Below are 72089 nucleotides of genomic sequence, written 5' to 3'. Positions count from 1 at the left end.
TACACTGACTGGTTGGTCCATTTGCAGCATTTAGTTAATTCTTGATGTCCTTCATGGATGAGGTTTAGGATTTCTCCTCTCATTTCTTTTGGAATTAAGATGCAATTGCCTTTAATCAGGTGGATGGGAATCTGAGAGGCAGTGACCTTGAGATGGTCGAGTTCAGGATCCTGACAAAAGGAAGAAAGGAGAGCAGCAGAATACAGACCCTGGACTTCAGAAAAGCAGGCTTTGACTCCCTCAGGGAACTGATGGGCAGGATCCCCTGGGAGAAAAATATGAGGGGGAAAGGAGTCCAGGAGAGCTAGCTGTATTTTAAAGAAGCCCTATTGAGGTTGCAGGAACAAACCATCACGATGTGTAGAAAGAATAGTAAATATGGCAGGCGACCAGCTTGGCTTAACAATGAAATCCTTGCCAATCTTAAACACAAAAAAGAATCGTACAAGAAGTGGAAGATTGGACAAATGACCAGCGAGGAGTATAAAAATATTGCTCAGGCATGCAGGAGTGAAATCAGGAAGGCCAAATCACACTTGGAGTTGCAGCTAGCAAGGGAAGTTACGAGTAACAAGAAGGGTTTCTTCAGGTATGCTAGCAAAAAGAAGGTCAAGAAAAGTGTGAGTCCCTTACTGAACTGGGGAGGCAACCTAGTGACAGGGGATGTGGAAGAAGCTGAAGTACTCAATGCTTTTTTTGCCTTTGTCTTCACGAGCAAGGCCAGCTCCCAGACTACTGCACTGGGCAGCACAGCATGGGGAGGAGGTGACCGGCCCTCTGTGAAGGAAGAAGTGGTTCGGGACTATTTAGAAAAACTGGACGTACACAAGTCCATGGGGCCGGATGCGATGCATCCAAGGGTGCTAAAGGAGTTGGCGGATGTGATTACAGAGCCATTGGCCATTATCTTTGAAAACTCATAGCAATCGGGGGAGGTCCCGGAAGACTGGAAAAAAGCTAATGTAGTGCCCATCTTTAAAAAAGGGAAGAAGGAGGATCTGGGGAACTACAGGCCAGTCAGCCTCACCTCAGTCCCTGGAAAAATCATGGAGCAGGTCCTCAAGGAATCAATTCTGAAGCACTTAGAGTAGAGAAAAGTGATCAGGAACAGTCAGCATGGATTCACCAAAGGCAAGTCATGCCTGACTAACCTAATTGCCTTCTATGACAAGATAACTGGTTCTGTGGATAAGGGGAAAGCAGTGGGCGTGTTATTCCTTGACTTTAGCAAAACTTTTGATACGGTCTCCCACAGTATTCTTGTCAGCAAGTTAAAGAAGTATGGGCTGGATGAATGGACTATAAGGTGGATAGAAAGCTGGCTAGATCATCAGGCTCAACAGGTAGTGATCAATGGCTCCATGTCTAGTTGGGAGCCGGTATCAAGTGGAGTGCCCCAAGGGTCAGTCCTGGGGCCGGTTTTGTTTAATATCTTCATAAATGATCTGGAGGATGGTGTGGATTGCACCCTCAGTAAATTTCCAGATGACATTAAACTGGGAGGAGTAGTAGATACGCTGGAGGGTAGAGATAGGATACAGAGGGACCTAGACAAATTAGAGGATTGGGCCAAAAGAAATATGATGAGGTTCAACAAGGACGAGTGCAGAGTCCCACACTTAGAATGGAAGAATCTCATGCACTGCTACAGACTAGGGACTGAATGGCTAGGCAGCAGTTCTGCACAAAAGGACCTAGGGGTTACAGTGGACAAGAAGTTGGATATGAGTCAACAGTGTGCCGTTGTTGCCAAGAAGGCTACATTTTGGGCTGTAAAAGTAGGAGCATTGCCAGCAGATTGAGGGACATGATCATTCCCCTCTATTTGGCATTGGTGAGGCCTCATTTGGAGTACTGTGTCCAGTTTTGGGCCCCACATTACAAGAAGGATTTGGAAAAATAGGAAAGCGTCTAGCGGAGGGCAACAAAAATGATTAGAGGGCTGAAGCACATGACTTATGAGGAGATGCTGAGGGAACTGGGATTATTTAGTCTGCAGAAGAGAAGAATGAGGGGGGATTTGATAACTGCTTTCAACTACCTGAAAGGGGGTTCCAAAGAGGATGGATCTAGATTGTTCTCAGTGGTAGCAGATGATAGAATAAGGAGTAATGGTCTCAAGTTGCAGTGGGGGAGGTTTAGATTGGATATTAGGAAAACCTTTTTCACTAGGAGGGTGGTGAAGCAGTGGAATAGGTTGCCTAGGTAGGTGGTAGAATCTCGTTCCTTAGAGGTTTTTAAGGTCAGGCTTGACAAAGCCCTGCCTGGGATGATTTAATTGGGGATCGGTCCTGCTTTGAGGAGGGGGTTGGATTAGGTGACCTCCTGAGGTCTTTTCCAACCCTGATATTCTATGATTCTATGATTCTGTCACTCCACCCCACCACAAAATACCCAGCAGCCCAGTGGTTCAGGCACTCATGTTGTGGGGGGAGGGGTGTCAGTTCTCTGGGTACATAGAACTGTGAATTATCTCATTATCCCCTGCCTCCTGCATGAGGGAGTCCTTCTTGTGGTAGCTGACTGTCAGCTCCGTGGCACCAACAACCTTTCAGCCACTCAAGCACTTTCCTCTGGGCTATGCCAGCCCTTCCTTCACCTTGCAGGTTAGCAATAGGTGCAGCCCAATCCCAGAGTCCCTTTGAATAATTTCCTGTGATATCTAGCCCCTGACACTGGCTGCTGGTAGAAATTTCAGATCCTCTGCTCCCAAAGGTGCAGTGTACCACTGTTAACTAGTTTTACCTTTTACCACTGCTCTTGTAACCACACAGCACTTGTGAGCACTTATGATAAGACAAAGGTAGGTTTAATTAAGAACGAAGATTTAGGTAGAAATAAGAGAAAGCGATGGAAACAATTGGTTACAACTCCAAACAAAACATAAAACGTGAATCTGAGCCTATACTTATTAATAGTTACCTTTCTTATATAATAGAGTAGATTTTCCCCCAAAAGTTTAGTCTTTTGCAAAGCTGCCTGGCTGCAGACAAAAACCAGGATCCAGGCATTCATGAATGCACCCTATTCCTCAAAAGGTTTCTTCAGTGAATGGATGCAAAGTGTCCTTCCCCACACTCTGTTACACTGAAAAGAGTCTCGGTTTTATGAATAGACACAATCCCTCTCTTGTTGCAAAGTTTCTTTTTTACTTTTAAGAGGTTTCATCTGTTTGTTGTTGCTTCTGATGGTTTCCCCATTCAAAATCTTAATATTGCACAAGGCTATGCAGTTGAGCCTTGCATTGCATCACCAGCCAACCAGAGCAGGGTAACAACCCCATGCCCAAATGGGCCATTACTGAGACATCCTGATGATTAATCTTTACTTTTTACTCCAAGTCCATAAGACATATTTTCAATATAAATACATTATATTCCTTAAATATCACCCATACACGTCTCACAGGTTGACAAGTTGCAAGCTTTCTGTAGATACCTTACACATTACTCTTTATGGATACGTATCCTGCAAGACATGTGTTTGGGGCAGTGAGGTTGTCGGCTCTTAGGTGAGACTAGTTTGCAAAGAGCAGGGGACCCATTGCCAAGAGGTCTCTGTATCACGGGGGGAAGACCTGGGTTCAAGTCTCTGTTGCAGATGAAATTCTCCTACATTCCTTGTAATGGCCCTAACCGCTGGTTGATGGGCTGTAATGGGGTGGAGGAGGGCTCTCTCCTTTCATGAGAAAGGGCCACACTGGCTTAGGTGCCTAATTCCAGGAAAGGGTTTCTGCCTGAGAGCGCTGAGTGGAAATAGGAGCCTCCTTCTGGCCTGTTGGCCAGGCAGAAAAGGCCCAGTTGAATGGAAGTTAGGCTCCTGAGTATCTTTGAGGATCTAGGCCCTGCTTCTGTCCTCTGCATTTCACTCCTGGCTAAATTGGGCAGCTCCCCACTCAGCTTATTGGCTTCTGAGAATCCCTTTCCTTGGCGTCTAACATTCCCCATACAATGCCTGTCTAACTCAGGGCTGGGAATTCCACTGAGTGCCTAAGACTGAGGCACCAGAATACCTAAGTCACTTGTGTGAATCTAGCCCAAAGTGTCCAGCCCAGTAGCAGGAAAAAGAGCTCCATCTCTGACCCCTGCTTGCTGCCTGTCCCTTGTACACTCTCCTGGGAAATTCCTCAGCCCAAAGTCAGACAGCCCTTCCTTGATCTCAGTACTGATCACAGGTTAGAGCCCGGATGTTAGCCCCCCACTTTTCCAGCTGCTTTGAAACACAAAAAACCCTCAGACAGCTTCTACTATAAGCCATGTCAGCCAGAGCCAGCTCCACTAGAAAACTCATCCATCCACAAGTCTTCATCTCATAATGGGCTAGGCAGCAGTGACCCATAATCCCTTTAACTGGTGTCCAGGTGCGATTATGGCAGCTGACTGTTATGGGTCCTTTGGGCCAGAGTCTGTGTCTAACCCTGGCTATGGAGGATTTCATATAGAATGTTATATATCAGCAACTCATAATATGCAGCCCATTAACTCTTTTGCCACAACATCAGCAAGAGCCCCTTGCAGGAATAAGGTTGGTTTTTTGCAATACCATAATAAAAACGAATAACTGAAAATGTTCTCTCTTAGCATTCACCATTGCCTGTCTCCCTTGTGATGACCTCTCCATCACAGTGGCTTCAAGGTGTTTCCAAGGAGATCTCAGAATATCTAAAGTAAACAGATGGACAGATGCAGATAAAGTCAGTGAATAACTGGATGTTGTACAATTTAGCAAGGATGATTAAGATTTGCAGAATGTAGAGGGGAGGCAGGCGTTACTCTGGAAAAAGCAGATTAAATGCCTTCTGCAGTGAATTCTCCGCAGCTGCCTGGGATCCCTAGGGAGCCTTCCATTCCCCACCTCCAGTCCACCTCTTGCCTCTAATAGTCCTCCATTTAAGGATAAGGCAGGATTCCCTTTGGAACCCACCACTGGTGCTCTTTCATTGACATTCTATTGAGTAATAAGGCACTCTCAGCACTACTTGCAGTCCCATGGGCTCCCATAAGAGCTCTCTTTAAATCCCACTTCCAGTGCAGATGTAGCAGGGCAGGGCTAATTGGAAAGGGCTGGCTGACCCACAGCCTCCTGGCCCTTCAAGGGGCAGGCCACCCTGTTACATGTGCACCACATGGACACAGAAATTCACAGGGCCACTTGTTAAACTTAATCTGCATTCACCTTCAGGCTTTGCTAGTGGAACGTGGTGGCAGCATGAGCCATAGAACTTGGTTAGAAGCTTCCTGGAGCCTTAGATTTGGCAGACACAAACCTAGCCCACTGATGGACCTGAGAAGTACACAGACTGGCCAGGCAGGATGATGCCACCAGCAGGAAAGTAAAACTATTATTTCACCTTAGTGGGAAATGAGGCAGAGAGGTCTACAGCACTCTGAAGCTCACCACTGCCTCAAGCCTCACAGCAGTCCTAGGAGCCCTGGGGTCCTATTGCTCCCCAAAGCAGAATGAAACTGTGGAACAACACAAGTTTTTCACTAGATACCACCACCAAAGGTGAGGGTGTGACAGTTTTCTGTTACTAATCTGCCTGAGGCGTCAGGTGAGCAGGCTGAGGCCGCAGGATCATTAGGGGAGGAGATGATGGAGTACACCAAGTAACTGAGCTTTAAAGCTTTATTGATAAAATAATAAAATAAAATAATAAAATAACAGCAGAGAGTGCTGGGGGTTCCCCATGTCACTCAGAGGAAGGAAGAAAACGTTAGTGCCCCATGTTGTCGGTAGCTCTGCTCTTGCTTGATGTTGATATCAGTCGGCTGCGTGTGTGTTCCCTCTGTATGCTGCCCGGCTTTGCAGGTGTCTGGCACAGCAGACCCCGAGAGAACCCCCAGTGACCACAGAGTCCAGTAAGGTACGAAGGCACGTTGGCCAGATTTATTGTCGAAGAGAAACACAATCTCTAGCTCCCTGGATTATATATCTACGGTTTGTTGCTAGTCCCTATGTGCTCCCTGGCAATGGACTCAGCTCAATCAGTGGCAGGACTTTCCACTGCCCCCTGGGCTGGACAGAGACGCTACCCCAGGGTTATATTCTTATAAACGGATACAAACAAATTACATCACACTCCTAACGTATTGAGGTGCAACCCCTTTACGTAACAATGCCCCACCCTTCTACGCAGTAAGGTGCCACCTCTCACCTTGAACACGTTGGTTCCAACAAAACAACTCTATCCATCATACTAGCCTTTTGCCCCTGTCCTTGTTATTTATGTGGACAGTATAAGAATGTTCTTGTACCATTTGTGTATGGCTCTGGTATCCAATACACTTTAGATATATGTTTGTGCAACAGCATATCTTTATGCAACATCAGCCCTTTCCTTGCCGGCTTCTGTGAGCAGGGCCTGCCTCTGGTTCGCAGCTTTACTTTGCTTTATGTCAGCAAAGTCTTGAGCATTACTTCAGTTCAGGCCTTAGGCCTCATACCAGGCCTCTGATACCAAGGGTTTATGTTTCAGGGCCTCATCTTACTACACCGCAAGCCCTAACCCACTTTCATACTCACACCTGCACTACCCGAGGCTGGCCAAGCCTGGGTGTAACGTAAGAAGAAGAGGGGGAAGGGTGGACAGGAGTTCTTGTCCAGTGTATGGGTTGTCCAGGGTCCACTGTTGATCTCCGACCTGCCCTGGCTCTTGGGAGGATTCTTAAGCCCTTGGTTCTTCTGGGATGGCGTTCCGTTCAGGGACCTTTGTCCATCTTGCTTTTTGTACCAGTCCAAACCAGCTTTTCGCGGCTTCCTCAGCTTTCCCAAAACACACTGGCTTCAGGGCCATGAGATGGTTATTTTTCACTCGCTGACCTTCGTCGTCTCACTCCTTTTCGCAGCCCCTGCAATTTTGTTCAGCAACTCTCCTTTCTCACGGCTGGTCAGGGGAGTGTGGGGGGTGGACTCTCCCAGTATTTCTTGGCAGGTAGCAGAGTGTGCAATGGCATAGGGCTGGAGTCAGCTCCTTATCTTCAGGTTTAGCTGGAACTTCAAGTTAACCCGTTCCTTTCTCCTTTCCGCCCCCTTCGGCCTTTTGCCACCTGCAAAGAAACCTTTTGCTCCACACTCATACCTTTAACCCTTCCCAAGATCCTTTCAAATACATATAAAAGCATTATCAATATATGATGCTGGTGTTTACCCAGCGAACCCCGGGGCGGGGGGCAGCTATACTGTGACAAAGGGACAGACCCCTGCATTACTGCCTTATGCACAGTGGCTCCTATGTGTAATTTTGGGGACTTGACAGATTCCCAATTCAGGACAGGACAGTCTGCAGTACCTGGGAGCAGGAGTGACTGCTGTGGGAAGATAATCTCATATTAGACAGATGCTTAGACTTGGGACGGGAAGTAGAAGGCTCAAGAAAAAGGACGAAAGTCCGAGGAGGCACAACATCCCCTGAAGGACATGCAGTGAGGCAACTGCAAAGGAGGGCAGGTGGCCAGGCTTCCGTCCCCACCGTGAGATGCAGGAACTGTGGGAGACAGCATGAGCAGGTAAAGGAGAAGTGCCCCACCCTAGGGCTGCATTGCAAGAACTGTAGCAAGCTGAACCATTTTAGCAATGTGCGCAAGAGCAGAGGAAGGTCTCCGAAAGATCCAGTCAGACTTGTCCAAAGAGGGATGGCATATGACACAGCAGTGATGACACTGTGATTCTCTCCTTGAGTCCAAGAGCCTATCAGAGTCAGGCTGTCAGGACAGGAAAGCAACCAGGGACAATACCAGCTTCTGTGAATGGAACAAGAAATCCCCTGTGCGATTTCAACTGGATAGCAGGTCCTCCTGCAGCAGGATTCCTCAGGATGAATTGGACTCGAACACACCCATTTACAAAGAGCCGGCACAATCTAATATGTATAATGACAGGATAATGCAGCCAGTAGGAAAATGTGACCTCATAGTAACTAACTCAAAAAATAATAGATGGTATCTACTGTAGTTTGTCGTGGCAGATGGTAAACACCACAGACCCCTCTTGGGGAGTCGAGCCATACAAGCCATGGATCTGATCAGGGTGCGGCATGAGAATTTTATAACTGCAGGGCAAGAAGCAAAAGGGGGAGTCCCTTGGACAATGGAGACAATTTTTAAAGCATGCGGGGATGTTTCCAAAGTCAATGGATGCCTCATGGGAAAGCTGTGACTGGAAGTAGACCCCACAGTAGAACCTATGTGTTTATCATGAAGGAAAATTCCAGTGGCACTATGTAATCCAGTATGTAAAGAGCTCAAAAGTCTGCAGAACAGGGGTATCACAGACTCTGTAGAGGCCACTATAGCCTGCGTAAGCACAGGCATTGATGGCACAAAAGACAAAACCCTGCTAGGGGAGACCTGTTGCAGTGAAAAGGATGGGAACACCTGCCAGAGGAGATGGCCAACAATCAGAGAAAGCAGGCACTAGAGTACAGCAGGTCAACCAGGTAAGTGGGGCCTTTTCAGAGCTAGGCTCTAGGCAGTGGAACATCCTGCTGGAGAATCAGACTGCTGTAGTCTGGGCACCTTCAGAGCCTAGCATGAAACCCACCTTCTGTGTGAAAGATCCAGTAAGTAGGAGAGCTGTGATGAGAAATACATTTAGAGAGCCCCAGCTACTGAACCCCAGGAAGGCAGGAGTGGAGTCCGCTTTTCTCTAAATCTCATGTCCTCTTACTGTGTTCAGTCCCAAGATGTTGCAGCAATTGGGACTCTGTAAATACTTTAGATAGACAGGAGTGGCAGGTGCCTGTCCAAACTATTGATGGGCAATGAAGACACATAAGCCAGAAAAGACAAATCATCCACCTCGCAGAAGACAGACCACAGCACTTAATACAAATGTGGCAAACCACTCCTTTGTGAAGAAGATTGTTGTCCTGCAAAAAGGGAAACCTGACACATTCCTGGGCAGAAATCTCTGCATCAGTGTGTTAAAGCAAGAAGGCAAGTGACATATATGTAATCACCAGAGATCCTAGAAATGCATTTGCCATGGAAAAAAGCAGAATTTGTGTTTTTACCGAGAATCTTTAGTTCTTACTTTTTGTGAAAAACTAAAAACATATACACTGGAACCCCGATGATCTGACCTAACTGGGACTGGGGCCAGATCAGATCATCAAAAATGTGGATAATCAGTAGAATGGGTAGAGCTCAGGCTCTCAGCTTAAAAAATTGTAAATATAATAAATAAAATATTGTGTTCAACTGATACTGATCTATATTGTGGCTACGGAAACTAAAGTTCAGCGTTTCATTTTAAATGCAGAAAAATGCAGGTTTTTATGTGTTTTTAATCGGAGAATTTTGAGGAGGTTTTATCATGGAAAACTAGGATCCCTGGTAATCACATTCAAACTCCAAGGCTTCAGACAAGACACAGCCCAACGAAGACAGAGTTTAAAAAAGTTTCATTGAATAGAAAAAAGAAAAGTAGTACTTGTGGCACCTTAGAGAATAAAAACTGACTCAGATTCTTAAGATACTTCAAAAGAAGATGAGGAAATCTGTGGGCTTATTTAATACCAAAATGTCAAATGGCATGCTGCTTGGATAATCACTACCAACACCTTGGGCCTAATTAAAAACTGTGGGAAACACAGTGGTTGACTGAAGCACCAGGACAGTATTAACAATCTAGTAGCAGAGTATGACACACACCTTGAGTGAAATAAGGGAGTACACAAGGCTCGCCTACATATGGATGCCACAATTATACTTGCAGTGTCGGAACACTGAAGACATTTCTTTCATGTGGGAAAAGTAGCGAAGAAGAAATTACAAAAAACTAGACGAGCAAGACACATCAAGAAAGACGAGGGATCTGCCCCAGCGATATCTCCAGCTGTTGCAGTCACCAAAGCACAAGAAACAGATGCAACATGTATTTTTATTTTCTAGATGTCTCTATTAAATAAAAACAGCATATTACACCAACTGTGGATGTTAGGAAGCAATTTAAACGGAGCATTTGTACTCCTTAAAACTAGACCTTAACAACTGGACCTTAGTAAGACCCCAAGCTGTTTTACACTCAGGCATGCATACATATCCTGCTGTGGGGATGCCCCTTTAAGGACAGGTGGTTACAGGGGTAGTCACCAGCTACCAAAGCCCTGATACAATGGCTCCAATGGAACAATGCTGTCATGTAGTGGAGGGGTACAAGGGGACACAGAGCTGATGCAGCGGCACAGAGTCTGTGTGGTTGGAGCTAACCTCCTGCAGATCCTGAGGATTTGCCTGGTGTGGAGCTGGAGCCCCAGTCTGTTTTGAGGCTGGGGAGGAACCCCCGCCCACTGATCTGGACAATTAGTAAGAACTCTGAGAGGAGAACTCTCTGTGGTTTCTTCTCCCTTAACCTCCTGCCAATGGAAAACTCCTGAGAGGGGACAATCATCCCTTCCACTGCAAATCCGAAAGCAAAACAGCTGATCAAAATTGAACAATGTGGCCTATAGCTCCATACATATCCTTACAGTTCAGAGATCTGGAATGACCATTGCCACTGACTATACCTCCAGATGCCCCAGAAACACTAACACAAGTCCATTGCTGACTGAATATGTCAGGCATTATCATTGATAAAATTCCAGAAAAACTTTAACTATAACGGAATCTGGAAACATGTTAACAGATCTGTACTGGTTGCTGTGAGATAATTCACAAGACATAATGACTGGTGGAACTGAGGAACATTTTACTTCAAAAGAAAATGAAGATGACTAATTCTGGTCTGTGGTTTTGAAGTCAAACAACCATTCATGAGGATTTCATCCTTTTAAAAGAAAGGGAGTGATCCCCGCAAGTCCCAGGAAAAGGGTCATGGATTGAAGTAGCATAGGACATTCACCTGGTATTGTTAAAACAAAACCATTACTGACCAATAAAAAGTCCTTTCCAAAAATCAAGCAATATGTAGACAGTTGCGTTAAAATATGACAAGAATATTGTTTCCTTATCTTCCACCCATCTGTCTTTCTGTATCCGCCTGTTGTCCTAGTTTTATATGTAGATTGTAAGCTCCTTGGGACATCTTTTTGGTTTCAGTTTGTAAAGCAGCTAGCACATTTGGGTCGTGGCCCAGGAATGGAGGTCCTAGGCACTACTGCAATATAAATAAGAAACTATAATTAATACATGTGTATTACAAGCTAACAAGTTTGAACTGGCAGATATCAGACATGCCAAAACACATTTGAGAAAATCTTACAAATGCATTAGTCATTACTGATCAGATTACATTACAGGATACATTTTATGTCAACAGCAAACATCTTTGCATTGCCTCTACTGAACAAAGTTTTTGCAAACTTTGGCATTCCCACTGAAGTCAAAACAGAAAATGGGACTCCGTTTTATGGTCAGCACTTCCACGGGCTGCAATATTTCCATTGCGATTATTCCAGTGGCTGCAATAATCTGGTGTTGTTCACCACCCCATAACCACTCTGACCATAGGATAGCATAACAGTTGAAAGATCTGTGGATAATGAGAGTAAACAGATAAAAATCATCAAAGGGTCCAAGACACCTGTCAGACAAGTACTGCCCCTGTTCTGGTGACATCCATCTTCACCACGTGTAAACAAAATATGTTAAAATGTCAGAATCTTTTAACCAGCTGTGTCTTTTTGGGTCATGCATGCACCCTGTACACTCTCATGCTACCCCTCTGGAGGGCATAAAGGGTTGAGCGGCACTCAACCGTTCATATCGCCCATTGTAATGAGACAGAACGAAGACTCTGTACAGCTAGACTAGAAGAGCTGGGCTTGACAATGGCTGGACACATTCACAGCACCGTAGGCACCAACTCCATGGATGCTATGGGGCTGGAGCACCCATTGGGAAAAATGGCGGGTACTGAGCACCAGCAGCAGCCCCCGTATCAGCTTCCCCCACCTCTCCAGTGCCTCCCACCTGCTGGCGGGCCCCAGGGATCAGCACCTTCTCCCTCCCTCCCTCCCCGCACCTCCCACCCACCGCAATCAGCTGTTTTGTGGCATGCAGGAGGCTGGGAGGGACACGGAGGAGTGAGTACACAGGGCGGGGTGGAGTGGGGGCAGGAAGAGGCAGGACGGGAAGAGGTGGGGTCTTGGGGGAAGGGGTGAAGTGGGGGGCCAGGTCCTGAGGCAGAGCCGGGGGTTGAGCACCCCCCAGCATTTTGGAAATCAGCGCCTGTGCACAGCACTGAACTAAAATCCCGTATCTTTCCACACATTCCAGATCTCAAAGCACAGAAAGAAGGATGTGATGTGCTCCTTGCATTCAACCAGGCTATTGTCCATGCCCTCCAAAAAGTATGTGAGTAAGTCTGTGACAAAGAAGCACTTCACCTGTCCCAAACAGCAAAAATTATTCCAAGGGACATGTTTCACATGCGAACACAGTTCACTGGATCACTTGACCCAGGATGCCAACCAAAATGTGCGCCTGAGTCGCTATTGGCACTGATGTCCATGATATTGGATGAGCCAAACATTAAAACTCAATAGGAACAAGTTTCCCCTCAGCCAGCTCCTTGGCACAACTGTTGCAGTACAACAGTAAAACACGTTGCTGTGAAGGAACAGAAAGTTTGTACCACAACAAAGCTGGAGAAATGCCTTTCCTCATCTACATTGGTTTGACACTTAAGGGCTCCCAGGTGGGGCCTCAGGGCTTCTGCCCTGCAGGAGCACCAGGGCTAAGGGATTTAGACCTGTGGGGAGCACTGGGGCTTGAGACTTCAGCTCCTCAGCACTGTTCTTGGTTTCTGCCCCACAGGGGGTGCCAGAACTCAGGACGCCCCCTGGCTCTGCTCCCAGTTTCAGCCAGTGGGGGGGGGGGTGCCAGGGCTCTAGCTATGGGTGGGAGCACGGATTTCAGCCCTACTTCCCCCATAGCTAAAGCCCCAAGACCCAGCACCCCGGGGCTTTAGCTGGGAATGGATCCTCAGGGCTGAAGCCCTGAGCCCCAACACTCCCACTGGGTGTAAAGCTCTGAGCCCTGATGCTCCCAAGGGTCAGAAGCCCTGAGCCTGGGCCCGCCGCCCGGAGTCCTGACCTCCCACTCTCTCCCCTCCCCTGGTTGAAGCCCCAACTCCTTGTGGCTGAAGCCCTGAGCCCCAGGGCTAAAGCCAGAGGCAGTACAGTATTTGCTGGGGAATGGGGGGTTGTTTTGGCTTTTTGTGTGTCTCCGCTGCTGCCTGATTGACTACTTTCGGTTCTACATGGTGTCCGGTTGACCAGTAACTCCATAACTCTGGTGTTCGTATCTTTGAGGCTTTGCTGTATTGTCATAATTTTTGTATGTAACCCTTCTGCCAGTCAGAGTTGGCAGCACAAGGGCCAGGTTCAGTATCTAGGGGTTCCTTTTCACAATACAACACAAAACTGGCTCGAGCCCCCACCCAGTGACCTGGGACAATTACACACCGCCCTCTGGGTGCCTCTAAGAGGCAATACTTCCCCTCTCACAAGCACAGAGTCTGAGTGTAGCAAAAAACTTTTAATAAAGGGAGGGAAGTAACTTGGTGTTAATTTGTGAAAACACCACAAACAGGGTTCATAAACATAAACCATGAGCAAAAGACCCACCCCCAAGTAAGTTATGCAGTGTTCTTTTCCTCTCAGGTTCTTAAATCCAGCAACCCAAAAGTCCCTTTAACGTGCCTGTCCCTTCTCTGTTTCCCACTCAGAGTTGCTGTCCTTGGCCAGTGCAGCCCCAGAGTTCAGAGGTGCATTTGCAGAGTTCACCTCCCACCCTGGATGGGGAGAGGAGGGTAAGGAGGCACCTTACTCACTCTGCTGCTCAGGCACTCACTTGCCACCCCTCTCTGCAGAGCTCTGCTCTGGCCCTCTCCACCAGCCACCCTGCTGGCCGCTTGCTGCACCTCTCCACCAGTCACCTTGCTGGCTGCTCACAAAGATGTTTTTAGGGCCCACACTTAACACAGCTCTCAGAGATTTTAGCTGCTAGTAGGGGAACCTCACTGCTGGTGCACACTGGGTAATCTCTTGCATCAGAAACACTATCCCAAACCAGATCTAATATTTAGACCTAGGTATCAGTGATTTCAGCTCTGCAGCTTGTAACAAGACTCTCAATTGAGTCTAAATTAGCTCTGCTTGTACACAGTAGAGAGAAGACTGGTCAAATAGCATCTGAGGTCCTTGGGCAGAGCCCACACCACCAGCTACAAGTACTCATCCCCACCTGCTCTCAACTCACTGGGCTTTGGAACCCATGTCCCCTGCCTAGTGAGTGCTGCTTAGTTAAGGGTGAGTCTCTCAATCGGGAAATGCCAAGAACAGTTCTGCTGTTCTTGAGTCACACAAAAAGAATAAACCAACACTTTATTACTTCTGCCCCAACAACAATGAAACTGGGGATCCCACACCAGCCAAAAGTGACCATTTGGGCAAGCAATCCCATCATGCTGAGCACCTAGGCAGGGTTGGTATGTCCATGCAAACGAGATCAGCTTCTGAAGTCCTCTTCCACAGCTCATCACTACATGTCAGGGGAGAGCTCATTCAGACTCTGTTTACATGTACAAGTCTGCTTACATGTCTTATAAGGTATCATTTGAGAACACATAATTTGCTGGTCATTATTATCCTGCTAAAATATGTATGGCAACAATGTGTGTAAATTATAATATTTCCCCATATGATATTATTAACTCATGTTACCAAACTCCACAGTCCTGCCCGAACTAAGGTTGGCAAACAGGTCTGTCCTAAACAAAGGAATGTGTGCTCTGCTTAATTTGCATTTAAGCCTCAAACAGAGTCATCAAGCAGGAAGGGAAACAAAAGGCTCAAAAGGATTAGAAAAAGCCAGCAGGGAGCATCCTTCCACATAAACTCTTAGTCCCTCTCTTGAAAAACAAGCCCAGCTGGGCACTTGGAGATGGAGACTGTAAAAAGGAGGGACAAACACCCCAATGCACCCCACCCCACCAATCACAATTACTACACCTGAAGAGAGAAAGGAAGCATTCATTGGACCCTTTGGCAGGGGTTCTGACCTGCAGAGTTTGGTCAGTAAGACTACTGAAAATGTATGGTGACAAATTTTGCTTGAATCTGATATAGTTTGTTAAGTTAGGTATTAGTAAAGTCGTATCTTTATTTTTCTTGTAACCATTTCTGACTTTTTATGCCACATTACGGATATTCACTTAAAATGTCTTTGTAGCTAATAAACTCATTTTATTGTTTTATCTAATCCAGTGCGTTTAAATTCAAGTGTCTGAATAACTATTTAAGATCATAAGCTAGCATATTAGTACCTTTAAGGAATAATGGATTTAAAATATTTAGTACTGTCCGGGAGAGGGGTGAGCAGTACAGGACATACATTTCTGGGGGGAAATCAGGGACTGGCGTGGGGGTGTTGGGGTCATCCTACTGTATAACCAAGGCTGGTGAGAGCCAGAGCGTAACCCAAGTGTGGTTGGCAGGCTGCAGTTGCATAATCAGGGTGGGGCTTGCATGCTGGAAGGCTGTTTGTGAATGGCCTAAGTGGGAGCTACTTCAGCAAGGCATTATAAGACCCCAAAGCTTGCAGGGCAGGGGTGACACAGTGGCTCATTAGTCTGGATTGTACCCTGGTATGTCAGAATGGGGTATGATACATTGTGTGATAAGCAAAAACTAGAAAACCCAGTGTCCCAGATCTAGCATAGCACACTTCATCTGAAGCCTCTTTTATTGACCCATGTGCTGTCAATCTGCCAGGCAAACTTCCCTCTCTACACTGAATGCCATGAGAAGCTGTGACCCTGATTCTTTGCATTAGATGGTACTAATTTCACTTGTAAGGTGCCTGTTTACCTCCCAGTTATGGTAAGCCTTCACACAGTACATCCAGACATAGCTAAAGAATTCCTAAAGGGGAACTTCACAGTTCGCCAGACATAGCACGCTTTCTCTGCAATCATCCTTGACCAAGCTCATGAGCAAAATAATGCCAAACTGAAAGGGGACGGCGGCACTTGGTCTACCACAAAGTCCACAGACTCTTCAGCACTAGATGAAAGCAGGACCAGAGGTGGCCATGTTGAATGGAGTTTGGAGCCGCAGCAAAGAAAGGATCTAACACGAAACACCATGAGCAGGTGAAAAGTGTCCAGGCTTCCTTTGCATGACATGTCAAGGTACTGGTTGAGGTCATAGAAGACAAGGGCAACCCCTTCTCCAAAAAGTGTGTAGACTTTGTTAAATCAGACACCAAAGACATTGCAAACCCTTCTGTGATTGTCTCCTTGTTACAGCATGTTTGTACCAGAGATTGCAAGATAAAGCCAAGCTATTAACAGAGCCTATCAAGCAAAATAAACTCCCCTTATTCAGCAAACCTCCTGCAAGGGAGAGCTCCAAGACCAAAGTGCAGCTCTCCTTGAAAAATGGTGCACAATGCATTGTTTCAATATATTGAAGATTGTGAGAGACATTTTTCGGAATTTGGCTGCATATTTATGTAAGCTGCCCATTCAGTCTTCTTGAGACGCAGCAATATGCTGTTATGTATGGTTTCAGAGTAACAGCCGTGTTAGTCTGTATTCACAAAAAGAAAAGGAGTACTTGTGGCACCTTAGAGACTAACCAATTTATTTGAGGATAAGCTATGTATGTGGACTGTAACTTTCTGTTCCTGAACGGAAACTTGTAAACTTATTGTGTTATTTTTCTGTGCAATTAATACTTCATAGTGTGTCATCAGGAAGAATTTACTAGAGCATGTTAATTCTTAATATTTTTGTACAATCTCAAGTCATCACAACTCATTGCTTTAGTTGTTAGAACACCTAAAACAATGGGAATATAGAAGTACAAAAATAAAAACCCACTGGGATTATTTAATACCATAAACAATCAGCATCAGAAAAACAGCAGTAGACCAAAAAATGCATTCTGAATTTAAAATGGCTGCCACAGTCAGCACTGCATGATATGGCAATGGCCCCAGACCTGAAAATCTTTATTGGGTCATGTGCTAAGATTCTGGCAAAATTTGTGCTCTTATCATAAAAGCCATCATTCTTTCACAAATCTGATCTGCTATTACATGTTTGGGAGTGTAGCTACTCAGTATACCATTGCCAGATTTGTATCAATGCACATCACCCCAACACAATGAAATTAGATGACAGGACAACTGCAAAACAACAAGATACGATTGGAGGCTGAGCCAAACAGAAAGCTTGCCACACTTGACTCAATGACAGCAGCCATGTACAAAACAGAGAGTGTAATGTAATAATAAAAATAATTGTTACATTTAATTGTGAAGCATGAAAAGCCCCCAATCAAAGCTCAGATTCCCATTGTGTTGGGTGTTCTACAGTGACAGACATGGTTCCCACCCCTAAGGGTATGTCTACACTATGAAATTAGGTCAAATTTATAGAAGTCGAATTTTTAGAAAGCGATTTTATACAGTCGACTTTGTGTGTCCCCACTTAAAACCATTAAGACCATTAAGATGGCGGAGTGCATCCACAGTACCAAGGCTAGCATCGACTTCCAGAGCATTGTACTGTGGGTAGCTATCCCACAGTTCCCGCAGTCTCTGCCGCCCATTGGAATTCTGGGTTGAGATCCCAATGCCTGATGGGGCAAAAAAGATTGTCACGGGTGGTTCTGGGTACATGTTGTCAGGCCTCCTCCCCCTCCCTCCAGGAAAGCAAGGGCAGACAATCGTTCCGCACCTTTTTTCCTGGGTTACCCATGCAGACACCACGGCAAGCATGGAGCCTGATCAGCTCACCGTCACTGTACATCTCATGGGTGCTGGCAGACGTGGGATTGCATTGCTACACAGCAGCAGCTCTTTGCCTTGTGGCAGCAGATAGTGCAGTACAACTAGTAGCCGTTCTTGTCATCTCCTGGGTACTCTTGGCCGGCCTCGGTGAGGTCTGTCAGGGCACCTGGGCGGACATGGATGCTCCTGGCAGACCTTGGTAAAGTCTGTCAGGGGCGCCTGCACATAAATGGGAGTGACTCAGGTCATTCTCTTCTTTAAGTTTTGTCTAATGGAGGTTCAGTCCTGCCTGGAATATTGGCAGAGGGATAGCTCAGTAGTTTGAGCATTGGCTTGCTTAAACCCAGGGTTGTGAGTTTAATCCTTGAGGGGGCCGTTCTGCCTCAGGCTGCTCTCCCAGCCAGCAGCACTGTCTGCTGCCAGCCTAACCCTTGCTCCTCCCTCCATGAAAGCAATGATCATTTCGCGCCTTTTTCCGTTCGGGCACCATATTGCTGTCAGCATCGTCATCCACCAGTCGCTTCCACTGCCACTCTGCTCTCCTGCTCACACCATACAATGGCAAACATGGAGCCCGCTCAGATCACCGTGGCAGTTGTGACCGCTTTAAACACCATGCACATTATCCAGCAGTATACGTAGAACCAGAACCAGAACCTGCAAAAGCAGGCAAGTAGACGATGGCAACGTGGTGATGAGAGTGGGCAAATCTACTGTGGGGGCTGCTGTGATGCAAGTAGTCCACGCAATCAAAGATCTGCTGATATCAAGGGTAGTGACCCTGGGAAATGTGCAGGTCATAGTGGATGGCTTTGCTGCAATGGGATTCCCTAACTGTGGTGGGGCCATAGATGGAACCCATATCCCTATCTTGGCACTGGAGCACCAAGTCAGCGAGTACATTAACCGCAAGGGGTACTTTTCAGTAATGCTGCAAGCTCTGGTGGATCACAAGGGACGTTTCACCAACATCAACGTGGGATGGCCGGGAAAGGTACATGACGCTCGCATCTTCAGGAACTCTGGTCTGTTTCAAAAGCTGCAAGAAGGGACTTTATTCCCAGACCAGAAAATAACTGTTGGGGATGTTGAAATGCCTATAGTTATCCTTGGGGACCCAGCCTACCCCTTAATGCCATGGCTCATGAAGCCGTACACAGGCAGCCTGGACAGTAGTCAGGAGCTGTTCAACTACAGACTGAGCAAGTGCAGAATGGTGGTAGAATGTGCATTTGGATGTTTAAAGGCATGCTGGCGCAGTTTACTGACTCGTTTAGACCTCAGCAAAACCAGTATTCCCACTGTTATTACTGCTTGTTGTGCGCTCCACAATATCTGTGAGAGTAAGGGGGAGACGTTTATGGCGGGGTGGGAGGTTGAAGCAAATCGCCTGGCTGCTGGTTACGTGCAGCCAGACACGAGGACGGTTAGAAGAGCACAGGAGGGCGCGGGGTGCATCAGAGAAGCTTTGAAAACCAGTTTCATGACTGGCCAGGCTACGGTGTGAAAGTTCTCTTTGTTTCTCCTTGATGAAACCCCCCACCCCTTGGTTCACTCTACTTCCCTGTAAGCTAACCACCCTCTCCTCCTCCCTTCGATCACCGCTTGCAGAGGCAATAAAGTCATTGTTGCTTCACATCCATGCATTCTTTATTCATTCATCACACAAATAGGAGGATGACTACCAAGGTAGCCCAGGAGGGGTGGTGGAGGAGGGAAGGAAAATGCCACACAGCACTTTAAAAGTTTACAACTTTAAAATTTATTGAATACCAGCCTTCTGGTTTTTGGGCAATCCTCTGTGGCGGAGTGGCTGATTGGCTGGAGGCCCCCCCACCACGTTCTTGGGCGTCTGGGTGTGGAGGCTATGGAACTTGGGGAGGAGGGCGGTTGGTTGCACAGGGGCTGTAGCGGCAGTCTGTGCTCCAGCTGCCTTTGCTGCAGCTCAACCATACACTGGAGCATACTGGTTTGATCCTCCAGCAGCCTCAGCTTTGAATCCTGCCTCCTCTCATCACGCTGCCACCACATTTGAGCTTCAGCCCTGTCTTCAGCCCGCCACTTACTCTCTTCAGCCCGCCACTTACTTTCTTCAGCCCGCCACCTCTCCTCCCGGTCATTTTGTGCTTTCCTGCACTCTGACATTATTTGCCTCCACACATTCGTCTGTGCTCTGTCAGTGTGGGAGGACAGCATGAGCTCAGAGAACATTTCATCACGAGTGCGTTTTTTTTTCTTTCTAATCTTCACTAGCCTCTGGGAAGGAGAAGATCCTGTGATCATTGAAACACATGCAGCTGGTGGAGAAAAAAAAAGGGACAGCGGTATTTAAAAAGACACATTTTATAAAATAGTGGCTACACTCTTTCAGGGTAAACCTTGCTGTTAACATTACATACATAGCACATATGCTTTCATTACAAGGTCTCATTTTGCCTCCCCCCACCACGTGGCTACTCCCTCAACCCTCCCCCCTCCCCGTGGCTAACAATGGGGAACATTTCTGTTCAGCCGCAGGCAAACAGCTCAGCAGGAACGGGCTCCTCTGAATGTCCCCTGAAGTAAAGCACCCTATTTCAACCAGGAGACCATGAATGATATCTCACTCTCCTGAGGATAACACAGAGAGATAAAGAACGGATGTTGTTTGAACGCCAGCAAACATACACTGCAATGCTTTGTTGTACAATGATTCCCGAGTACAGTGTTACTGGCCTGGAGTGGTAAAGTGTCCTACCATGAAGGACTCAATAAGGCTGCCCTCCCCAGAAACCTTTTGCAAAGGCTTTGGGAGTACATCTAGGAGAGCCGCGAATGCCAGGGCAAATTAATCCTTTCACATGCTTGCTTTTAAACCATGTATAGTATTTTAAAAGGTACACTCACCGGAGGTCCCTTCTCCGCCTGCCGGGTCCAGGAGGCAGCATTGGGTGGGTTCGGGGGGTACTGGCTCCAGGTCCAGGGTGAGAAACAGTTCCTGGCTGTCGGGAAAACCGGTTTCTCCGCTTGCTTGCTGTGAGCTATCTACAACCTCATCATCATCATCATCATCTTCTTCGTCCCCAAAACCTGCTTCCGTGTTACCTCCATCTCCATTGAAGGAGTCAAACAACACGGCTGGGGTAGTGGTGGCTGAACCCCCTAAAATGGCATGCAGCTCATCATAGAACCGGCATGTTTGGGGCTCTGACCCGGAGCGGCCGTTCGCCCCTCTGGTTTTCTGGTAGGCTTGCCTCAGCTCCTTAAGTTTCATGCGGCACTGCTTCGGATCCCTGTTATGGCCTCTGTGCTTCATGCCCTGGGAGATTTTGACAAATGTTTTGGCATTTCGAAAACTGGAACGGAGTTCTGATAGCACGGATTCCTCTCCCCATACAGCGATCAGATCCCATACCTCCCGTTCAGTCCATGCTGGAGCTCTTTTGCGATTCTGGGACTCCATCATGGTCACCTCTGCTGATGAGCTCTGCATGGTCACCTGCAGCTTGCCACGCTGGCCAAACAGGACATGAGATTCAAAAGTTCGCAGTTCTTTTCCTGTCTACCTGGCCAGTGCATCTGAGTTGAGAGTGCTGTCCAGAGCTGTCACAATGGAGCACTCTGGGATAGCTCCCGGAGGCCAATACCGTCGAATTGTGTCCACAGTACCCCAAATTCGACCCAGCAAGGCCGATTTAAGTGCTAATCCACTTGTCAGGGGTGGAGTACGGAAATCGATTTTAAGACCCCTTTAAGTCGAACTAAAGGGTTTCATCGTGTGGACGGGTGCAGGTTTACATTGATTTAACGCTGCTAAATTCGACCTAAAGTCCTAGTGTAGACCAGGACTTAGAGGTTTTTAACCTCCCACTCTGCCCTGTATCTTTCAGGTAATGTAACAGCCCCTTTTTAATATTTAGTATTTTTTAATAATACTCCACTTTCCCAATATTTTTACTAAATCAAATAAAGTATTTTTTTTTACCGTAAAACGTTTGAATTGCTCAAAAATCTTTTCCCTTTCTTTATTAAAGCCCTGACATACCCATAAACTGTGATCAATTGTTTCTTCTACCTTACAGTGTATGCATAGGCCATCTTTGTGTCTATTTATTTGGAAAAGATTTTTGTTTAAGCCACTATGGCCGGTTAATACTCTAAACAAAAGCACTTCATTAGTCCTATCCAGGCCCTGAAGTATGTCGTAATCCTCAATTCTAGGGTACAATTCCAAAATTCTTCTTCCTCTCTTTTCATTCATCCACATTTTTGCCATTCATCTTTTATTTTTTTTCTGTGCTGGGCTTTTGAATTTCTGCTACTCAAGGGAATTTCTATGTCAAGCCTTCCATTTCTTACAGCAGTTTTAGCTGCTTTCTCCGCCATGTCATTCCCTGTCATCCCAATATGCTCTGGGATCCAAGCTAATGCTATATGTACGCCCATCCACACTAGCTCTGTTATTAGAAATATCATTTCATTGGTTAAATCACTTCTGCGTACCAAGACACTCCTTTTTATTGCCAGAAGGCCTGAGATTGAATCTGAAAAAATTACTGCAGCTGCTGGGAGTACATCCCAGATCCAATTCCATGCTCGCATTATTGCTACTAGTTTGGCTGTCATGACATCTACATAGTCAGATATTCTTTTAGATGTAACTAATTCCCAATTGTGATATACAATATGCTGTCCCTACTTTTCCTGTTTTTTCTTTTTTGGACCCATCTGTATATATTTGACAAAACTGACCACTTTTCTTCTATATATTGGTACCCTTCATTTTTAATACCTATTGTCTTTTTTGCCCTTAAGTCTTTAAAATAAATCTAAATCCACATTGGACATGCAACTTCCCATCCCTAACTAATTTTCCCACGACTACAAGTTTTGACTTCGTTCAGCTATTCCTTGTCCCTCAACTCCTGCATCCACACTTTAACTTGAATGGCTTGTGGAGTTCTAACGTCATGTGCTATAGTTTGCTTATCAATTTGGCAACAATCCTCATACATTTATTTGGTACTTTCGTCATTGCAGTTTCCATTAATGTTGTCCCAGAAAGTTGGGTCCAGTAGTTTCATTCGTAGTGTAACTGGCATTTCACTAGAAGCAATCTGCAGAATGCATATAGATGTTGTAATAAATGCACTGCACTCAAGTTGTAGTAATTTTAACTTAAGTTCTGATTCTGCTGCTGACCCAAAAGCTTGGCAGCATAGTCAATAACTGGTCTGATTAAGGCTCTGTTTACCATCAGCAGTGTTTTCTAATCCACCACCCAATTAGTCCCAGCAAGACTTTTAAGCAGTTTAATCCTTCCTGCACATGTATTGTTACCATAATGTATATGATCTTTCCAAAGTAATTTACTATCTAATATTACCCCTAAGAATTTCAACCTTTTAACTGTCTCTTTGTTCTCCATAACGATACAGTTATCATTCCTTTGTAACTTTCCTTTTTGTAAAGATCAGTCCTTTGGTTTTAGCAATGGAAAACTTGAAACCCCAGGCACTTCCCCAGTCAGATATCGCACATAAGGCTTTGTTGATTCTCTTTTCTGCCATCTCAGTATTCCTGCTCCTTACCCACAAAGCACAATCACCTACAAGTAGAGTGACACCAACCCCAGAACTTATTTCTTTTGGGAGACCATTTATCATACTGTTAAGCAAGGTTGGGCTGATAACACTTCCCTATGATGTACCATTTTTATATAATATATATTGAACATAACTTTCCCAACTCTGACCTGAATGTCCTTTTAATCAAAAATTCTCTATTCCACCCATATATTTCCCCCTTATCCGCAGTGCACCTGCTTTGTACAATAACCCTTCCCTCTACAGCATGTCTTATGCCTTTGCAATATCTAGAAAGACAGCGCTAATGAAATCATTGTGCCTCATACTTTTTGGTATTTCAGTTTCTGAGGCTATGTCTACACTACGCACCTTTCTGTGACACAGCCGTGCTGCTACAGCCGTGCCGCTAAAAGGCACGCAGTGTAGTTGCTCTTTGTCGGCAGGAGAGAGGCCTCCCGCTGAAAAAAAAACTTCCACCCCCAGGGAGTGGCGCTAGCTTTGTCAGTAGGCAAACTCTCCCACCGACAAAGTGCTGTTCACACTGGTGCCTTTCATCTGTAAAATTTTGTCGATCGGGGTGTGTGTATTTTTTCACAACCCTGAATGACAAAAGTTTTATGGACGAAAGTGCAGTGTAAACAAAGCATCTTCCTCTCCTAAAACCACTCTGCACCTATAATGTCATTGTTTTCCAAATAGACAACCAGTCTTTAATTCACCTTCTCTCCATAATTTTACCCAGAGAGGAAGGGCAATTTGTCTAAATGCATCCACTTTTGTGGCATAGTTTGCCTGGTTTCCATATTGGAATTACTACTGTATGTTTCCACCCTACTGGTCATGGGGGACACACAATCAAAAGTGGAAGACACGTGACTGCCCCACACGTCTCCTTCCTACCCTGCGCTCAGCCCAGGGCCACCGCGCTCTCCCCACCCCATGTTACCTATGGGGTGGGAGGCTCTCTGTCCTTCTTCTGCTGCGCCTTCCCCCTTGGGCACACGCACTCATCCTGCCCCCATCGTTCATGTAAACATGCCTTTCCTCACAGCCATTGTGTTCCTGATCAGATCTTTCCCTGCTGTATAACTATAAATGAAACAATGGCAGAAGGGGTTTTTCAAAACCAAAACACTACTATTAGTTCATCTGTTTGTGCTCTTGCCAGCATCCTAGCCACTGCTGCAAGCAATTCAGTGTTCTGGGCGGCTGCCTAGGAATGAGTGCCAGAGAAAACAAGGAGGAGGCATGTTGCAACCCACACTGGAAAAGTCATCGTTTGTTCTCTCAAATATTGATTAACTCTAGCTTTCATCTTTGCCAGATGTGGTGAGATGGGTTATGGTGCAATTCATCTAAGTGGCACGGCAGTCGAGGGCATGAACTGGGACAGATATACATCCCCTGCCTTCAGCTAGAACTTGCTGTGGCATCACAGAGAGGGTGTGGGAGCCATTCTGCTGGGAAAGTTCCTGGGCACCTTCTCAGATGACTCCTCGCATACGGAGTGCAGGAATTGCGGTGTGACATTCAGGAGAACTGGATTACAATATGCCTTAGGGAGGCAGCCTGTGAGGGTGTGTAAGGAGCTTGCCGGAGCTCTGCTTTATTCCGTGTTCAGTTCCAACCAGCTGTGCATAACAATAAGACCTTCTCAGTGCCCTGCCCAGACTCTCCAGAGCCCTCAGGCTTTGTGCATTTCTCAGACTAGAGTCCCCTTCATAAGCTCTTAAATAGGTGAGAGTCAGTTTTTGCCAGGAGCACCCACACTGAGTAGCCCAGTACTCAGCCAGCAGTACCATTAATTGCAATGAGAATATGCACAGGGTAAAGTGTTACTCAGTGAGAGTCATGGTGGCAAACTCTGTCCCCAAACAAACATTACTTCCTGTACGCAGCATCAGTGCTGTTCCTGGCACACCACAGAGCAGTCCCTTGGATGTGCAAATAGCAAAGCATGATTGTGATAGGCACTAGGGATTTTTGCTGGAAATGTGTCTTTTTTGGGACCATCATGGACAAATTATTTCATAGAATCATAGAAGATTACGGTTCGAAGGGGCCTCAGCAGGTCATCTAGTCCAACCCCCTGCTCAAAGCAGGACCAACCCCAACTAAATCATCCCAGCCAGGGCTTTGTCAAGCTGAGCCTTAAAAACCTCTAAGATGGAGATTCCACCACCTCCCTAGGTAACCCATTCCAGTGTTTCACCACCCTCCTGGTGAAATAGTTTTTCCTAATATCCAACCTAGACCTCCCCCATTGCAACTTGAAACCATTGCTCCTTATTCTGTCATCTGCCACCCCTCAGAACAGCCAGGCATTTTGGGAACCCTCCCTCCAGGTATCAAATCCCCCCTTGCTCTTCTCTTCTGCAGACTAAATAAGCCCAGTTCCCTCAGCCTCTCCCCGTATGTCATGTGCCCCAGCCCCCTAATCATTTTCTTTGCCCTCCGCTGGACTCTCTCCAATTTGTCCACATCCTTTCTGTAGCGGGGGCCCCAAAACTGGATGCAGTACTCCAGATGTGGCCTCACCAGTGCCAAAAAGAGGGGAATAATCACTTCCCTCAATCTGCTGGCAATGCTCCTACTAATGCAGCCCAATATACCGCTAGCCTTCTTGGCAACAAGGGCACACTGTTGGCTCATATCCAGCTTCTCGTTCACTATAAACCCCAGGTCCTTTCCTGCAGAACTGCTGCTTAGCCAGTTGGTCCCCAGCCTGTAGCAGTGTCTGGGATTCTTCCGTCCTAAAGGCAGGACTCTGCACTTGTCCTTGTCGAACCTCATCAGATTTCTTTTAGCCCAATCCTCAAATTTGTCTAGGTCACACTGGATGCTATCCCTACCCTCCAGCATATCTACCTCTCCCCCCAGCTTAGTGTCATCCGCAAACTTGCTGATGGCGCAATCCATCCCATCATCCAGATCATTAATGAAGACGTAGAAAAAAGCAGCCCCAGGACCAACCCCTGGGGCACTCCACTTGATACCGGCTGCCAACTAGACATCACGCCATTGATCACTACCTATTGAGCCCGACAATCTAGCTATTCACATATAGTCCATTCATCCAATCCATACTTTTTAAAATTTTCTGGCAAGAACTTGCCCTTGGTGAATCCATGTTGACTGTTCCTGATCATCTTCATATCCGCCATGTGCTTCATAATGGATTCCTTGAGAACCTACTCTATGATTTTTCCAGGGACTGAGGTGAGGCTGACCAGTCTGTAGCTCCCTGGATTCTCCTTCTTCCCTTTTTTAAAGATGGGCACTATATTTGCCTTTTTCCAATCATCCAGAACCTCCCCCAATCACCATGAGTTTTCAAAGATAATGGCCAATGGCTCTGCAATCACATCAGCCAACTCCCTCAGCACCCTCGGATGCATTAGATCCAGATCCATGGATTTGTGCATGTCCAGCTTTTCTAAATAGTCCTTAACCTGTTCTTTCACCACTGAGGGCTGCTCACCTCCCCCGCATAGTGTGCTGCCCAGTGCAGCAGTCTGGGAGCTGACCTTCTCTGTGAAGACTGATGCAAAAAAAAAAAAAAAAAAAGCATTGAGTACTTCAGCTTTTTCCACAACATCTGTCACTAGGTTGCCTCCCCCATTCAGTAAGGGTCCCACACTTCCCCTGACCTTTTCTTGTTGCTAACATACCTGTAGAACCTCTTCTTGTTACAGTTCACATCTCTCGCTAGCTGCAACTCCAACTGTGCTTTGGCCTTCCTGAATACACCCCTGGATGCTCGAGCAATATTTTTTTACTCTTCCCTAGTCATCTGTCCAAGTTTCCACTTCTTGTAAGCTTCCTTTTTGTGTTTAAGCTCACTGAAGATTTCTCTGTTAAGCCAAGCTGGTCCTCTGACATATTTGCTATTCTTTCTGCACGTCGGGAAGGTTTGTTCCTGCACCCTCAATAAGGCTTCTTTAAAATACAGCCAGCTCTCCTGGACTCCTTTCCCCCTCATATTAGCCTCCCAGGGGATCCTGCCCAGCAGTTCCCTGAGGGAGTCAAAGTCTGCTTTTCTGAAGTCCAGGGTCCATATTCTGCTTCTCTCCTTTCTTCCTTTTGTCCGGATCCTGAACTCAACCATCTCATGGTCACTGCTGCCCAGGTTGCCACCCACTTCTACTTCCCCTACCAATTCTTCCCTGTTTGTGAGCAGCAGGTCAAGAGGAGCATGGCCCCTAGTTGGTTCCTCCAGCACTTACACCAGGAAGTTGGCCTCAACACTCTCCAAAAAACTTCCTGGATTGTCTGTGCACTGCTGTATTGCTCTCCCAGCAGATGTCAGGGTGATTGAAGTCCCCCATGAGAACCAGGGCCTGTGATCTGGAAACTTCTGTTAGTTGTTCAAAGAAAGCCTCGTCTACCTCCTCCTCCTGATCTGGTGGTCTATACCAGATGCCCACCACGACATCACCCTTGTTCTCTCGCCTCTAAACTTAACCCAAAGACTCTCAACAGGCTTTTCTCCAGTTTCATACTGGAGCTCTGAGCAATCATACTGCTCTCTTACATACAGTGCAACTCCTCCATGTTTTCTCCCCGACATGTCCTTCCTGAACAGTTTATACCCATCCATGACAGTGCTCCAGACATGTGAGTTACCCCACCAAGTGTCTGTTATTCCAATCACAACATAGATCCTTGACTGTGCCAGGACTTCCTATTCTTCCTGGCTTGTTTCCCAGGCTTCTTGTGTTGGTGTACAGGCACCTAAGGTAACTAGCCGATTGCCCTTTCTCAGTATGAATTAGGACGCCTCCCCACTGCACCCTCCTCCTTGTGTTTCCTCCTGGTATCCCACTTCCCCACTTACCTCTAGACTTAGGTCACTGTATCACAGTGGTTCTAAAAGCCGGTCCGCCGCTTGCTCAGGGAAAGCCCCTGGTAGACCGGACTGGTTTGTTTACCTGCCACGTCCGCAGGTTCGGCCGATCGCGGCTCCCACTGGCCGCGGTTCGCCTCTCCAGGCCAATGGGAGCTGCGGGAAGGGCAGCCAGCACGTCCTTTGGCCCGCGCTGCTTCCCGCAGCCCCCTTTGGCCTGAAGTGGTGAACTGCGGCCAGTGGGAGCCACAATTGGCCTAACCTGTGGACGCAGCAGGTAAACAAACCAGTCCGACCCGCTAGGGTCTATCCCTGAACAAGCGGCGGACCAGCTTTGAGAACCACTGCTGTAGCAGATCGACACTCACCAGTGTGGCACCTCCTACTGGCTGTCTGGGAATTAGCTCAACTCCAGCTCCGGAGTGCCCTCTGCTGGCCAGTGTCTCCCCTGCCTCAGGCCCTGTGTTCCTCCCAGACCCCAGTACCCTCTTATGTTGGGGTGCTGCCCCACAGCAGTACCCCCACACTATGGATCTCCCCTCCCAGGGGAACCCCCAATACTCTAAGCCCACCTTGCCTCAGTGGCTACTGCCAGTCATCATCTAGTCCCCTTTCACTGGGGCAAAGGGCAGTCTGTAATGGCCGCTCATCATTGGCAAGGGGGTAGGACCTGCTGCCTCTGCCTATCCCTGGGATGCCCCTCGGCAGCCCCAGTACCTCTGTAGGCCTTCACCAAGGCACGCAGCCTGGAGGTTTACCAGGCTGGAGCTCCCCAGCTCCTCTTGCCCTTCCCTAGCATGGCTCTACTTCAGGTACCTTGCTCCCAGGCAGCTAGCCCTTCCTACTCCAGGGCTAGAGTGAGACTCCTCTCAGCTCCTGGCTCACACCAGCTGTGGCCTGATGGGGCTGGCCACACCTGTGGTCAGCTACTCCCTCAGATGCTTTCACTCCTTTTCCCAGCCACAGCCCTCTCCAGGGCTGCTTTTAAGCCCTGTTCTGTGGGAGTGGGGCAGCCACACCACTACAGTCACCCATCCCCTGGTGAACCTAGTTTAAAGCCTGCCTCACTAGGTTACTAAGCAGGGAAGTTCCATGGCCCATGTTATACAGGAGATCAGATTAGATGATCACAATGGTCCCATCTAGCTTTGGAATCGATGAACCTCTGAAAAACTGCTCTTACCTGACAGATATTCCATATTTGCACCATTACAGCAGACACTGTCAAAACCAGCTACAACATCACTGTTAAACAGTAGCCACATGGAGGTTTTTACCAGTATAACTATACTGGTTTCACTATAGCAGTAGAGATGCGTTAAATTTTTTGGATGAAGTTTTTTTTTTGACAAAAAAATCCATAATTGGGTCAATCGCAACACCTTGAAAATTTGTGTTAAATGCGTCAAATTGTTTCAGCTGAAAAAGAATAGGAAAAATCAGAAAAAGTCAAAATATTTTTATTTTTTTAATTCAAAATGACATTTCATTTAGAATTTTACTTCCATTTTATTCATTAAAAAAAGTAAAAACAAAAACCACACAAATGAAACAAAACGTATTGTTTCAGCTCAAATAAAGCATTTTGTTTGACCTGAAATGATTTTTTTTCTGTTTCTGCTTAGGTCAACCTGAAGCAAATATTTTATTTTAGTTTTTGTTAGTTTTTGGTTTGGCTACAGAACTGAAAAAATCAGTTATTTGCACAACTCCACATACCAGTATCATTATACCAGTGTATATGTAGACAACGCCGTAGGCTGCTATTAATGTATCCAATGTTAGCTACTCTTCCTGAGGGGACAGAAGAGCCCCCCTCAAGACTACAGTGAAGAATTGAGAAGGAGGAAGGGGGATATTGGTTCCAGTTTCTCTGTGTTTCATGAATGATGCAGATCCAACAGGGAGTGCTGTCTAGTTTTTTAATATATTTATAGTTTATATTTTTGAGTCACAGAAAAAAAGAAGGAGTGTAAGGGAAGTGTTGGCTTTAAGCAAACTACAGTAAAACCATCACACAAGTAGAAAGAATAATACAATAAACAGGGATTAAATGACTAAGATTTACACAGGAAATACATATGGTACAAAGGATAATAAGTTAGATGATTCACCTGTCTGCATATCAGATTCAGCAATCCAAATAGCAAAGTATTGACCACGGTTTCTATGTTTCATATTAGTAAGTTTATGTGGGGTCAGGCTACCACACGTTTTATTCAACAATATGTGGGATTAGTGGTGTTTTGTTCCTGGCCTGCAATAGTGAACGTCGCATTGATGGTTTTGTTGCTGGATGTTCATTGTTTAATACAAGTAAAGGAACAGACACAGAGAACCACACTCAGGCACGGCATATGCAGGTGTAATGCCATTTAAACCAGTGGCGTTGTACCTGCTTACCTCAAGGCTGAATTTGACCCACTGATTTCTGCAGGACAGCCTAAAACCAAATTGTTTTATTCTTGCTAAAGGTTCCTAAAAAATCAAGGTCCAAATTCAACTGTGGTTTAACTTCTGAGAAGTCAGTAACCTTACAAACCGGGATTACATTTGCCCCTGGACTCTACAGCAATCCCAGCAGGTATGTTATAAATAACAGCTGTTGAGTTACATTGGCAGCATGGCTCTGTTTAGTGTTTCCCATTTTATAGACTTTGGGATTTTAACTGGGAGTGCTGTAAGATTTGCTGTTGCATCTTAAAATGATCAGCGCATAGTGACATGATAGAGGTTTATCTCCACACCTTACCCTGAAATCTGATTTGATTGCTAGCATCAGTTCTAAAACTATTATAATTTGCTCTTATTTATGTGCCACCAATGTGGGCTAGGAGCTTTGCAAACATGTGAGAAGAGAGCTCTCTGCCCTGGAGCATTCATAACCTAAGCAGACACAAAAAGGGATGAGAAAAGGGGGGGAAGCTATACAGCATAAAAGCAAAGGGGCGGAACTTAGGCTTCCAACATATTGTTGGTTCCATGATTTTTCCAATATGTTTTCCAGTGTGTTCCATTTTCCCAGTTATCACTATATCTTTGGCTGTGCTGGACTTGTTTCTTAAGTAATATAGCAAATATTTTAATAATCGATTGTTCTGGTTGGCATCTTGAATCCAAAGTTCACGTCATTGAGTCTCTGCCATAATTGCTTTACAAACTTCAAAACACTTAGATAAAGTTATTTGAGCATAAGTTTTCGTGAGCTACAGCTCACTTCATCAGATGCAAAGCTTATACTCAAATAAATTGGTTAGTCTCTCAGGTGCCACAAGTCCTCCTGTTCTTTTTGTGGATACAGACTAACACGGCTGCTACTCTGAAACCTTAGATAAAGTTATTTCAATCTAAAAAAAAGTGCTTCCTAAATTACTCTGCTGGGGAAGCTTTAGCTCAGCTCAATGCAGATCTGGCAGCTCATGCCTGGGACACTTTATCTGGGGATGGCACACAGCTCATAGGAATCGGGGGAATGTATGAGGATGTAGCACCCGTCTTCCTGTGGCCTGGGCTGACCGTCAGGGATATGGAAAGTGAAATGCTGCAGGAGGGTTGCAAAGAAGAGAAAGAGCTCCTTCCTGGCCAGCTGCTCCCCCAGACACATGCGGCGACCTGTAAAAGAGAGAGTGAGGCAGGAGGAAGAGGGAGACCCCCAAAACAAAATGATACCAGGAAAGATCCTAGTGCAAATAATTAAACAATACATTTGTAAGCACCTGGAGGATAATAGCGTTATAAGGAATAGTCAGCATGGATTTGTCAAGAATAAATCATGACAAACCAACCTAATTTCCTTCTTTGATAGGATTACTGGCCTTGTGGATAGGGAGGAAGCAGTAGATGTGATATATCTTGATTTTAGTAAGGCTTTTGACACAGTTCCATGTGACATTCTTATAAGTAAACTAGAGAAATGTGGTTTAGATGAATTTACTAAAAAGTGGGTGCACAACTGGTTGAAAGACCGAACTCAAACAGTAGTTCGCAAACCATATGACTACTATTGTCATACTGGGAGGGCATCTCAAGGGGGTCCTCCAGGGGTCAGTCCTGGGTCCGGTCTATTTAATATTTTCCCTAATGACTTGGATAATGCAGTAGAGTATGAAGAGTATGCTTGTAAAATCTGCAGATGACACTGACGTTCGGTACCTCATGGGAACACCCTACATGTTCATCCTCATAAAATGATTGTGTGGTATCCAATGCAACGTTTGTCATGTCGGGTGTCTTCAGAAGGCTCATGATGCACTGAGTATTGTTGTTCTAGTAATTTTTGTTGCAGTAATGTTATAGTAATGTTACAGGTTATCATTCTGTATATAGTTATGAGGCTGAAAATGTATCCTCATGGCTTAAAATAAGCCCAGGCAAAAACTCTCTAAGAGCAGAGGGGCAGTTCACACCTCATCAGGGCATGCATGGGACAAACCCAGCCCAGCCTCACAGGAACAAAGGACACTGGCCTAGGCAGCAACAAAAGGATCTGTTGGACTCTCGAGTGAGTCACCCCCCTTCCTTTGGTCAGTTTGGGACTGTGATGAGGTAATGCTCACCTGACTCTGAAGGGGGGAGGGGGGGGCAAAGCCAAGGGGGAAGAAAGAACATGATAAAAGGGAGAGACATTTGCCATGCTCTTCCTCTCTCTTTCACCTACATCTACAGACCAGTGGCAGATTTAGAGTTAGTGGGGCCCTGTGTGCAGCTTCATTTTGCCCCCCATGGTGGGAGCATTCTCTCTTATCTTCCCCCAGCCCTGTTTTTCATTTTTCCCCCCTGCACTGTCCTCCTGGGACTCAGGGCTGGAGGTCCAGGCTCTGGGAGGGAGTTAGGGTGTGGGAATAGGCTGGGGGTGGAGGGTCTGGGTGGGGGTTATGGTGATGGAGGGGCTCAAGGTTGGGTTGCAAGGGAGGGAGTTAGGGTGTGGGAGCAGGCTGGGGCTGAGGGTGCAAGATCTGGGTGGGAGTTAGGGTGCAGGAACAGGCTAGGGATGGGGGGTCTGGCCAGAAATTAGGATGTGGGACGGGGCTCAGGACTGGGCAGGGGGTTGGGGTGCGGAGAACTTACCTGGGACAGCTCCCATTTGGTGAGGGGGGTGCAGGTGCGGCCCTGTACTTGCCCACAGGCACCACCCCCTGCAGCTCCCACTGGCTGTGATTCTTGGAACCACCTCCCCCCCGCCAGGGAGGGCCAGAACACAAGGGCTTTAGGGGCTGCAGCCCAGGCTAAGTGGGCACCGGAGCCCTGGGCTGCAGCCCCTAAAGACCCGCCCCATTTCTGAATCTGGTCATGTGAGCACGGGCTGGAGGACTCAGGAGAAGCAGGGGCAGCCACACAGCCAGAGAGAAGCGGTGGTTTCCCCTTCAAAGTGCCGCTTCTCTCCGGCCGGCTGCGCAGCTGCCCTGCGCTCCTCCTGAGTCCTCAGACCCACATTCGCAGGGCTCCCACCACCTGCACCTCCTGCCTGCTCCCCTGCGGCTGCAGGTGAGCCTCCCTCCCTGTTCTCCTTCTGCCTACAGCTTCTACCCTTGCAGCCCCCATCCTGTGGAGCATCCCCACTGCGGGGGGTGCGCTGCCTGAGTGCCCGGCCTTGGGGCCCCCTGTTGCTGGGGGGCCCCGTGCCAGGGCACTGTGTGTTTCATGGTAAATCCGCCCCGCTACAGACATTGCCACCAAGCGACTGAAGCACTGATCAAAGGGGAGAGCCTGGCTGAAGAGCAACCAACCAGCCTGTGGTGAGAAGCATCTAAGTTTGTAAGGGCACTGAAAGTGTTAAGATCAGCTTAGAATGCTTTTTGCTTTTATTTCATTTGACCAAATCTGACTTATGTTTTGACTTATAATCACTTAAAATCTATCTTTATAGTTAATAAATCTGTCTGTTTATTCTACCTGAAGCAATGCATTTGGTTTGAAGCATGTCAGAGACTCCCCTTGGATTAACAAGCCTGGTACATATCAATTTCTTTGTTAAATTGACAAACTCATATAAGCTTGCAGCGTCCAGCGGGCATAACTGGACACTGCAAGATGGAGGTTCCTAGGGTTGTGTCTGGGACTGGATATATTGGATAGTGTCATTCAGTTGCACAATCCAAGGAGCAGCTTACATGCCAGAGGCTGTGAGTGAACATCTCAAGAGTGGGGGTTCTCACAGCAGAGCAGGGTAAGGCTGGCTCCCAGAGACAAGGATTGGAGTGACCTAGCAGATCACCGGTCCGGATAATACCAGAGGGGAACGTCAGAGACACCAAGCTGGGAGGGGTTGCAGGCACTTTGAAGGGCAAGTTTAAAATTCAAAATGATCTTGACAATTTGGAGAATTGATCTGAATTCAGCAAGATGAAATTCAATAAAGACAAGTGCAAAGTACTTCACTAAGGAAGGAAAAGTCAAATGCAAAACTACAAAATGGGGAATAACTGTCTAGGTGGTTGTACAGCTGAAATGGATCTATGGCTAAGGTGGCCATACTGTGGCTCCTGAGACACATGTGGCTCTTCTAGTGTTAAAGTGCAGCTCGCGGAGCCTCCCACACCTCCCTCCCCATTCTCCAGCTACCAGGCTGCAGTGGGGAGCTCGGGACCTCTTCCTTGCAGTGGGGTGCTGAGGTAGGGGCTTATGCCCAGTGAGGAGGGGGGTCTTGGTGCTTCTCACCAAAGGGTGTGTCTGCTGGGGCTTGGGACTTCAGCAGGAGTAGGACTGAAACTTCTGAAGATTGTTGTATGTGGCTCGGAGGGTCAGTAAGTTTGGACACCCCCGGTCTATGGGTTACAGTGGATCACAAATTGAGTATGAGTTGTAAATATGATGTAGCTGTAAAAAAGGCTATTATGATTCTGCGGTGTATTAACAGGCATGTTGTATGTAAGACACAGGAGGTAATTGTCCCTCTCTACTTAACACTGGTGAGGCCTCAGCTGAAGAACTGTGTCCAGTTCTGGGCACCACAATTTAGAAGAGATGTGGACAAATTGGAAAGAGTCCAAGGAGAGCAACAAAAATTATCAAAGGTTTAGAAAACCTGACCTATGACGAAAAGTTGAAAAATCTGGGCTTGTATAGTCTTGAGAAAAGAAGACCGAGTGCCAACTTGATAACAGTCTTCAAATCTGTTAAGGGCTGTTATAAAAAGGATGGTGATCAAGTGTTCTCCAAGTCCACAGAAGGTAGGACAAGAAGTAATGAGCTTAACGTGCAGTAAGGGAGATTTAGGTTAGATATTAGGAAAACTTTTCTAGCTCTAGGGTATTTAAGCTCTGCAATAGGATTCCAAGGGAGGTCAAGGACTCCCTATCAGGAGCGGCAAAAGCGCCTTAAAAGTGTGGGGGCCACCGGCGCCCAAACTGTGGCCCTGCCCCTGCACAGTCCCTTTCTCTTGAGACCCCAGCCCCCCACACTGCCCCTTCCCTGTGGAGCCCCACCCTTGCGCTGCCCCTTCTCCCCAAGCTCCTGCCCTCGCACCACCCATTCCTCCGAGGCCCAGCTCCACTCTCGCTCCTCTCCGCCTTCTCCCCCATTGCTTGCCCTTACGTCTGTAAAAAGTGGGAGGGCAACAGGGCCATTGCCCCCACCCCCACCCCCGCACCCCAGGTCTCCATCACTGGAAGCGTTTAAAAACAGGACAAACACGTGTCAGGGTACTTGGTCCTGCCTCAGCGCAGGGGGCTGGACTTGAGGGTTTCTCGAGGTCCATTCCAGCCCTGCATTTTTTATGATTCTAAGTCACTGGGAGCAGCACTCCCACCCCATGAACAATGAACTGAATCAAAGGATCTGACCCACTTTGCCACTCTGCCATATATCACTAACGACTGTGAACACCTAATTCCAGAAAGTACTGCCTCACTGGAACACACCATTTCTCCATCTAGTCCAGCATCCTCTCCCTGACCGTGACCAGTACCAGAGAATTCTGAGGAAGGTTCAAGAAGCCCCGTAAGGAGCAGTTAATATTTGGCTTCTGCCCTGCAGCATGAGAACTGATGCCCTTTATTCATTTTAAAGATAAAGACATCTGTGACTCCTTTCCACAGTGATGGCCTCACCCAACTGCTCTGCCCTTGGATTTACCTGCAGAGAAAGGCAGGAAGGCCTCTTGCTTCACAAACTGCCCATCTGCATCCAGGAAGTGCTCCGGGTAGAACTGGTGGGGCTTCTCCCAAATCATTTCATCCTTCAGCACTGAGGACAAAACCGCGATGATGGTGGTGCCCTAAACATTCCCATTAACGTCCCCAAAACAAACAGGTTATTTCAGGAGAATATAAACCATTGTCAGCTTTACCTTATGCTTCCTTTTACTATCATCTACAGTGAAAGAAAAGCCAGGCAGTTCTCTGTTGCCCTATTAATCAGATAATGGCACCACTTTCCATTGGAAAAGGCCTATCAATATAACATTTGTATATGTAAATGAGATTTCCACTTCCTTCAATGATATTAGCAGGACAAAATTTCCTCCCACTCCAGATCTCCCTAAATTTTAAACCAAATGAATTCTGTATAATGAGATTCAGTTGAATCTATACAGTTGGATCTACTGGTAGAAATACAAAAACAACAAAGAGTCCGGTGGCACCTTAAAGACTAACAGATTTATTTGGGCATAAGTTAACTCTCTTCTCTTCATGTGTCATTGTCACACTTCCTGCATCTGTAATCTTTACTCCATGAATTTGAAGTGTTTTTTTACCCACAAAAGCTTATGCCCAAATAAATCTGTTAGTCTTTAAGGTGCCACTGGACTCCTCGTTGTTTTTGTGGATACAGACTTACACGGCTACCCCTGATACTTGCTAGAAATACAGTTCTCTGTGAGGTTCAAGTCCTTTAGAATAGCATGCTACATAACGAGCCTGTGACTTAGTAACTAAGTATCCTAGCAATATCCCTTAACAATCTGCATCTGGGCTGCATTAATTTTCCAGGGGTCACAATTGCTGTACCTTAGGGATGAAAAAGCCTTGAACTTCAGTGTCCCGGTACGTCGTGCGAGGCACTCCAGCAAAAACAACATCACAATAACGCTGAGTTTCATAGATCACAGCATTGGTGTAAGGCAAGTTCACTTGGTCCTCTATCTCGGGTGACCTGTCCCTGCCAATCACCTTATCAATTTCCTCATGGACTCTTCCTGAAAATATAGGAACACTTTATATAGCAGGGAGTATAACAGAGTAGATGTAATAGACTATTAAGGGTCTGATCCAGTTACCACTGAAAACAGTTGAAACATTCCCATTAACTTCTCTTCTAAAGAGACCCTCTATCAACCCTTTATATTTGGCACAACTAGGTATTCCCATCCAAGAAACAGGTAACATGTATTCAGTGTAAATAAGTTTCCGTGCGTTATGTCTACATTAGACGCTTACACTGGCTACTACTTTGTTGAAGTGAAAAATTCTAGCAGACTGCAGAAGCACAATTTCCATATCAGACACAGGGACAACCACTGTGGGGAGTGCGGGGGGATACCCTCCCTCCAGGATGTTGTCCTCCCCACCACTCTGGTCATGGAGTTAAAAATGCAAACGCTTTTCATCTTTCCCTTAAGATGTGCCCTCCTGCTGCTGCCCACCTCCTCTTAACGCCCCCCTGCACATCACCATTTTCACCTCCCCCCCGCTCTGCACTGTGCTCGGGGCTGTACCAGTGTAAATATGACAAAACTGCTGTGCTGCAGCCAGCCAAGCCTACAGGGGAAGGCAGAAGCACAGAGGCTGCAGCACCACTTAGGCCTGTACACTGGGAAATCAAGTCGGCCTAACTACGTCGCTCACAGGTGTGAAAAATCCACACTGGGAAACCTCGGAATTTCAGAAGCCCCTTCAGAAGAGGAGGTGGGGGGCGGGGCGGGGAGGCGGGGGGGGGTGACTGGGGAAGGAAGCAGGGGAAAGAGCCAGGGTGGCGGGGGTCGGGGGAAGGAGACGCACGCGAGCAGAAAGTAGGGAATGGGTGGGTGTGAGTTAGCTTGTGGAGGGAGGCTGACCTTTCTGTGGGGGGCAGTGAAGCGGGGAGAGGAACATGAGAGGAGAACGGAGGCTGCACAAAGGGGGTCAGAAAGAGCTCTCCCCAGCAGAGGGGTGGCTGAGGACTGTGTGTGGAGGGATGGCGTCTTGTTTTGGCAGAAGGCTCTGGAACACCAAGGCCAGGTTTAGACTACAGACCTATATCCATATAACAACATCGCTGAGCAACTAGTTATACCGACCTCACCCGCCGTGCAGACAGGACTCCCTGGGTCACAGGCAGGTGTCTGCGGAGTGAGGTAGGGCAGCCTGCATGGAGGTATGTGTGTGAATGGAGTCGTTAGGGCAAGGGCCTGCCTGCGTGAGTGGGCTCTGAGGGCGTGTGTGGGGCTCGGTTTGGTCTGATTGATTGGGGGAGCGGGGGGGTTGGAGGAGGACGGCAGCTGAGCCAGAGAGTGATCTTTGTGTGGGAGGCCAGAGGGTGCGTGCGAGAGAGGTCTGGGGGACGGGAGGGAGCGTAAAGTGCCTGTGGGTGAGGAAGGACGGGGTGAAGGGTTTGGTCGGGGCTGCAGGAGAACGTGAGACTGACAACCTGGGGGAAGGAGGGAGGGAACACAAAGTAGGAAAGAAGAGGAAGGTAGATGCAATGGAGAAGAGAAGGAAAGAGAGGGAACAATTAGGACACAATGTCAAAAAATACTACTAAGGGGATAATAGACTGAAAATACAGAGCAAAACGTCTGCAGTGAGGAGATGACGGTGTGAAGGAAATGGAAAAGGGGAAAGAACAAATGCGAGGGAGACCAAGGATACTGTGTAAAGGTTTTGTTGTTAAGAAATGTGATAAAATGTGCTGTGCAGGAGGGGACAAAAAATTTGCCTTGGGCCAGCCCTAGCTCCCAACTAGCCCCTCTCCCATCATTGTGACTTCTTTATGTTTGACAAAATTCTCCCACCTGGTCCCCATCCATTTTGTTTTCCTGTTGTTGCACCTACGAGAAGTTGTACAGATGTGTCAGTTAATCGAGGCTTTTCATGATTCCCTCTATTTATTGTTTCAACCAATTTGTCTGTACTGAAGGAAGGTTCACTGGTCTGCATTTCCCCAGCCCAGTCCGAGAGGCTTTTTAAACCACCGTGACAATATTTGCTCCTCCAGTACGGTATTTGATCATTTCAGAGACAGCACGATTTTGTTAGCAGCTCAGCCACTTCATTCTTAAAGTCCTTGGAATCTCTTGGAGATAAGCCAGCTGGTCTTCGTGGCACTTAAATGTATCCATTTATTCCAGAACCTTTTCTTTTGTTAATTCTACCTCTGACTATGCCTTGTGATCACTACCTGAAAATATATAGCAGAGGTAGATATCTCCCCAAAGGTTCGCTGTTGTAGTGAGGACTGATACAAAGAAACCATTTAGCTTCTTGTTAATGTCCTTATCCTCCTTGATCGTTCCTTTTCTTCCCTGGTAGTTCTGGGGACCAACCAATTCTCCCAGACATCCTGCTTCTGATATACTGAAATAATGTGTTTGTTTTCATGTCTTTGGATATAAATTCTTTACATTTCCTCTCACCTCTCCTAATTTCCATGTTATAGTTTACCTTTTTACCTTCCTTTCTACTGGCATCACTTGGGCTGGATTCCATTGTATTTTTTACAGATACCTCTTTGGCCTGGACAACCAGGATGCTACTTAAGCAACCCTACCCTATCCTCACTTCTGACTCTAGCGCCTTTTTGACTGCCTTGTTCATTTTTAAAAGCCCCCTTGGAAAGTGCAAGTTTTTGGTTTGATTCTTTCCCTTCAGCAGTTGAACTTATTTATATGGTGGTGACACTTCGTGTCTGAACTTCTTGAATTAAGTCCTATGTGGTATTAGGACTAAGCTGAGTGCAGACTCTCTTTTTATGTGTTGGAGAAATAATTGTTTCAAGAAGAAATTGTGTAAAAGAGTCGAGAAAAGGTTTCTTCTTATATATCCCTGAAGTTGATCGGGGGTGGAAGTGAAAGGGGCCAAGATTTTCCAAAGTGACTAGTGCTTGTGGGCGACACAATGTGTAGGTGCCCGTTTTGACAAGAGGCCTGATTTTCAGAAAGCGCTGAGTAGCCACCCTCTGAAAATCACCCCCTTTTAAGGTATCTCAGGTTGAACACCCAAAAGCTGAGCTGCCCAAAATTGCTAGTCATTTACCGAATCTTGGCTTGAGCATTTGTGGCCAGAGAGAGAAAACTTAGCAAGGAGCTGTTGGAGACACAAGGTACACTTAACAGTAGCAGTGGGTTTCTGTGAACATACTGAGATCTTTAACAAGGGCTTTCCCTCTCCTCATGAGATTTTGCTCTCCCGCTCAGCACATAATGCTCCATGATGATTGTGTGGACTTATCCCCTCCTCATTACTGTAGTTCTGTCCAATAGTAAATACTACTGACTGTACGCCAGGAGGTCACATCCGAAAGACAAAAGCATCTATAAGTAGAAAAATACTGGAAACTTGTCAATGGGAGGTACAGGGTGTGAGGAAGCTCTGGCACTCCCAAACTGCATCACTTACTTTGGACATCAGGATAGCGAAGCATGAACAGCAGTGCCCAGCACAGGGTTACAGTGGTTGTTTCAGTGGCGGCACCAAACAGGTCAAAAACTGTAAAGATCAGGTTGTCCTCACTGAAAGTGCTCTCTGGGTCCATTTTAGCCTGAAAGAAATAACAATAGACTTGTCATACAACTTGGGTTTGTTGTTTTTGATTTAATTCACCCTACTAGCTAGGAGCATACATTTGGGTGTACAACGCATTTTCCAGACATAGGAGTCTGAGGCCCTGTTGCCCCACACCTGGTGTGATCATTGACACCCGTGCAGAGTGGAGGAGGATGCCTGATCAGAATGATAGCATTTTACACTCCCTTTGAACTGGTGCACATGTCTATACAAGGTATAGGGCAGGCAGGAGACAGGCCCACAATCCTGAAAATCTTCTTAGTAGGGATTAGAATTCAAAATATGAATGAGTTTCAAGATTCTTCCTTGACTGAGAAGAGCTAAATAAACCAGCAATTCATGCATTGATCAAAGATAGAGTCATTAAGGTTTCATGAAGTATGGGAATGAAATTTGAAATATTTTTGCATTACTTTCAAGGCTCATAATACTAGATTTCATAGAAGCACCAAAAAGCAATGGGAAGTCCAAAGGAAAATATAATAAGGATATTTTAATAACTTAAAATCATTGACTTACTTCTTGTGGGCAAGAAGAAAATAGTGGATCTTTAGAAGGGATTTGGATGAAGAGAAGGCAATGGCTTAGTAGACCAGAATTTGGAGGGTGTTTCAGTGGTATGAAGTAGCATGAAAGAAGACACAGAGAAAACTGTGGGAGAATTAAATGAGTAAGGCATTGAAAGACCACAGGTTATGGGGGTGATGCATTAAGAGACTATGTCCAAGATATAATGTGGGTTGTGTAAGACTTTCAAGACAAGGACAAGAGATTTAAATCAGATGTGATAAACAAGAAGGAACCAGTGGAGCAGAGAAAGAAGCAGCAAGATTTGAAACTGGATGTGTGCAGGGGGAGGAGAGGAAGGATTAATAGAGAAACCTAATTTTATGATCCTGGATGAGCAGGAAGATGGGAGAGGGGTTTTGGAAAAAAGTAAGAATCTCATTTTTAGCTATGTTAAACTTACACTGTGGACAAATCACCTCGGAAGAAATGTCAGAGGGACTGAAGTACAGGACTCCTTAGCGAGAGATGGGTCAGGAGAGCTGAGCTTGGTTTGCTAGTTATGAGCCTCGAGATGAAAGTTGCAACTGTGTAAGCAGATATGGTTCCTCAGAGTTACAGTGTAGAGGGAGCGGGCAAGGGCAGAGGCTTTAGGACTTCCACAGACAGTGGACGAGCAGAGGAGGATCCACCACAGAGAATGCTGAAGGAACAGTTGGGGAGAAACTACTGGGGAGATGGTTCGCCAGATACAACAAGAAACTGCCAGGCATGAGCTCCAAATCAAAAAAGCAATGGAAGAAGAGCAGAAACTGTATCATCCTGAAAAGCCAGCTCCTCTCAACAGCAAAGATGGGGATAGAATCTATCCAGTTTGTAAAATGTTGGCCAGAGGCAACATCCTGTTACCTGTAAAGGGTTAAGAAGCTCAGCTAACCTGGCTGGCACCTGACCCAAAGGACCAATAAGGGAACAAGATACATTCAAATCTTGCGGGGGAAGGCTTTTGTTTGTGCTCTTTATTTACATGTTTGTTGTCTCCTGGGACTGAGAGAGGCCAGACAGAAATCCATCTTCTCCAACCCATCCTAATCCAAGTCTCCAATATTGCAACCAGTATAGGTAAGCCAGGCAAGGCGGATTAGTTTATCTTTTGTTTTATGTGAATTTTCCCTGTGTTAAGAGGGAGGTTTATTCCTGTTTTCTGTAACTTTAAGGTTTCGCCCAGAGGGGGATCCTCTGTGTTTTGAATCTGAATACCCTGTAAAGTATTTTCCATCCTGATGTTACAGAGGTGATTCTTTTACCTTTTCTTTAATTAAAATTCTTCTTTTAAGAGCCCGATCGATTTTTCATTGTTCTTAAGATCCAAGGGTTTGGGTCTGTGTTCACCTGTATAAATTGGTGAGGATTATTATCAAGCCTTTCCCAGGAAAGGGGGTGTAGGGCTTGAGGAGATATTTTGAGGGAAGACGTCTCCAAGTGGTCTCTTTCCTTATTCTTTGTTTAAAACGCTTGGTGGTGGCAGCATACTGTTCAAGGACAAGGCAAAGTTTGTACCTTGGGGAAGTTTTTAACCTAAGCTGGTAAGAATAAGCTTAGGGGGTCTTTCCATGTGGGTCCCCACATCTGTACCCTAGAGTTCAGAGTGGGGAAGGAACCCTGACAGTTAAGAATCTAAAAACTAGTAAACAAGCTAGTGTCTGTGTTGATGCAAATTACTTAACTGAATGGAGGGAGAAAGACTTGCCCATAGCTGTCAGCAGGGAAGACACACCTAGCCAGCCAATGAATTCTGTTAAGCAAGAGAGCTCAGGATTTAACCCTACTGGAGAGGGATGAAAGGGAAAAGTTTGTCATGCTAATGGAAGCCACAGGTTAACCCTAAAATGCCAAAATCCCAATGATATTGAGCCAAGGTCGTGGCATAACAAAAATGATTGTAAATGTACACTTGTAATGAACTTAATGTTAATATTAATGCTAATGTTAACTGTTGTGACTAATGTGTTGCCAATACCAACAACTGTAAAAATGTACAATGTGCCTAATCTTTTGGAAAAACCCTTGAACATGTTAAGAGTGAGACATAAGAACACACTTTATGTGAAAAGGCCTTGTGATACTGATATTTCAAAGCTAGTGCCTGTAACCAGTCTTGGAAATTTTCTCAGGAGAAAAGACATTACAGATCTAATGTGCTATATAAAAAGAGAAACTGTGGGACACTACCATATTGCTTTCGTGGCTAAATGCCAAGATTCCTACACTTTGGAGAACATTAATATCTACATTGACTTGATGTTATTTGGATTCCAAACATTTTCCAGAGCTTGTATGAATAAATTAGCTATTTTCTTTAGCTTATGGCAAAATCACATGAAACATACAAAAATTATGCTGCAAAAGCAGATCCAATCCACTATTGGTCTAACCAAGTTTTACCTTGATTGGGTTTGTAAAGGGATTCAACAATATTGTGAAACATGATTTTGATAAACCATTTCTGTTATACACTGATACTTCTAATATTGGGTTAGAAGCTGTAGTAATACAGAACCAAAAATGGGAAATCCCTGTGATACATCCAGTAATGTCTGGGACACCACTTCCTGCATCAGTTTTGCATTGGGATTCTGACATTATCTGATTAAAATATGACCATATAGAACAACCACTGTTATATATTTGCAACAAATCTTATACAAAGGTTGTCAAGTGAGGTGTCTATGAAAAGGTTATGATTTGTGGTTATGATTATGCTATCTGTATGCATATATCATTTTTGTATTTGAAGTTATAAGTGTTGGCTCTATACCTGGATTTGAAATATTTGCTCTTGCGGTATCGCCCACAAGGTAGGTAGCCAGCACATCTTGGAGGGACTATTCAAATGGAGTGGCCCATCGGAAGAACATTTAACTGACAATGGACCATGAGAGACGTCCATCTACACTTAATGGAATTTCCTGCTGTGACTAGACGAAATGCATGGACATGTGTCTAGCCCATGTGACTCCAAACACCATCTTGCTGCTGTAATTCTCCACAGTAAGAACTATGGAATTCCCTCCACATGGCAGAAGAGATAAAAGGGCTTGGAAACTTCTCCATTTTGCCTCTATCCTGCTCCAGCCTCTTTCCTAGCCAAACCTCTGGAATATGGACTATACTAATGGGAGAATTCTAACCAATGAACTGAGGACCTTCCAATAATTTGGAAGCAGCCAAAGACTTGACTTAAGATAGCAGTTTATTCCATCACTGCTACAAGCCTGAAGAAGAACTTTGCAATTATTGTATGTATTTGATTCCTTTAACCAATTTTAACTCTCACCTTTCTTTCTTTCTTTTTATAAATAAACCTTTAGATTTTACATACTAAAGGATTTGCATCGGCATGATTTCTGGGTGAAATCTGAGTTATATATTAACCTGGGTGTGTGACTGGTCATTTGGGCTCAGAAGAAACTTTTATTTAATGAGACTGGTTGTAAAGAACCACTCACCTTTAAATCCAGTGTTTTGGTGGTGACATAAGAACTGGAATGCCCAAGGGAACTGCTTTTATGACTTCTTGTTAGCTAGGGTGGTGAAACAGGAGTTTACTTTTGTTGCTGGTTTCGTATATCTCATGGAAGAACAACCACCAGTTTTGGGTTGTGTTTGCCCTATTTCTCAGCAGTTTGTCCTGAGTTTGGCATTCTCAATTGTGGCCCACTGAGGCACAGTTACAGACAGAAATGTGCATTCAGTGGTACTGAAAGCAGCGGAGAAGTCAAAGAAAATAAGAATTAGTTTATAAGCCATGAGACCAGGCCAAGAGAAGGCTACTGGCAACTCTTCTATATCAGTACATGTCCTATAATTAGTGATGTGGGATTTTTGTCTCTTTCCATAGTGTCATTGATGTTTACTTGGCAACAGAGCCACCTTTGGACTTGGTCATATCACTGGGCATCACAACTTCACTCTCACCTTCCCGCCACATCTCTCTCTGCAGTTGGGTAAGGAATGCATGCTGACAGGAAAAACCCCCAAGGATGGATGAGATTTTAAAATTTCACTAGTATTGGTAGGGCTGCTTTGCCACACATGTGTAAGTGGGGGAATAGTACATTGGCTGACTGAAGTCCATTAGGTAGGTTTACCCCAGATGTAGGCTCTACAAGAGCTCGATATCTATTGGTATTTTCTGATACACAGCAGTGTTCGTCAAGGACCTTCCCTCTCTGAGGAGGAATAACAATCTTCTGTTTTCTGCCCACTTTAACATTTCCAATCTGCCCCGCAGGGCCCAATGAATGATTTTGTCTCTGTGCTCGAGCCAGTACTCTACTCAACACAGCATTCTTCTTAGAGTGTCCATGATGGTTCATCCTCCTAGTTCCTTCTACTGGCAATGGTAGCTCCTTCAGCTCACTAATGATGTTCATCCCTAGAATCCCTGGGACTCCTTCTCCCACATGGCTCCCTTCAGAGTCTTTGTCTTTCAGGATGAAGATGCATTTCCCTGGCAGTGTCTGGCCCATGTAGTCTATGTCTGCTTCCAGGCATCCCACCACTGGGATTGCCAGTCCACTAACTGCTGTTAGACATACAAACTGTGTGCTGTGCATGGTCAGCTCCTTGTCTTTCAAATATTTTTGAAAATGCGACTCAGTAATGGTGGTGACTTCTGAGCCAGTATCTAACAAACATCTGGTCTTCACCCCTGCTATGCATACTTCAGCAGCTAGACAGTCTCCAAATGCTCGCTTACAGAAGTCACTAGATATGCTGGCATTGCCCACATTCCTTTCAACACTGTATGCAGAGTGATTTTCCACCAAGGAGAGGCCTAGGAATCCTTCTGCCACTGCTTGGCCTTCTACTGTAGATGGACCACTCGCTCCTGGTGCCCCATTGGTTTTCAGTGCCTGGGACTCTGTTCTCTTTCTTAGTGGACATTCCCGGCTAGTATGCCCTGGCCTTTCACAAGTGTAACAGATGTACCTTCCCAGTTCATCCTTTAGTGGGGCTCTTCGGGATCCCGGTGCCCTTGGATACTTTGACATACTAATGGGATTTTTTTCTTTCATTAACTCAGTCATCACTTTTATCATCTCCTCCTGTTGGACCGACAGTTTTTGGACAGCCTCACTTAAACTTTCCAGTGTTAACTGTGTTTGGGGCAGGGCCTTTTCCCCAGCAGCTGCATTCACTAGGCCCCCACTTTGTGTATGGGGATTAGGCTTGGCTGTCTCTGTCACAGGAACTTCCTCTTCTTCTGACCATATAATGGCAGCCTGCATGAGTTCATGGAACTTCTCACTGGGCTCTTCCTTAAACTTCCTTTTCATTTTGCAGCAGAGGGAATCATCCTGGAGCCCCAGCACTAACTGCTCTTTCAGAACCACATCTGGGTCTGGAACTCGTTGAGGGTCTCGCTGCTCCACTTTGCTCATACTCTCCTGGAGGTCATATGCATATGCCTGGATAGTTTCACCGGGCTCCTGCTTTCACTCAAAGAACTCCTTTAGTCGGGTTCCAATAGGTACCTTGTCTCCATACACTTCTAGGAGAAGTTCAAATACCTTTTCCACATCTTTTTTGTCTGACATTACCATGAACTTTACTGTGGCCTTGGCCTGGCCCTTGAGGTGCTCCTCTACGAAGTCTACTTGATCTTCTTCAGGTACTCTTAGCACACACAGGGCTGCCTTCACAGACTTGACCCACTCCTCTACCGTAATGTCTCCTGATCTTGTCGGGAAGCCACCAAACTCTGTGACCTTCTGCTTCCGTGGGACATAAATAGTAGGGGGTTTCTTAGCTTCTGCTGCCTGTTGGTCTATTACCGCCTAAGCCAGTGATAAGCCTTCTCTCTGCTCTGTTCTAGCTTGTTGTAATGCCTCAGCTTGGTCTGACAATCTGCGCTGAAGTTCAGCAAACTGGGCCCGCAGTTCTTCAATTCCAGACATGATAGGGTTCTTGACCAGGTCTGGACAGTGCTACCAGAACTCAACCAGTAAACCAGTGGGGTGGACCCTGTGGATAGAATCCCGTTCATGACGCCAATTTTGTAAGCGGGGGAATAGTCCCGCTATTGTGGGGAACTTTCCTGGCTTCTGCACTACCCCGGTGAAGTGGGCTAGCGAAAGGATCTGAGTCCTCACTCCCACTTCCTTTACCCAGTGGCCTCCCTGCCCTTGAGGACTCCCCTTCCACTCTCCTGTCTGGCAGAGTCCTTATAACCCCAGCAAGGCTTGGTCCAGGATTCCCAGGGGGCTCAACCCCCATCGCTGCTGTGGTCACCTAGGACAGGGGCTAGGGTGTCCCCACTCCGTGGTACTCTCTCTGCACTTGGCACTTCTCTGACCCACTGACCATTACATACAATTGGAAGCAAATGCAAGTTATTTAATCAACAATTAATTTTAAAAAGAATAAGGGAAAATGGGAAAGGTTAAAGGAAACACATCACCCCGCTCTGTGGCAGGGAACATCACAAACAGTGTCTCTGGAATGTCCAGGCAGTTCACAGTCTGTCCTTGTAAGTCCCAGGCCTCCTTCTCAGGCCCTGGCTGTGCTGCAGGGATGCTGTGGGTTGGACACTCGCTCTGGTGGTGACCGCATGCTCTCAGGCTCTAGGTGGCAGGGCCCTTCTTCCCAGCGTTGCCCCCGCCCTCTCAGGGTTACCAATCCCCCCTCCAAGTCTGGCCTGCAGAGCCTCCTGGCTGAGGCGTCTCCCTGTGCTGGGCCCACTGCCCAGGGTCCCCCCTCGCTCTCCCTAGCTGCTCATGACACCCGGTTCCGGACGGCTCCAGCCCCAGCTCCGGCTCCACTCTGTCTTAGCTCCAGCTCCACTCTTCCTCCAACTCCCTGGGCTTCTTCTCTGGCCCCTCTGGCTCTGGTTGCTACAGCTCTCCTCCCAGGACAGGTCTGCTCTTCAGGCTGCTTCTGTGACTGGGCTCCCAGCACTGACCTGCTTCGTGGGCTGCTTTTCTGGCCCCTCTGGCTCTGGTTGCTGCAGCTCTCCTCCCAGGGCAAGTCTGCTCTCTCTGGGCTGTGCCTCTGGCTTTGGGGTTGCAGCTCTGCTCCCAGGACAGGGTCTGCTCTCTCTGGCCTGCTTTTCTGGTCCCTCTGGATCTGGCACAGCTCTGCTCCACAGCTCAGCTTGGGCCCCTGCTTTCTCCTTAGCTCGGCCCCACTCTTTCTGACCAAGGCAATTCCAGCTCACACGGAGGATGGGGCCCACCCTGGCCTCTTGACTCCCTGATTAGCCTGCCCGCCCTGTCATTCAGGCTGACCTGGAGCATTGGCCTCTCTCCATTGCTCCTAGGGACTGGCAGTCTCAGGGTCCTGATTCCCCATCAACCCTTCCCCCTTTTAGTACCGGGAGCTAGCAACTAAAACGCCCCACTGAATGTTAGTAAGGGGGCAACAGTCCCTTACACATAGGCCAGTAAATAATGTGAAAGGGATCACACAGAATAGAGCAAATTATACTCTAATGTCTGTGGGGCCAGGACTGTGTCTACTAGTGTATCCGTACAGCACTCAGCACAGTGGGGCCTTGATCCTGCCTTGGAGCTTAGGGGGCTACCTCACTGTGAATAATGACCTTGAACTGCATTTTGATTGGCATTTTCTCACACATGCCATATACCACTCCACTGGGAGTGAAGTGCTATTGGAACCGAGATAAATCAGAGGCAGGGAAGATAAGGTGAATTGTTAAATAATTAAGCACCGCATTTGTGAGCTGAGGTTACACTTAAACCAAGGCCTCCTTAGACATCCTGAACTTTTCTTTTCCATGTGCCCTTGAGTGTAAGGGGGTAGGTGTACGAGGATCTCGAGATCTAATTCCACTCACCTAGTGCTTTTGCATGTGTGTGCCTACATGTTGCCTCTACTTGCACTGGAGAGCAACAGCTTTGTGCTCTTTGCTTCATGCACTCGTGTTGGGGACACTGGGGCATGGCCACTAGGTAACTCGAGGGAATGGAAGACCACGAGTGTCGAGGAAGCCCTCTCGTAGTAGGCCCAAGTGTCCTTGGCCCCCCCCAGCCTGGAGGCACTCGCAGCAGTTATGCGTACTAGGCCCAAGTGTCCTTGGCCCCCTGGCCTGAAGGCACTCGCAGCAGTTATGCTAAAAATCTGCAACAATATGTTGCAAAGTCAAACTGCCTGAAACTAAAGAAGGCCAAACAAAGCAAATATAAAAAAACAATGCTGAATAAAGCAGCTTTATATATGGTTTAACAAATGGTACAAAAAACAAAAAAACTAGCTGGTAACTGAATTGGCTGGCTATATAAATACTTAGGGCAGCTTGCTATTAAATACATATGCTAAAAAAAAATGTATAAAAGCCTGTGTAACTTCCTGCTCTGGGTGCAGGATTTGAGATTCTATTCTCCCTGTACCTTCTTTGCAGCTGCAAATAAACTTTTCTGCTTCTCCACCCCGTTGTGATTATTGGGTGACGCACACCAGGCAACGAACCTTGCTGTTGTTTGCCTCTGGCACTGGGTGCCGGCAACCGCTTTTGGCGTCCCTGGGTGGGCGACGAGGCTGCTATTTAGCCTTGCCCGGACCCCTCCTGGAGGTCGAGGATTGCGGTGCGAACCGACGCCTAGCGCACACCGGTGAGTTCATTGGGGGCCTCAGAGGAGACGCGATTTGATCGACCCCGGAGGGCACAACGGTGCAACACACTCATATAGTGGAGAAGCAGCTGTGGACGACGGTGAGGAACCGGTCCCTTGGATAAAGTAGGAACCTTTTGAAATCCGGATTGTATGCTCTGTTGGAACCTGGGGACGCCCAGAGTTACCCTGTAGGTATGGGACAGGGACAGAGCTCAGAGGTTAGGGCACGGTGTACGCCCCTAGAGTGCATTCTAGCAAACTGGAAGGTATTTGGTGCGGATCCAATGACTAAGAGTCAATTAAAACAATTCTGTACAGTTAACTGGCCTCAATATCAACTAGAGGACCAGGAGTGGTGGCCACCAGGTGGGTCAATTAATTACAACACGATCCTCCAGTTACTCCTGTTCTGTCAAAAAACAAGGAAATAAAATGAACATATGTATGCGCATTTGTTTTTGGCTTTATGTACTCAACCAGATATTTTACAGCACTGTAATCTGACTCCGACTGGTTCGGTAACAGCTAATGTTAGTCCCCAGACCCCCACCCTCACTGTAATGGCAGAGCCGGTGTCCCCTTCGGCCCCTACACTCACACCTTGTAAGTCCCCAATGGTTGGCTTATACCCCTTAATCACCGAAATTAAAGTCGCCCAGTCTGGATCGGACAGGCGTCCGGCCACGACTATGCAAGTTTATACTCATGTGCCCTTTAATGGATTTGGCTGCTTTCAAAGCACAGGCAGGAGAGTTTTCCACCAACCCAAGCAAGTTTATTTCAGTTTTTGAGGGATGTCGTAGCAGCCACAAGCCGGACTGGGATGATTGTAACATCTTCCTGCGAACCCTGTTGTCTGAGGTTGAAAGACAACAGGTTGTGTCCAAGGCAAGGGAGGAGGCGCAGAAACGGTACGACTGGGATCGTATTAATGTCGCTGACCCGGATGAACAAGTCCCCTGAGCAGACCCCAGGTAGGATCCAAATAATCCTGGGGATATGACTCGCCTTACCTCCTATAAGGAGTTGCTTTTGCATGGACTCCATCACTTGGCTGTCCGACATAATAATTGGGCAAAGCCATATAAAGTAATGCAGGATTTAAAAGAAAGCCCAGGGGCCTTTCTACAGCATATTCAGGACATGATTCAACAGAACACTAACGCAGACCCCGATGATCAGGCAACTGAATCAATTATTAAGGGAATTTTTACAAGCAAAGCAGCCCCTAATATTAAAAAAAAGTTACAAAAAAAAAAGAATTTAATGGGCATGATCATGGCACAAATCTTAGAAACTGCAAACCAAGCTTATAGTCTGAGAGAGACAGAGAAGGAGAGAAAGCAAGTGAGACTGATGGTAACAGCGGTACAGGCCGGCACTAAGGGAAATGGCCGGGGAGGAAGGGGCCGTGGACACGAACATCCGGGCTCGCAGGAGAGACAACTGGGTTGCAACCAGTGTGCCTTGTGTCGACAAGAGGGACACTGAAAAAATGAGTGCCCAAAAAGGAAAGAAAAGGGGTGTGCCTCTATGATGGCGATGGCGGAGCAGGAATAGGGGTGTCAGGGGAGACGGACCACCCTACCCCCGGAACCCTGAGTAAAGATGCGGGTGAGAAGCTCAGAAATAGATTTTTTAGTGGACTCTAGAGTGGCATGAACTGCCGTAAATCGACCCCTTCAGTTGCCAGTAGCAGATTCCCTTACCGTGGTGGGAGCCACAGGCAGAGACACCAAGTGCCCAGTGTATGCCCCAGCAGAATGCGCTTTGGGAAACCGAACTATACCCCACAAGCTGGTATACCTCCCTGAGTGTCCAACACCTCTGCTGGGACGGGATCTGCTTTGTCACCTCGGTGCCACCCTGCATTTTACTGAGGATGAAATAACCCTTACCTTACCCCCTGAGAATGCATGGATCATGACCCTTGCAGTTGAGCCCTCAGCCATGCAAGCCCCAGAATGGAGCCTGTGGGAAGACCAGGTGTACCCCCTCGTGTGGGCATCAGGGATCCCAGAAAGGCCACCCACCAGACCCCCATTACTATTCAGCTCATACCAGGGAAAGGCCCAGTGCAAGTAAAACAGTATCCAATCAAGAGGGAAGCCAAAGAAGGTTTACAAAAAACTATAAATCAATTCCTAATGTATGGTATTCTCCGGGAATGTCAGTCAGCCTGGAACACTCCCATTATACCCGTACGGAAGTCTGATGGCATGTATTGGCTGGTACAGGACCTAAGGGCAGTCAATGAACGGGTTAAGACTCTGCACCCTCTTGTCCCTAACCCGTATACCTTATTGGCTTCTACAGGGGGACAGTATACCCATTTTTCAGTCCTCGATCTGAAAGATGCTTTCTTTACCATCCCAGTTGCCACCCCGTCACAGGAGATCTTCTCCCCCACCCTCCTTGGTCAGGCTCTGGCCAGGGACCTAGAGGAGTGGGATAATAAAAAGGCCCTCCTTCTGCAGTATGTAAATGATTTGTTAAATGCCACTGTGGGCCAAACCCCCTGCCTTAAAGCCACCGTGAGCCTCCTGAATTTTATTGGACTCCGGGGATATCGGCTAGCACGAAGTACTAGTACCTCGGGTTCCACATACGGCAAGGGGAGCGTCAGCTTTCAAACGAAAGGAAGGAAGCTATCTGTCAAGTTCCTACCCCAAGTAATTGTAAGCGGCTCAGGGCATTTCTGGGTATGGCAGGCTTTTGCAGAATATGGATCCCAGAGTTTGGACTATGGGCTAAACCCCTGTACGACTGTGTAAAAGGAGCAAATTATGACCCCTTCTATTGGACCCTAGAGGCTGACAGGGCATTTAAAATTTTAAAAAAACAGTTAATGGAAGCCCTGACTCTGGGCCTGCCGGATCTCTCTAAGCCGTTTCAGTTGTATGTACATAAACAAAACAGGGTGGCCCTAGAAGTGCTCACACAGCTGTTAGGAGCATGGAGACGTGGCTTATTTTTCTAAGCAACTGGATCAGGTTGCAAAGGGTTGGCCGGCATGTTTACGGGCATTTGCAGCTACTGCCCTAGTGCTTGAGGAAGCCGAAAAGCTAACATTGGGAGGGATTATGCAAATCTATACTCCCCATATGGTCCGAGTCTTATTGAATGCAAAGGGTGGGCTCTGGCTCACCCAGGCTCGGATTGCTCGGTATCAGGCTAAGCTGTTAGAGAACTCTGAAGTCACCTTACAGCCTTGCCCCTCCCTTAACCCAGCCACCCTCTTGCCAGAAACAGAGGAACAGAAACATGACTGTTCAGAGATCATAGATGTCCAGTACTCCAGCCGTCCGGATTTAAAGGATGTACCCGTCCCAAATGCAGCTTATGAGTGGTACACTGATGGTAGCAGTACTGTAATAGATGGGCAAAGGAGGGCGGGTTATGCTGTTGTGACCCTCCATGACACTGTGGAAGCTGAAGGTTTGCCTGCTGGGACCTCTGCCCAGCTGGCCGAACTAATAGCCCTGACCTGTGCACTTGAACTGTCAAAAGGAAAGCGGGTCAACATTTTTACTGATTCAAAGTATGCTTTTGGTGTGATACATGCTCATGCTGGCCTATGGCAGCAAAGGGGAATGCTGACAGCCCAAGGCTCCCCAGTCAAGTACGGGCCCCAAATCCTCCGGCTCCTAGAAGCCGTACAACTTCCCTTGGAAGTGGCGGTGGTACACTGTAAAGCCCATCAAAGGGAAGATCAAGATGTGGCCAGAGGTAACGCCCGGGCAGATAGAGAGGCTAAGCACGCTGCAATCCTGCCATCCCCTCAGACTGAGAACGCCCATATGCATGTCCTTACCCCATCAGTAGGGGAGCTTCCAACCCCTCAGTACTCTGGGGAGGAGAGACAGCTAACTGACAAACTCGTTCTCCAGGAAAAGGAGGGATGGCTCCATTCCTCAGAAGGGAAGGTCCTCCTACCAAAGGGCCTGATTCGGCCGGTGCTGCAAAAACTACATCAAACCACTCATGCTGGCAGGAAAGCACTTATCCAACTAATGGGAAAACACTTTATCACTTCTGGACTCTGACCCCTGGCTGCCCAGGTACAGGCAGACTGCTTAGTCTGCCAAAAGAATAGCCCCCGACCAGGACATCCTGTGCCACCAGCTGCCCTGGAACCCACTCCGGGCCCCAGACAAATGTGGCAAATAGACTTTACTGAGTTTCCCCGGACCCAAGGGTTCAAATATCTCCTTGTCATAGCGGATCGGTTCAGCGGATGGCCAGAAGCCTTCCCATGCTGTAACTGCACTGCCAGAACAGTGGCCCTCAAGTTTGTTAAGGAGATCATTCCTTGCTTTGGACTCCCCTGGTGGATGGAATCTGACAACGGGACACACTTCACGTCAAAAATCATCCAAAGCATCTCAGATGCCTTACAGATCCCCTGGAAACTCCATACGCCCTGGAGACCGCAAGCCAGTGGTGTAGTGGAGCGTACCAATCAGACCCTTAAACGACATCTCTCAAAAGTGTGCCAAAAAGCCTCACTGCGATGGCCTGATGCTTTGCCCCTCGTCCTACTCCATATCCGCGTTCTCCCAAAGGGTAGATTAGGGCTTAGTCCCTTTGAAATTATGTTTGGAAGGGCATGGCCTATAAATGGCACCCCGGTTCTGTCAGGGGAATGGGAGTTGGGTGATGGTTTTTTTGTCTCAGTATATGTGTTCCCTGTCTGCTGTTCTCTTGTCTCTTCACAGGTATACCAAGAATTCCCAGCCTCTCCTCTTGGACTCCCCGTCCACTCCTTACAGCCTGGTGACTCTGTGCTTGTTCGTACCTGGAAAGACGAGCCTCTCCAGAAAAAGTGGAAAGGACCCTATACCGTCCTGCTGATCTCCCATACAGCGGCAAAGGTTGAGGGACACAAGAACTGGATCCATCACTCTCGTCTAAAGGCAGTACCCACCCCCTCGTCAGCAGAACAGTGGACCGTCCAACCTGCTGACTCCTCATCTAGTGACAATCTCGGGTTAAAGCTACTGTTTAAAAGACACAAATAGCGGGCACCTTAACGCTAAAATGGGCCCACCCAGGTACTGGAGACCCTGGGTTAAAAAAACTCTGGTAATAATTAATTGGGTAATATTGTTATTCTCTGTACTGTTATTTCCAAACTGTGCATATCGAGAGCATAACTCCATTGTTTCGCTTGTGCACCATGTTGCTACTTTAACAAATCAGACTGATTGCTGGGTATGTGCTCCAACTCCACTGTCCCCCAAAACGGGAATGCCCCTTGACATGCTGCCCCTGATCCTAGCAGAATTAGCCGCCACCAAAGAGCAGGAAAGAACGGACTCGCACAAGACCTCTTTACAGCAAGCCACCTATCAGGACCAGGAGTATTCAGTTGCAGTACTCACTGAGGGCGTATTATGTTTTACCCGAAACCAATTTAATCACTATGGGCGTCCTGTGGGAAAGAGCTCCTGTGTTATTACACAATGGGCTAATAAGTATTAAATAAAGACCAAAAAAAAAGGTCAGCTGTGTGGGTGTAATGGTTCCTCCCCTTTTAAAAAAACTCTTACAAATAATCTTACCACAGAAAAAAGGTTTAGAAATATAACTTGCCGTCCAGTTAATATCTCCAATGTAGCAAGCCAATAGTGGGTTTGTAGTAGTCTCTATAGCAAGTGTAATTTAAACAGCACAATTAGAAACACCCCCACTTGTACCCGATCAAAAAAATGGGATGCCCTCTTAGGGGCATATAAACTGTTTAAAAAAGCAGCCAAAGCAGCCTTAATTATCCCAGGAATCCCCTTAAAAAACAGTCCTTACGGGGCCCTATAGGGTCACTGTTTTGTATGTGGTCAAAAGGCTTACAAGGTGCTGCCAGCCAACGGAACAGATAGCTCTTATATAGCTCATGAAGTTCCTCATCTGTCAATAACTGCCACACTGCCCAAAGGCAAGATTAGAAATGCCCAAAATACCTCTGTTAAGTCACAAAAAAAGACCCTGTGGCGACTGACTACAGCATTAAAGGGCAATATAAAAAAGCCCCTCACAACCCAGAAGCTTGTAGGGTGCTCTGTACTGAGAATAGCACCACTGTTTACTGGGCCAGCCATGGCATGCATAGGCCGCTATACTGTAAGGCTGCAAATGGTACTTTAAAAAATTGCCTTAAAGTTAAAAAACTTGGTTAATAATTTAGAGTCAGCAATAAAAACATTAAATAAAAAAGGTACAGCAGCTCAGGACCTTTTCCCTCCAAAACAGGCTGGCTTTGGACTATCTCTTGGCATCCCAAGAAGGGGTTTGTGCCCTCGTCAGGCCCCAATGTTATGTATATATAAATAATAGCAATGATAAAATCTATAAAAAGGTGGTACAGCCTAAGGCCCATGCCCGAGCCAGAGCACAAGTTGCCTATACTGCCCCGAGAGCAATTGGTTGCAAACCTTGTTTTCAGGCTGGAGTTTGTCGTTTTGGCTTGGTGGTTTATTTAGCCTGTTATTAAAATTTCTTTTTTCTGTATTGCTTGTATTACTGGTATTATGCTGTGCAGTCTCATGTGTCAGGGCCCTTTTGCAAAAGTTAATAAGTCATTCTCTTCAGGGCTTTCACAAAGTGCTTATGCAAAATCCTATTGTAAAAAAATAAGTAGCCCAAGTGAAAAAACTCAGAGCCAAGGCTGTTGAGTGTTCTCAAAGGCGGGAGTTGTTGGGGACACTGGGGCATGGCCACTAGGTAACTCGAGAGAATGGAAGACCACGAGTGTCGATGATGCCCCCTCACACTAGGCCCAAGTGTCCTTGGCCCCCCCGCCTGAAGGCACTCGCAGCAGTTATGCTAAAAATCTGCAACAATATGTTGCAAAGTCAAACTGCCTGAAACTAAACAAGGCCAAACAAAGCATATATAAAAAAACAATGCTGAATAAAGCAGCTTTATATATGGTTTAACAAATAATACAAAAAACAAAAAAACTAGCTAGTAACTATATAAATACTTATGGCAGCTTGCTATTAAATAAATATGCTAAAAATATATATATAAAAACCTGTGTAACTTCCTGCTCTGTGTGCAGGATTTAAAATTCTATTCTCCCTGTACCTTCTTTGCAGCTTCAAATAAACTTTTCTGCTTCTCCACCCCATTGTGATTATTGGGTGACGAACACCAGGCAACGGCACTGGGTGCCGGCAACACTCGGGTGAAAGGACCTGCAGGGTCCAGGTCTCAGCATAACTGACAGGTTGTTCCATCACAACCACACATATCCAAACAGCAAAATATGGATCCATGTCTGTCTCCTCCTACCTTTTCTATCTCCTCCAGAAAAGCATCAATGAAGTCTCTGGTAAAGCCTGGATCCCGGGTCTCCTTGTGCTTCTTCACAATCTCTCTTAGGATGTCAAAGCTATCAGCATAGGGTTGGAAGATGTTATGATGAGGCCCAGGAATATACAACAACCAAGGCATCATGTTCAGAATCTAGGATGGAAGAGACAGGAGAGAAAAAGCATTAGATAAGAAAGGCAGTTCTCAGATACTCGGCGGGGGAAGAAATGGAACTGGGATGGAATGTTCCCAACAGGCCAGCTCCCCGACTTCACACTGGGTAAATGTTTTGGAGCTCCCTACCTTGCTCCCTCCACCATGCAATACAATGTGTTCTGACCAACATTGTCTGCATGTAAGTTAACCATCTGACTAACTGCCCCTGTGAGTAAACACCCTCCTCAGTTCAGACTCATTCTGTTACGGGCTGTTCCTAGCCTCCCATCCGCATGACAGTGGCAACAGGAGGACAGTGAAAGAATGGAGGGACAGGGGAAAGATTACTGTTGAGACTTTTCTTATTGTTTCAAGGCTCTAGGGAGATTTTAAATGTTACAAATACTGGCCCTGATGCTGCAGTCCTTACTCAGGATAAATGTCACTGACTCTTATGGGCTGGGCTCATATACCTTTTTTTTTTTTTCTCCTGATCTATCTATTGAGTGTGATGGCCAAGGGCCTGTAAGGCGGAGTTCCCTTGAAGGGCTGGTTTTCTGGAGGAGAGGAAAGTCTCTCACTCGCCATTCCCTGATCTTGGTTGTACTAATGGGATAGTTAATTCTTTTGTAAGAATGTGTGTGTGATATAGAAGATAGTAGTAAGATCCAGTCTGAAAGTCAGCTTCTTGCAAAAATCACATAGAGCAAAGTCACTTGTGTTCCCAGTTGGGAGAAGGTGGGAGGTTCTGGATGCCTTCCTTCCCTAAAAATATTCACAGAGTTCTCTTACTGTATTGAAAAGCATTGAAGTCGGGGGTTAGTTTTGTTGTTGTTGTTGTTTTAAGTTTTAGATGTTCTGTTCAGAAAAACCCTTACAAATTAGGAAACTTCTCTAAACTATCCCAGGCCATCAGTTCATCCAAACTGGGCTGGAAATCTCCTGATAACAAGCCCTCCTTAGAATTTCCTGTACACATCTCTTGTTGACCAAGAAATACTAAGGCTATGTCTACACTACACAGCTTTGAGCGTTACGCTAGAGGCGTGCAGTGTAGCTGCTGTTTGTCGGCGGGAGAGAGCTCTCTTGCCAACAGAAAACTTCCACCCCCAAAGAGTGGCATTAGTGTTGTTGGCAGGACACACTCCTGCTGACAAAGCGCTGTTCACACCAACGCTTGTCGTCGACAAAACTTTTGTCTTTTGGGGGATGTTTTGTTAACACCTCTGACTGACAAAAGTTTTGTCTTTCACGTGCCAGTGTAGACAAAGCCGAAGAGACCAACCTATCTCCAGGCATTTCAGCAGTCCCATTCCTGCCCCAGCTGCCTCTAGAAAATGCAGAGGAACACAAGGGAAATAGCCATGTGCAAACCCTAGCCAGAAAGCATTTGACGGGTTTCAGGAGATTTCTGTTTTATCCAAACTGGTTCATAATCCCTGCATCAAAAGCACCACGGCACCTTTGTCTAAAACACCGTATGGAGTGTGAGCTCTTCATCCCCCTCGGACCCACCCAGGCAACCAAGAGGTTTCATCTTTACTGACAATCAGATTTTTGTGGGCTACCTGGGACATGATTCCAGCTCCTATATTGAAAGCCTCCTCTATCAGATGTAGCATCCTCAGGAATTTCTCATTGTTGTACTCAAAGCGGTTGCCAAAAGTGAGGGAGCACATCACATTGCCGACGGCACTGTTTATGAGGAAGCGTGGATTGAAAGAATGGCCTGAAAAAGATACAGGAACCAACCCAGGAGATTAGGAGGCACACCAGGATCGCAGCCTGCTGCTACATGGGGATGTACTCAACGAGACCCTCCAACACCACAGGAAGTGGGAAATGCACTGCACCTTGCTATTTAGCTGAATCCCCTCCACAGTGGCTGGATCATCTTCACATGGAAACCTCTCTTCCTCCTCCTCTAGAATTGCTCTTCCCTCCAGCTCCATGTACCCTACTCTTGAGAGCACCCCCCTTCCCTGCTTTATGACTAGAGATATGAGAGTTTCCACTCTCCCAAACATACCATCTTTAGAAGTGAACGCAGAGCATAGATATCCAGCTTCCTCAGTCACGCGCTGATCCAGGGATTTCTTCCCCAGCCCAAAATTCCTCAAGGTGGAGAGTGTGAATCTCCTCAGCTCCTTCCAGCCACGGCCATACCTTGCCATCATTATCCCTGCAGGGTTTCAAAGAAATACTAGTCACATAGCCACCTGTTCCCCCCACCCCTCCCTGCTGCTTTAATAAATGGAAAAGGGTTGATTTTGTTGTATTGATTTACTCTTTTTAGTTAATTTATTTCCCCGTTAACTGTGCCACTGTACACATGGCTCACGACAGTGATACTTGTGGGGAGAAATGGGCTTGGGTCCCTTGGGAAGCTGTGTGAGCTAGAGCAATAGTTCCCAACACCGCTCCATGGGCCAGACTTCCTGGTACTTCCGGTTTTTGTGACTCTAGGGGCTGTCTGTGAAACAGGTTTTCAAATAAAGTTTATAATGCCAGATGGCCTTTGAGGCTCTTGCTGGTGGCATCCATTTTGCTGAAAAGCAGAGCCATGTTGTTTGTGCTCCCCAAGAACTGATGTGCATGGAGGAGATGGGAAATTTGCCCAGGACTATGAGAAGCTTTAACTGCTCGAGGGACACTTACCTTCACAGTTTTTTCTATAGCCCAAATGGTCAAATAAAGAAAAGGGTGGTCGATCAGCAAAGTCCTCTGATCTCTGGACTAATGCTTCCTTTACAGCTTCTAACCCATTCAGCACGACCACATTTTTCCATCCAACCTGAAAAGAGAAGATCTTTCCAAACTTCTCAGTGGGCTGTCAAGTAAGAGAGAAAAGAGAAAAAAAGAAAAACAGGATTAAAAATTAAAAACAGCTACAAAGGCTGTAGCTTAAAATGAGAGACACTGTAGCATAGTCTGTGGCAAGCAGAGGGCACAGGGGCTTTGACTGCAGAGTGCTTAATCCCTGCAAGGCTGTCGACCCAAGAGGGAATATGCCCAATTCTGGTAGGAGGGATCTAGCTCAGCACCACGTTCTCATACCATGCCGTGCGGATTTGGGTGGAAAGGCAAACAGTGTCCCTCTCCCTGGCCACTTTCATTTCCCAACTGCTATTTGTCCATAAAGAACATTGTTGGGTTTCAAAGTACTGTCTCACTGCACCAATACTCAGCTTTCCATTAGCCTGGTCAAAACTCAATTTCCAGATAGCGGGAAATTTTGACATTTTGAAATTTGTTTCCAGTTAGAATCAGAATGAAAACAAATTTCCCAGACATTGAAATTTCCAAAAAAGTTCTGTTTTGGAAAGTTTTTGTTTCACAATGTCATTTTGAAATCTGGACGTTTGGATTCTAATGCTGTTTTGTTACATGGGGCTTTTTTATTTGCATAGGATTACATTTTATCCATAACATGTCAGTGGTAATAGCGCTCTGAATAGTACTGCTACTGATGTGTTACGAAATAATATAAAAATAATTAGAAATGAAGAACTCCAAAACAAACATTTTCCAAAGTGAACACATTTTCCCTTCAAAAGGCCACCCCCGGGGAATAGTCATCAAAACCAGCATTTCTGGTCTAAAAACCGGTTCAATGAAGACATTCCCACCAGCTCTACTGTACAGCTGTGTATGGGACCCATTGCTAAAGTGCTGTAATTCTCCAATTTACACACACCCCTTGGGAGGGTGCGTCCAAGTCCTAGTTTAAGGGCCCAAATGAGGAATAAGGCACTTACATGGCTGCTTTCTCAACCATTAGAGTAGTGCAAACTAGTGCAAATGCTTTCTTTATGTTAACATTTACTTTAACAAGTATAGTGAACGATGCAAACTGATTTACAGTTTTGATGTACATATGGTTCCATAATGTATTACTGATCAACAATTAACCACCCACCTACAGTGAGACGGGGATGTCACAAGTTCATATGATGAAAATTGGTGATTTTTTTTGCCTTGCTTTTATTCTGTTTAGCTTTTCTCCTTTTATAGATTGAAATCTTCCTGCAATGCAGTAAATAATAGGTGCAGTTCAGCTGCCACACAAGAACCAGAAACTGATCTGGCATGGCTGCTATTCACCAACCCTCTCTGCCAGTCAGTGAAAGGCATCTGTCCCTCTGGCACTTACCTCTGTTAAGGCAAGGCGAGGACATTGGAAATTGATCTGCAGCAAGTTCCCAATGAAAGGGAAGGAGACAGGACCCGGAGGGTAGTTGTTCCATCTCTTTCTGCGCTTCATGTGATCGAAAAGCAGGATAAAGACAGCACAAGAGAGGCCAAGTGTTGTGAAGCTGTTCCAGAGGGATGGGAGCTGGGACCCGAGCCAGGAGAGCAGTTCCATTGTGTCTCTCCTACCTCACTCTGTCCCCCAATACGTTTTTCCCTTTCCCCTCCAACACTTTCCCTATTCCTGTTTCACCTTCTCCCAGTCTGTCTGTCTGTTTCTTTCTCCTACTTTCCCTCTCTCACTCTCCCCATCCCTCTCTTCCTTTCCCTCCGTTTTTATCTATTTTGCTAGCTATTCTATTCTAGTCACACCCTCTCTTCTAAGAATGAAGTGCCATAAGCCTACACAGGACTTTACAAATAGCAAAGTGCCGGGCTGTGTAGTTATTGTTTCTCTTCAACTCCTCCCCAGACCTCGTAGGAGTGGAGATGAAGGTGTGCCTGTCCTCACTTTACGCAAGCCATAATTTTACACAAAATCTGTAGGAGGAGTCACAGCTGGGGGCCGATCTTGTGATAGTTGGAGCCAAAAAATGTACCGATGAGGACTCTTGATTCCCTCCCACTCTCTCCACTTCAGCAGTAGAATTATAGCAGGCAAATTAGCTAAAAAGGAAGAGGTTTGACTGGCTTTGTTACCTCTGACATCAATATCTAGGTTTTTTTTAAACAATATATATATCTGCTCATCCCTGTGGTATCTAACCATCACAGTAGCACTACTTAAAAAGCATCTGAGTTTTCCATGACTGGAATTATAACAATTAGACATCAATCATTAAGAATTTAATTACAACCCAATTTCTTCAAAATCATAAGAATATAAGAACGGCCATACTGGGTCAGAGCAAAGGTCCATCAAGCCCAGTATCCTGTCCTCTGACAGTGCCCAATGGCAGGTGCCCCAAAGGCAAGTGATCCATGCCCTGTCACCCAATCCCAGCTTCTGGCAAACAGAGGCTAGGGACACCATTCCTGCCCATCCTAGCTAATAGCCATTGATGGACCTATCTTCCATGAATCTATCTAACTCCCTTTTGAACCCCATTATAGTACTGGCCTTCACAACACCCTCTGGCAAGGAGTTCCAGAGGTTGACAGTGCATTGTGTGAAAAAATACTTTCTTATGTTTGTTTTAAACCTGCTACCTATTAGTTTCATTTGGTGACCCCTGTTTTTGTATTATGAGAAGTAGTTAACAAAACTTCCTTATTTACTTTCTCTACACCAGTCATGATTTTATAGACCTCAAACATATCACCCCTTAGTCGCCTCTTTTCCAAGCTGAAAAGTCCCAGTCTTATTAATCTCTCCTCACATGGAAGCCGTTCCATAACCCAAATAATTTTTGTTGCCCTTTTCTGAACCTTCTCCAATTCCAATATATCTTTTTTGAGATGGGGCGACCACATCTGCACGCAGTATTCAAGGTGTGGCCATACCATGGATTTATTTAGAGGTAATATGATATTTTCTGTCCTATTATTTATCCCTTTCTTGATGATTCCCAATATTCTGTTCCCTTTTTTGACTGTCACTGCACATTGAGTGGATGATTTCAGAGAATATCCACAATGGCTCCAAGAACCCCTTCTTGAGCGGTAACAGCTAATTCAGACCCCATCATTGTATATGTATAGTTAGGATTATGTTTTTCAATGTGCATTACTTTGCATTTATCAACATTAAATTTCATCTGCCATTTTGTTGCCCAGTTACCCAGCTGTGTGAGATCCTTTTGTAGCTCTTCGCAGTCTGCCTGGGACTTAACTATCTGGAGTAGTTTTGTATCATCTGCAAATTTTGCCACCTCACTGTTTACCCCTTTTTCCAAATTGTTTATGAATATGTTAAATAGGACCGGTCCCAGAACAGACCCCTTGGGGACACCATTATTTACCTCTCTCCATTCTGAAAACTGACCATTTGTACCTACCCATTGTTTCCTATCTTTTAACCAGTTACCAATCAATGAGAGGACCTTCCCTCTTATCCTATGACTGCTTATTTTGCTTAAGAGCCTTTGGTGAGGGACCTTGTCAAAGGCTTTCTGAAAATCTAAGTACACTATATCCACTGGATCCCCTGGTCCACATGCTTGTTGACCCCCTCAAAGAATTCTCGTAGATTGGTGAGGCATGATTTCCCTTTAGAAAAACCATGTTGACTTTTCCCAACAAATTATGTTAATCTATGTGTCTGACAATTTTGTTCTTTATGATAGTTTCAACCAATTTGCCTGGTACTGAAGTGAGGCTTACTGGCCTGTAGTTGCCAGGGTCACCTCTGGAGCCCTTTTTAAAAATTGCTGTCACATTAGCTATCCTCCAGTCATTTGGTACCGAAGCTGATTTAAATGATAGGTTACAGATGACAGTTAGTAGTCCTGCAATTTCACACTTGAGTTTCTTCAGAACTCTTGGGTGAATACCATCAGGTCCTGGAGACTTATTATGTTTAGTTTATCAATTTGTTCCAAAACCTCCTCTAATGACACCTCACTTTGGACAGTTTCTTAGATCTGTCACCCAAAAAGAATGTCTCAAGTTTGGGAATCTCCTTCACTTCCTCAACAGTGAAGACTGATGTAAAGAATTCATTTAGCTTGTCCGCAATGGCCTTATCGTCTTTGAGTGCTCCTTTAGCATCTTAATCGTCCAGTGGCCCCACTGGTTGTTTAGCAGGCTTTCTGCTTCTGATGTATTTAAAAAAAGTTTTGCTATTACTTTTGGAGTCTTTGGCTAGCTGTTCTTCACATTCTTTTTTGGTCTTTCTAATTATATTTTTACACTTCATTTACCAGAGTTTATGCTCTTCTCTATTTTCCTCATTAGGATTTATCTTCCACTTTTTAAAGGATGCCTTTTTGCCTCTCACTGCTTCGTTTTATTTGTTGTTTAACCACGGTGGCTCTTTTTTGGTTCTCTTACTATGTCTTTTAAATTCGGGTATACATTTAAGTTGAGCCTCTATTATGGTGTCTTTAAAAAGTTTCCATGCAGATTGCAGGGATTTTACTTTTGGTACTGTACCTTTTAATTTAAAATCATTTTTTGCATGTGTTTTCTAGGAGGTTTAACTACATAGAAATGTCTGTCTTACTCTATTATCAGGATCGTTCCATCAAAGAAAAGGTGAGCCAAGTGCTGCATTTCTTAAAAGCTCACTTTTTCTTTGATTGTAATGCTAACTAATTAACAATTTGACTTGTAAATCCTCAGAGAAGTCAGTCAGTACGGTCAACCCTGTGGCCTGAAGCCTAGGAAAGAAGGAAGGAAACAGAGTCAGCTCTCTGCTGTTATCTGCTGGAGAGCAAGAGGCATGGACTGAGTAAGGCAGCACCACATTTACATATTAACTTCAGATAGTTTGGGGACATAGCGGTATAATTTGGCTGAGTTTTGAACTTGCAGCCCATATTACCCTGGTGGGAACCATCTGGGCAAAGCCTGAACAATGACTGAGTACAGGGTTGCCCTGAAGAAGACTGATGTTTGCCAAGGTCGGGTAAGAGTCCTTGGACAGAAGGAGCCCAAGTTCCAGAAAAAAGAGAGATTGTCCATTCTTGGTTAATTGCTGGGACTGCTTTCGCAGTGGTTAAGAACTCTTCTGGGGCTGTCAGATCACTTATTCCCCTGGTATCGTAACAAAACCTGAGCTGAAAGCTACAGTTGCCTGATATGGGCAGAGCTGAGCAGTGGTTCTTGGAATGCTAACTGGGCCTTTAAACAACAAAAAATAAAATAAACAAATAAACCTTTCCACCTTGAAGTGCCTTGTGTACCTAAAGTCTAACTGCAATGCTTTTGCTGTGTGTCCAGCTCATTACATTCTCCTCAGCCTCTATTCAGTGATATTCCAAGAGAATTCGAGCAAGCAAAGTCCCAAAAGGCAAACTCTTCTCCATAACCTTGAGTAGTTTTGGCTTCTGTGCTAGCTTTGGTTATGTTGTCATGCTTCCCGCAGCCTCCATTGGCCGGGAACGGTGAACTGTAGCCACTGAGAGCTGCGGGGGGCCATGCCTGCGGATGGTCAATGTCAGCAAAATATCTCACAGCCTGCAATCAGCTTACCCTCATGGACCACATGCAGCCCACGGGCTGCAGGTTGCCCACCACTGCTTTAGAGCCTACCAGTCAAAGCATGAAGGGACATATGAATGTTTAGCATATCTGCCATTTTTGCCAGAAGCTGGGAATGGGCGACAGGGGATGGATCACTTGATGAGTACCTGTTCTGTTCATTCCCTCTGGGGCACTTGACATTGGCCACTGTCGGATGGCTGGATACTGGGCTAAATGGACCTTTGGTCTGAGCCAGTAGGTCATTCTTAGGTTCTTATGTAAATACCTTGCAATACCTGCTAAAACAGTGCTATGCAAATACCTGTTCCCACTTTCAGGTGACATTGTAAATAAGAAGCGGGCAGCATTATCTCCCATAAATGTAAACAAACTTGATTGTCTGAGCGATTGGCTGAACAAGAAGTAGGATTGAGTGGACTTGTATGAGGTGAATTGAAAAATACTACTTCTTTTGTTTATCTTTTTTACGGTGCAAATATTTGTAATAAAAATAAATATAAAGTGAGCACTGTACACTTTGTATTCTGTGTTGTAATTGAAATCAATATATTTGAAAATGTAGAAAAGCATCCAAAATATCTATAATAAATTTAAATTGGTGTTCTATTACTATTTAACAGTCAATTAAAACAGAGATTAATTGCAACTATTTTTTTAATCTAGTCAATTTGTTTTGCGATAAACTCATGCATTAACTGTGATTAATTGACAGCCCTAGAGTGGCAGGGTGGACTAGGTCTGGAGGTCCCTTGCTGGAGGCCTTGCAGCCTGCATCACCCTGCCCCAGAATACAGCAGTGAGAAGTCCTCCAGGCAGCCTAGAGTGGCTGCAGAGAAACAACAAATCAGAGGGATGATGAAGTAGCTAATCTGGGGCCAGAACGGCCCTATACAAGACAAGCACTAGAGCAGAGAAGTCAGTTGCTGGCTGGAGCTCGAGGAGTGAAGCCTGGGTGACTGGCTGGCTGGCTGGAAGAGCAGCAGTACCGCGGACAGCTTACTGTGGAGAGCTCACTGCAGACATGACTGAAGCCCAGGGAAGGCTGCTGATGACCAGGTGCCTGGCTGGTGGGAAGAGCAGCAGGACCAGCGGAAGGTTAGTGTGGGCAGCCTGAAGCCCAGGGGGACTGAGCACAGAACCTGGCCAGGCCAGCAAGGGTACCGAGATGGGCCCCGCTGGTCTGGTTGAAGACTGAGCCCCTGGGCTGCTGAAACACCAGCAGCTGCGGGTACTGAGATGGGCCCTGGCTGGGTGGCTGAAGAAGGCAGTGCCTCTGGGAGAAATCTTAGAGCTACAACCCCATACCAGGGCTGAGCTAAGAACTTGGACTTTAAACCCCAGAAGGGGAGACAGTGTATGTGGCTTGGCCGGAGGGCTGAGTCGCTGAAGACCCACTGAAGAACCATCGGCTGGGGACGGGGGGCGCTCACGAGAGGCAGGTGCCACCCCGAAAAAAACCTGGGATCGCAGGCATATCAGCCAGAGAAAAGGGGACACTCATGAGAGGTGGGTGCTGACCCCGTTACACCTAGTTAGAAATGTGACTGTATGCTGGTAAATGTTACTGCATTGGAGGCAATGCGTTCCATTCGTTGGGCAGGAAGTCCTCTGCATTAGTCAGTAGCACCCTAATGAAGGACTAGTCTTAATGGAGTTCAAAGGGAATCCTGTCTCATCCATGACAGGCAAATGTCAGCTGCAACGGGGGAATACCCAAAAGAGTAGGGATGGACAGAGGGATCCTTAAGACTCCCAGATGGAAACACACAATTTAAAGGGGTGAGGGAAACCACTCCTCCTGCCCAAAAAAGTTGCGGGTTTTTACATTGTCTTTATTTTTTTTGCAGGGTAAAACCTAAATTCTCTTTCCAGCTGAAAGCACCAACCATCCTTGGTAAGTTTTTGTGCAGCCACAAAAAACAATCGTTTTCTTTGCGTCTAAGTTTTACTTTAAATGTGGTAATTATTCCTGTGGTTTATTGTTTGTATTAGGATAGTACCTGGAGGTCTCTTTGTGCTAGGCATTGTACAGATACACAGTAAGAGACAGTCCCGGCCCTGACTGCGCCCCGGGACCCTCTACCCAACCCCACCACCACCATGCGCGCTGCCGCCCCCTTTACATGCCGCTCAGAGCAGCAGGAGCTCGCAGCCCCACTGCCCACATGGCAGCGTCACTGCGTGGCTGGGGGAGTAGTGGGGGAGAGGCCGGGGACGAGCCTCCTGGGCCAGGAGCTCAGGCGCCGGGCAGGACAGTCCTGCGGGCCGGATGTAGCCCACGGGCCGTAGTTTGCCCACCTCTGGTTTAGATATCTATTGTTAGAGGTTGACAATGTAACCGAAGGACTCCTGTCTATCGCTGTATTCTGTTAAGTCAGAGATCAAAAGGAGATGTTAACATTTAGATGAACTGTCAATGTAGTAATAGCACTGTCTTCATTTCTCTTTGAAGTATGCAGTAAACTTCCTGTAAATGGCAGGAAATGGGCAGTTGCCTTACATTAATTCATGTAACTAATTAGCAATGGTGCTTAGGAAATCGGAGGTTACTTCAAGACCACTACTGGTCACCCAAGGACTGCATGCTGTCAAGAGGCTGCTGGACAACTATAAAAAGAACTCTAGGGCCCTGAGCCTCTTATCTCAGATCTGCTTAACCTTCATCAGGGGAAGTTTGAGTCACAAGACTGAGGTCTCCAGCTCCATTCTGGATCACCCTGATCTTGGATATTGGACTTTGGACAAGAACCTGAAAAACTGATTCTGGAAAGGACTCTCTGAAATTCTAGAGCTCACCCACTCTACTATGAAACTGACCTAAGCACTTTGTTCATATCTGTATGTATAATGATCTTTTAACCAAAACTCTCTCTCTTTTTTCTTTTTTAATAAATCTTAGTTTTGTTAATAAGAATGGGCTGTAAGTGTGTATTTGGGTAAGATCTGAGATATTCATTAACCTGATGGGCAATGTGTCCGATCCTTTGGGATTGGTAAACTTTTTACATGATGAACAAGATATTCAGTAATCCTCATCATATCTGACTTGGGTGTCTGGGTGGGAGCTCAAGGGTGGGTTGCTTTCAGGGAACTGTATTTTGGTTTCTGAGTAATCAGTAAGGTATTGTATTGTTACTGGCTTGGTGAATCTAAGTATTACAAAAACCACCACTGTTGGGGATTGTCTGCCCCATTCTTTGCAGTTTGCCCTAATTGAGCAATGTCAGCATGCCTTCCCACTCCTGGTACCCCGGTCACACCTTGTTATGGGTTGACTCAAAACCTCATTCAAACTGATGTGTGAACATGCCTGTCACTTATGATAGTTGTAAGAAATACTTAAGGGGCTACACCTAATACAAGGCCGAATAGAATCCACCCAGAAACTAGCATCAGGTGGGTACGGAGTTCCACTTGGTATGTAACCAGGTTGTCGCAGGGGCGGGGGGAATGGAAGGGGGTTGTGAGTCTGTGAGAGAACATACAGAAACTGAGAACAGAAAAAAATAGAGACAGGCAGTGACAAAAGCAAGAAGGACAAGTAGTAGTAGCCTGTGACCATAGTGAGACCCTAGAGAAAAGCTTTTGGTCTGTTGGCAAAAGAGGCTTTGGGCCATAAGCTAAGAAACTGCTCCTTTTGTTACTGGTTCCTCCTGAGTTCAGAGGAGCAGGACTTTGACTCCATCAATTTCTACTTCCAACTGGAATGTCCCCAGAGCCCTGAAATTTGACGAACATAAGAACGGCCATAGTGGGTGAGACCAAAGGTTCATCTAGCCCAGTATCCTGTCTTCCAACAGTGGCCAATGCCAGGTGCCCCAGAGGGAATGAACAGAACAGGTAATCATCAAGTGATCCATTCCCTGGCACCCATTCCCAGCTTCTGGCAAACAGAGGCTAGGGATACCATCCCTGCCTATGCTGGCTAATAGCCATTGATAGACCTATTCTCCATGAATTTATCTGGTTCTTTTTTGAATCCTCTTATGGTCTTGGACATCACAACATCCTCTGCCTATTAATTTCATTTGGTGACTCCTGTTCTTGTGTTATGAGAAGTAGTTAACAACACTTCCTTATTTACTTTCTCCACACCAGTCATGATTTTATAGACCTCAAACATATCACCCCTTAGTCGCCTCTTTTCCAAGCTGAAAAGTCCTAGTCTTATTAATCTCTCCTCAGATGGAAGCCGTTCCATAACCCTAATAATTTTTCTGGCCCTTTTCTGAACCTTCTCCAATTCCAATATCTCTTTTTTGAGATGGGGAGACCACATCTGCACCCAGTACTCAAGATGGGGCATTCTGTCGACTTATATAGAAGCAATATGATATTTTCTGTCTTTTTATCTATCCCCTTCTTAATGATTCCCAACATTCTGTTCACCTTTTTGACTGCCGCTGCACATTGAGTGGATGTTTTCAGAGAACTATCCACAATGGCTCCAAGATCTTTCCTGAGTAGTAACAGCTAATTCAGACACCATCATTTTATATGTATAGTTGGGATCATGTTTTCCAATGTGCATTAGTTTACATTTATCGACATTGAATTTCATCTGCCATTTTGTTGCCCAGTCACCCAGTTCTGAGAGATCGTTTTGTAGATCTTCGCAGTCTGCCTGGGACTTAACTATCTTGAGTAGTTTTGTATCATCTGTAAATTTTGCCACAGCACTGTTTACCCCTTTTTCCAGATAATTTTGAATATGTTAAATAGGACCGGTCCCAGAACAGACCCCTTGGGGTCACCATTATTTACCTCTCTCCATTCTGAAAACTGACCATTTATTCCTACCCTTTGTTCCCTATCTTTTAACCAATTACTAATCCATGAGAGAACCTTCCCTCTTATTCCATGACAGCCTTTGGTGAGGGACCTTGTCCACGTGCTTGTTGACCCCCTCAAAGACTTCTAGTAGCTTGGTGAAGCATGACTTCCCTTTACAAAAACCATGTTGACTCTTCCCCAACAAATTATGTTCATTTATGTGTCTGACAATTTTATTCTTTACTGTGGTTTCAAGTAGCCATTCAGGTTGGAAAGGGGCAACACTATTATCTAGCGTGGCTGTTGAGCAAATAGGAAAGGCAGAGGTGTTGTGCTTTGTGCTGCTAAGGTACAAATACTGAGCTAGCTAACAAAAGTCCATTCTTGAATTATGTGAGGCTTTAGACCAGCAGGTCCCAATTTTTTTGCTGGCATGACCCCATTTTAATGAAATATTTTCTGCCGGAACCCCAGACTACATGGAGGAGCCAAATAGTGTCCTCTGCATAGCACGATCTCAGACAAACCATAAGTGTGAGCTCACACTTTTTTGCTCTACAAAATGGTGTCCTCCACCCAGTGTGACCTCCTACATATGGCGCATGCGAGGTCATGCTGTACAGAGCAAAATGGCATTCTCTGCGCACAAAGGATTGCCACGATCCCATGTGCTGATGGCACGGCCCCATTTGGGGTTGTGAGCTACGCTTTGGGAACTGCTCCTCCAGAAAGAGTGAAAGGCAGGCACTGACAAAGGGTGCAGGGGAGACGCTGATTGCACTGCAGTTTGGCACAAATGGAAGGTGGCTACTCAATTACCTGTTTACAGACTAAAATAAAATCATAAAATGAAAAACAAAAGTGGCTTTTAACCAAGGATACATCCACACTTCGGTAGGTGTAATCTCCAGCTCAAGGAGACGTGCCTCCACTAACTCTGAGCTAGCTAGTGTGCTAAAAAGAGAAGTGTAGCCATGGGGATGCAAGCAGTGGGAGGGGCTAGCCACCTGAGTAAGTACCTACCATCTTGGACGGGATCATCCTCAGGGCAGCCAGCCCCTCCCATTGCGCACGCTGCAGTGGCTACGCTCCTACATGCTATCACCGAGTTAGCGTGGGTATGTGTCCCCAAACTGGAACATACACCCCCAGTCTGAAGTGTAGATGTACCCGCTGAGCCAATACCTAGCTCAGCTTAGTACCCAGACACACAGAGAACCCCCCAGTACTGCAGAGTATCCTAGAAATGCATTAGAAGCTGCCTAAGTTTGTGATACTTTTTTTTCTTTGATGGGACCTCAACCCCTCTCTGCCACTGAAACAGTTGGCTGCATTGAAACAAACCTAGAAAGCACCAACCACCCTGCTAAATGTTCATGGATTTTTGGAGGTGATCTGCTCACTGGGAAAGGTTCTGTGGAAAAGCTATAATACTGCTCATTGCATAGACCCTCCTGTCTAAGCCCTCATGGTTCACACTGCTGGAACTCCTAAGCTGCACT

General features: G+C 46.1%; 1 protein-coding gene across 1 annotated transcript; it reads right to left on the bottom strand.

Moving 5' to 3' along the window:
* Window positions 1–31593: 31593 nt before the first annotated feature.
* On the bottom strand, window positions 31594–61843 carry LOC144259388 (cytochrome P450 2D15-like). Its single transcript, XM_077807602.1, has 9 exons — window positions 61631–61843; window positions 60136–60307; window positions 59507–59659; window positions 59046–59206; window positions 57301–57474; window positions 40694–40835; window positions 37109–37296; window positions 36234–36375; window positions 31594–31772 (listed from the first exon to the last, which is right to left on the bottom strand). The coding sequence occupies exons 1-9, from the start codon at window positions 61841–61843 to the stop codon at window positions 31594–31596; spliced, it is 1524 nt and encodes a 507-aa protein (XP_077663728.1).
* Window positions 61844–72089: the final 10246 nt, after the last annotated feature.

This window comes from Eretmochelys imbricata, chromosome 1, assembly GCF_965152235.1.
Source record: "Eretmochelys imbricata isolate rEreImb1 chromosome 1, rEreImb1.hap1, whole genome shotgun sequence".
NCBI lineage: Eukaryota > Metazoa > Chordata > Testudines > Cheloniidae > Eretmochelys > Eretmochelys imbricata.
The sequence above is the reverse complement of the archived record's forward strand: the minus strand, read 5'-3'. Positions and strand labels throughout refer to the sequence as shown.

Bases quoted from the DNA above. Each gene is read 5' to 3' on its own strand.
- LOC144259388 (XM_077807602.1), bottom strand. From the start codon at position 61,843: ATGGAACTGCTCTCCTGGCTCGGGTCCCAGCTCCCATCCCTCTGGAAC. The intron at 59,660-60,135 runs GTAAGTGTCCCT...GAAACCCTGCAG, and splicing joins CTATAGAAAAAACTGTGAAG to GGATAATGATGGCAAGGTAT. The intron at 37,297-40,693 runs GTAAGTGATGCA...CTATATTTTCAG, and splicing joins TCGCTATCCTGATGTCCAAA to GAAGAGTCCATGAGGAAATT.